The sequence below is a fragment of the Narcine bancroftii genome, chromosome 6, assembly GCF_036971445.1.
Source record: "Narcine bancroftii isolate sNarBan1 chromosome 6, sNarBan1.hap1, whole genome shotgun sequence".
Classification (NCBI taxonomy): domain Eukaryota; kingdom Metazoa; phylum Chordata; class Chondrichthyes; order Torpediniformes; family Narcinidae; genus Narcine; species Narcine bancroftii.
Window position 1 is genome coordinate 213756280 of NC_091474.1, and position 72089 is coordinate 213828368.

Below are 72089 nucleotides of genomic sequence, written 5' to 3' on the forward strand. Positions count from 1 at the left end.
CCCTAGTGCTTAGAGGTGCCCGCTGTAGTCAGTCCAGTTCTCTGCACCACACATACGGGCATGGATCACTACTGCCCAATAGGCAGTGTGGATGATGTTCAAACACCCTTATATCTGGAAAGCCATCGGCTCTGAATATTTTTAAGAAGAACCTGTAGTTTCTGGGAAAGCAGTAAAATTAAGAAGCATCAGGTGGTGGTTGGGCAATAATGGGTAAGTCACCTGATGCATTTCAACAAAGTGACTCCTTAACCATCTCAGAACTAACAAATATGGAGCAAAAACAAGATAGTTTCAATGTTAAAGGACTTCATTAGAAGAGCAGAGGAGATTGGGTTTATTGACAGAGTGGAGACAAGCCTGCAGCTTTAACTATTTGTTGCTTTCTGCCAAAATAGTTGCTGGTAAATGACCTTCCAGTTCTCCCCCTTCTTCAAAACATGGTGTTTTCGTTTAACAACTAAAAGCGTACATGATAAAGATCACAGGAAGGAAATTTAGATGAAAAAACTTAGAGGTTTTGAACATGAAATAAGAATAAAATGTGTTGGGACTGTTCAGCAGGTTAGGTAAAAGGAGTGGAGTGAGAGATATTTAACATTTCAGGTCAATGACCTTTTACCAGAAAGGTAAGGAAGGCTACGTTAGCTGAGGAAGGATGGGAAAAGGCCAATGGAGAATAAGTACTCTCATGTAGCCTATTTCTGTATTGCATTTTTGATATAATTCCTTGCCTTTTAAAAGTATGTATTTGCAGTAATAATATCTAACTGTCCATTGTGGTTTTTATGGCATTTCATTGTCTCCCTTACATTCTTGTCTTTTGATCTCCAAATGACTTTTTATTTGACTAATGCCTTTCTTGTGTCCTTGCCTCGACTTGGCATTGTTGATCCTTTATTACATTTTTATGAATTGTCTTTGCAAGTAACATCAAACCAAAGTCCATTCATCTCATGACTTCAGATTTCTTTGGCTTAGAACAAAGCCAATCGTTCCCAGGTGATGTCAACCTTACCAGACAACTATCATTCACATACAAAAGCCATCTGGTGTCATCCTAGCTGCTTTGTCTCTGGGAATGGATATGTACTATAATAACATGCTCAAGTCTGGGTTATTACTTTCAGCAAATTAGTCTTAACCCTAAATGTGCTGTATCATAAAACTCTTTGCTATTTGACTTGGTAAATTGAATAATAACTCTTATTGTTTTGACATGTAATATTACTTCAATCGATGACATCTGTCAAACCACACCACGCTTACCTCGCTTGCTCTACTTTCCGCACATTCAATGTGATACAAAGTTGCTGATCTTAATTTGAACCATCACATTCTTTCGTCCTTCGAGAGCTTGATTACTATACTAGCTCCTGCTTAAGCCTCATCTGTAACATTCACTTTCCTATTTTCAATGTCTCATCCCTTTCTCTTCTCCATGTCTACAACTCCAAGGTATTTGGGCTCCTGTATCCTCGTCTCCTGACTGCCATCACTGCCAGCTGTGCCAAGTGACTTATTAGGGCTAGGTTCAATGTCATTTAAATAATGGTCATCATCTTGGTGCATTTTAATGCATTAAAACTGCTACATAAATAGAAATCGGAAAATGAATAAAACTGCAGGAATCAAAAAGAAAGACAGGAAATGCAGGAAGATCTCAGCCAGTCAAGCCTTATCAGGAAAAAAGAGAAACCTGTAAATGCTTCAAATCAGAAACCCTTCATCTGGTCTAGGGGGAGCATGGAGGGTTATGACAAAAGAGACTGCAGGTGGTAGAGATATTTAAAATTCTGAGGGGTATAGATGGAATAAATGCAGATAGGCTTTGTCCCCTGAGGGTAGATGAGATACAAACCAGGGGACATGGATTAAACGTGAAAGGGGAAAAGTTTAGGGGGAACATGATGGGGAACTTCCTCACACAGGGAGTGGTGGGAGTGTGGAGCGAGCTGAAATGGTGAATGCGGACTCAATTTTACCATTTAAGAAGAATTTGGATGTGGATGGGAAAGGTATGGAGGGCTATGGATTGGGTGCAGATCAATGGAACTAGGCAGAATAATAGTTTAGCACAGACCAGAAGGGCCAAAGAGCCTTTTTCTGTGCTGAGTGATCTATGGTTGTATGATGGAATCTGTGCAGCTAACATTTTGCTTCCAAATACAGGAAGTTTTACAGGAACTTTTTTTTTGTTGATTGTTAAAATACTCCTATATTTAGATCATAAAATATAAAGAGAAATCCTTCAATGCATGGAACTCTTGCCTCCACCATATTACTTTCCTTATCGTGCTGTACATTCATTAAAGTCACTGGGAATATTTGTTAAAATGACGCCATTGTTTCCCTTCCTTCTCCTTTAGGCATGCACACGACTCAGGCACACAAGCTGCCAAGTGAACTCCAACGAAAGCCAAGGAGAAATAATGTCCCAGCCCCAATGAATTATTTGCTTTGACTTCTGATTCACACCTTCCATTCCTGAAGGATTTTACAGTTGAACCTCTGCATGAACTTTACTAGTGATAAGATATTCTCCATGCAGAGTATTGTAGTCTTATCCAGTTTTCACTTCCAAACTTAGAGTGATCCTTTAATCTTTTGCTCCACCAGGGTCCAATCCTCACATCACTGCGATCTCTATCTAACAACCCGAAGTAACTCCTCCTCCTCCATTCACCTGATCCATCCTCTTCTCTTCTTAAAACTCTTGTTCCTCTACCCCTCTTCCTCTGTCTCTCCAATTGTCCCTGCCTCCCACCCTCTCTCTCTCTCTCTTAGATATCCTTCCAAAATTGAAGCGAGCCACCAGATGAAAAAAAATAATGTCACCACAAACTCCAGGCAGCAGGTTGGGTACTATCAGTTGCCCAATAATTGCAATGACAAAGACTTGAGGGGAACGATAGGCTTTATTGCATAGCTGGCCCAGATCAAAACTAGGAAAGTGCAGGGAAGGGAAAAGTGGCCCGACCTTTATGGCCTGGGTCCCAGGGGAGGAGCCCAGGTAAGAGTGTCATCAGGGGGGTGGGCCAGCCTGAGCCAATTAGCATATACAATCCATACCCTTACACAGCACAAGTGCAACCATAGATCAGATGTATTGGTCCCATTCTTGGGAAGAAATGGTGGTCATGTTTGATGATCAGTCTTCCCAGATGTGTGTGAAAACATTCAATGTTTTATACTCCTCAACGATTCATCACTCTGAAAGTTCAGCAATAAAAGAAACAGAACACTGAAAGAACTTAATGCATAAAGCAGCATTCATGGAGGCAAAAGATATGAACTGATGTTTTGCATTGAGACCCTAAATCAGGACTGAGAGGGAAGAGGAAACTTTTAAAACTTCTGGCTTCTTCCCTTTAAAGAGCCTTAACTGCTAACTAGCAGGATTAAACAGGCAACTTGCAAGCCAATTGTGCACATGAACTAAGTCAAAAGAGTTCATGAGCTCTTGAAGAATGACTGGATGGAAATGAAGGGAAAATGTCAGGGAGAGGGAGGGGATAATGGAATGCAGGAAATCCTGACTCATGGAGTAGGCATTAGGGTATCTGTGGCCTGATGACTTTGATGCACAGAAACTTGAAACTGTGGTCAGAGCTAATGGGAAAGTGATCTTTAATTCATTGGATAGGCTAGGAAATTTATAATATAGAAAAATAATGCTCCAGTAGGGACATTTTTACCAGGAATAATTCAAGAGAGTGAGCACGATTCCTTGCTTTAACGAAAGATAAAAATAAATGTTGTAGGCTTGGCTTTTATGATCTAATTCATTCTATCGCTCAATGTTCATGGGCAACTGAGGCAAATGTTTGCTCAGACATCACTCACTTCTTGGATATATCTCTGAACAGCAGATTCATTGATGTTACTTAAAATTAAAATTATAGTTACTTATGTGTTCTATTGCAGCAATGTTTCTGAGATTTTCTGTTCAATGGTGTCATTAACAGTTCTGGCATTGCTGTGCATGTAAACCATTGGAATTGAAATTAGTGTTTGCCACATGCTGTAACTCTGCTCAGAAATCACATATAAGAGAAACTGGTTATATCAATATAAATTTTACCAAAAGAAAATAACAAAGTCACAGAAAATTGTGGAATAGATGGACAGACTTAAAGGATTCTAAGGCAAATTTGCAGATTCTTCCACATATATATTAACAAATTCCACAACTGCAACATTTTATCCATATGGGCTGAGCATTGATAGAATCCAGTAACAAGTGTTCAGTTCTTTTGTGTGACTCCTGCTGTTAATTCATAGAATGTTTAAATATTTATCTGAGCAACCATTTTCCCACACAATTGAAAGTAATGGAATTCAATGAAAGAGCTGAGGTCCAGCAGAATTAATCACATCCCATATCTTCAAACCCTTCATCTTCCAAGTTCAATAGTGTGAAATAACTGCAAATAATATTGACCTTTTTAGATTGAACCTGTCTTAGTTGCTTGATTTGTAATGACGTGTCCCTCATCTAAAATTATTATATTTGCTCTCAGATGTATTCAGGCATGGATATATTTATTTTTATAATCTGCATAGGGCTCGTCATTTGGTCAGTTTTATTCTCATACCATGATTTATACCCTATAGGAACTGCTAAAATCTTGTCACACAAATAAAGAGGATTCAGACTATTCGATTCACCAAACAACCTTGTGTTATTTATTCTCCATTTTCAATCATATTAAAACTCCCTTTCCTACCATGCCTCAGCGCTGTCGGATTTGCTCCTTCCCCCAGGTGACAGCGACACTGTCCTTGCTCCCATTGTCGGCCTATTAATGCACATTTGGACACTTGAGCATTGCTCCATTGCATCATCAGTGTTTATTGGCCTGTGTAGGCATGCAGCCATGGCAATTCTATACTGCCATATGCTCTCGCTAGATTGATAATGAAAGATCAAAACAGTTTCAATCTTCTCCTTTCTCAATTTTTAATTTAAAAAAAATTCTAGTCCCTTGTGTTCTATCCTTTCTAAATTGCAAATGGTTTAAAACTCTTCTACCTGCACACTAAGTATTGGCCCTCAGTTAACCAGGTGCTATTTACCAGATATTTTGGCATATAAGACAATGTTCAGATAGGACAGGTCCCCATTTTCAGCCTCATTTTCATGGTTTTATCATATATCGGGTGTATAAGATGACCCCCCTTCCCAAAAATCGCATTGACTGAGCTTTTGGGCATGGCTGGAAGGTGGGTGCCATCATGGACCCAGCAAAACGATGCAAGTGTGAAGCCAATTTTAAGTTAAAAGTCATTGAAGTGGCTAAAGAATCTATCAACTGTGCTGCTGCGTGGACTGAGAAGGTGGTGAGAGAGTGGAGAAAGAATGAAGATGCTTTAAGAAAAATTCCAAAGAAACAATGTTCAATGAGAAGAGGACTCCTTTGTTGGACAAGTTGGAAAATCACATTGTTGAATGGGTAAGTGAACAGAGTCAAGATTGCTACATAGTTACAAGAAATAAAATCAGAGCATATGCATTGAATTGGGCAAGGTCAAACCCAGAACACAATAGAGATGTGCAACCATTTCATGAACAGGAAAAATCTGGTATTACGACAAAATACAAAAATTGCTCAGAAACTTCCAAAAGATCTTGATCCTGAAGTTATCAGTTTCAGCAGAAACACCTGTTTCCATTGTCAAATATGAGAAACATGGACGAAATCCCCATGAATTTTGACATGATAGGCAATAAAACAGTGGAATGTAAAGGCATGAAAACTGTGCAAGCCAGAAGTACAGGCCATGAAAGGACCATATTTACTGTGGTGTTATCGTGCATGGCCAATGGTACAAAGTTAAAACCCATGGTAATTTTCAAATGCAAACTTAAATCTAAAATAAAATTCCCAGCAGGTATTTTGTACATTTCCATGGAAAAGGATGAATGGTTAAAAGTGGTGTAAAATTATGGATAGACAATGTATGTAATAAGTAGCCAGGTTGTTTACACAAGGGACGGAGATTGTTGGTCTGGGTTATGTTGCTTTGGGAACACTAAAAACAGATTAGCACTAAATAAAACTGTGAAAGTTGTTATCCCAGGTGGTTGGGATCTATTTTGGTGTTTCGGGCCAACTTATACGCCAGATATAAGTGCGTGGCTTTTTGAGTTGAATTTGAGGTCTAATTTTTGTATCTGGTGTATAAGATGACCCCTGATTTTCAATTGTTTTTTGAGGGTTTCAAGGGTTGTCCTTATATGCTGAAATATACGGTATTTTAATTTGCCACAAAGTTTTGATTTCAAAACATTTTTCTTTTATATCACCTCATGTAATAAAGATACCATCGATGAGGAGCCTAACCAATCCCTGCTTGTCTTTGCACAAGCACGTCAAAATCCCCTTCTAGCTGCTTTCTTCTACAATCCTGCATTCCCTCACACATTACTGTTTCTGATGTCTTTTTTCCTTTTTGACCCCTGCCCCTTGCTTTGAAATTATGATTTCCATGCATTTCACTTTCTCTGGTGGAGGGAATAAATTTGCAGACTATTTTCTATATAGGTACCCAGTTCAGATATCAGAGGTGCAAAGTGACTTGGGAGTTCTTATGCAAGACTCCCTAAAGATTAGCGAGCATGTAGAATCAGTGGTAAGGAAGGCAAATGCAATGCAAATATTAATTTTGAGAGGAATGGATTATAAAGGCAGAGACATAATGTTAAGTCTTTATAAGGGATTGGTTAGATCACACTTGAAGAATTTTGAGCAGTTTTGGGCTTGTAATCTAAGGAAGGATATGTTGGCATTAGCAGGGGTCCAGAGCAGATTCATGAGAAAGATCCCTGAAATTAAAGGGTTATCATTGAGGAGCATTTGATGACTCTGATACTATTTGCTTGAGTTTAGAAGAATGATAGGGGAATTTGGAAACCCATTGAGTACTGAAAGGCCTGAATAAGGTGGATTTGGAGAGGATGACTCCTATGGTGGGAGAGTCCGGTGCCAGAGGTCACAGCTTCATAATATAAAATTTCTCTTTAGAACAGAAATGAGGAGGAATTTATGGAATTCATTGCCAAGGATGGCTGTGGAAGCCAACTCATTGGGTATATTTAAGAAGGAGGGAGATAAGTCTGGATTAGGAAAGGAATCAAAAGATTTAGAGAAAAGACAGGAGAAGAGGGTTGAAAAGGAAGTAAATCAGCCATGATCGAATTGTCTAATATGGTGATAGAACCCTCATTTACTCTATAATAGCCTATCTCCATAAATCTGTTTTATGAGCCTCTCCGATCCTTCCTGCACACTCAATGTTTTTATTACTTCAAAAGACTTTGGATCAAGTCAAACTTCTTTAATTCTGATACTGAATTCTGCTGCTGTTGTGTCTAATTCACAAAGGTCAATATAACAGGAAGAAATGTTGTCTTTGAAATCCAGGCAGTAGATGATGTCATCAGTAGCTAGTGAATCAGGAAAGATCACTTCTTCCGGTTGCTACTTCGAACTTTGCAGTTCTTAAGAGGTGCCAGGGAGCTGCTCTTGTTCCAGCGAATAGCATTTGCTTCCATGTGTAAACACTGTGAAGCTTCTCGGATCGTTACTGATACATCTCCTGGGTAATGGTGAATAATTTGACTCTTCGTGGAGTAGAATAATAGGAAAGGAGATCAAAGCAGTAACTGAGTATTAAAGGAGCACACCAAAATGGAATTTCTTCTTAGACCTGCAAATTCAGCTAAAGTAGGAAGTATTTTATGGATTTTCTTTTGTAAGATGGAGTCTGAAGTCATAAACAACGTTGGCAATAGTGATGCATAATAGTGAGGCAATAACTCAATAGTGATGCATAATAGTGAGGCAATAACTCAATAGTGATGCATAATAATGAGGCAATAACTCAATAGTGATGCATAATAGTGAGGCAATAACTCAATAGTGAGGCAATAACTCAATAGTGATACATAATAGTGAGGCAATAACTCAATAGTGATGCATAATAGTGAGGCAATAACTCAATAGTGATGCATAATAGTGAGGCAATAACTCAATAGTGATGCATAATAGTGAGGCAATAACTCAATAGTGATGCATAATAGTGAGGCAATAACTCAATAGCGATGCATAATAGTGAGGCAATAACTCAATAGTGATGCATAATAGTGAGGCAATAACTCAATAGTGATGCATAATAGTGAGGCAATAACTCAATAGTGAGGCATAATAGTGAGGCAATAACTCAATAGCGATGCATAATAGTGAGGCAATAACTCAATAGTGATGCATAATAGTGAGGCAATAACTCAATAGTGATGCATAATAGTGAGGCAATAACTCAATAGTCTCTTCCTACTATTGTACTTTAGTTCAAATTCCTGTAATTCAATTTTTTCTGCACAATTATAACACTTTTGTAATCCTCTTTTCCTTATGGATTAAAAGTTGATCATGTTGAAAGAATGCAGAGAGGAATTTATGTAATCCACGCCATCAGCTCTGCAAGTCATCCATTGTGATAATTCTGCTCAATTCACTGAGGCAATTTTCAAGTGGAATCTACTTTTAATGCCCAACAGTATCAATTTTCATGTATTTTTTGATTTTTTTTTAAATACAAGTGGGTGGCAGCAATATACAATATGGATATACAATTATTTGGAAAGCCATGGACTGATGAGGGATAGTGAACATGGCTTTTTGTGTGGTAGGTCGTGTTTAACCAATCTTACAAAGTTTTTTGAGGAGGTTACCAGGAGAGTTGATGAAGGAAAGGCTGTGGATGTTGTCTACATGGACTTTGACAAGGTCCCGCATGGGAGGTTAGTAAGGAAGGTTCACATGCTAGGTATTCATGATGAAGTAGTGAACTGGATTTGACAATAGCTGGAGAAGCCAGAGAGTAGTGGTGAATGATTACTTCTAAGATTTGAGGCCTGTGACTAGTGGTGTGCCTCAGGGATCAGTGCTGGGACCAATTATTTGTCATCAGTATCAATAATCTGGATGATAATGTGGTAAATTACATCAACAAGTTTGCAGATAACACTAAGATTGAAGGCATTGTGGACAGCAAACAAGGTTTTCAAAGCTTGCAGAGGGATCTGGACCAGATGAAAAAATAGGCTGAAAAATGACAGATGGAATTTAATGCTGATATGTGTGAGGTGTTGCATTTTGAAAGGAAAAACCAAGACAAGACATACACGGTAAATAGTAGGGCAATGAGGAGGGCAGTAGAACAGAAGGATCTGGGAATACAGATACATAATTCCCTGAAAGTGGCATCACAGGTGGATAGGATTGTAAAGAGAGATTTTGGCATATTGGCTTTATAAATCAAAGCATAGAATACAGGAGTTGGGATGCTATGTTAAAGTTGTACAAGACATTGATGAGGCCAAATTTGGAGTATTATGTGCAGTTTTGGTCAGCTAGCTATAGGAAAGATATCAATAAGATAGAAAGAGTGCAGAGATTTACTAAGATGTTGCCCGGACTTCAGGTACCGAGTTACAGGGAAAGGTTAAACAGGTTAGGTCTTTATTCCCTGGAGTGCAGAAGAATGAGAGGAAATTTGATAGAGGTATTTAAAATTCTGAGGGAGATAGACAGAATAAATTTAGACAGGCATTGTCCACTGAGGGTAGGTGAGATACAAACCAGAGGTCATCGGTTAAGGATGAAAGGAGAAAAGTTTAGGCGAACATGAAGTGGAAATTATTCACAAAGATAGTGGTGGGGGTGTTGAATAAACTTCCAGCTGAGGTGATGAATGTGGGCTCAATTTTAACATTTAAGAGGAATTTGGATAGGTACATGGATGGAAGAGGTATGGAAGGCTATAGTCTGAGTGCAGGTCAGTAGGACTAGGCAAAGATAAATAGTTCGGTACAGATTAGAAGGGCTGCAATGTTCTAGAGTGCATTAACTCAGAATAATTTAAGTTGTTCTCAAATATTGAACTGAAAATTGTATGACTGTACATGGTTTTCAGAAATTGATCGCAAGACGTTTTTCTCTTTATATCTGAATCACCACATGGAAAAATAAAAATAAATCAAATATATTAATAAAATGAGTGTATGAGGAGAATGTTGTAAGTAATCATTACCTCAATCAATATTGGGACTAACATGAAGAACTTGTCAACTTCAAGAAGCTCAACAATATCCAGAATGAAGCAGCCTCCTTGATTGGCATCCCGCCCACCTCCCGAAACAATTATTCCCTCCAATCTTATTCACAAATTTAAGATAAGGTTGGATGTGTGCGTGGAGGAGAGGGGGTTGGAGGGTTATTGGCGGAGAGCAGGAGGTTTGAGCTAGTGGAGTTGTTCTAGTGAACCAGTGCGGACTCGAAAGGTCAACCTGGCCTGTTTCCACTCTGTAAATGGTTATATGGTTAATGTGAGATTGACTTACTGTCTAACTGGGCTCCAACTTTATTTCTCTGTATCTAAGCAGCCCAATTCACTATTTTCAGCAGGTACCTTAATTTCAGAGTTCAGAGTTCAGATTTATTGTCAGAGTACCTACATGACATCATATACAACCCTGAGATTCATTTTCATGTGGGCAAGGAAGAATTATCACTTAATGCTATTGCAAAAAATAAACTGACTCGGACATACCCATGTAAACAAATGAAGAACCATAAACCATGTAAACAAATAAAGAACCATAAACAGATAACAGATGTAAACAAACTGCAATGCAGAGAATGTTTTAAAAATTCAATAACGTGCACAAGTAAGAATCCTTAAAGGAGTCCCTGACTGAAGTTTTCATTGAGGAGTCGAATGATGGAGCAGCACATGGAATTTGCTTCGGTGTAGCTGACTAAAAAATAATCATCAGGGAAATGCTCTCAATAGAGACAATGGAGAAAAGCTCCCAGATGTGTATCCTATCTAACTTTTGCCAACTTGCAAGGAGTATCCAAGCAATAAGTAACAGTCTCACCAAGTCTACATGTGAACCTCATTAGAAGACCCTAATTATTTCACTTTTGAATTTTGTGATTGAACCAACATTTTAAATATTGTCCAGTCCACGAATTAGGAACATCTGAAGATTGGATTGGAATAGATTATACATAGAACATATAAATTGCAGCAAAGCACAGGCCCTTCAGCCCTCAGTTGTGCTGACCAAAACAAGTACAAACCCTTCCTACCTCATAATCCTCCATTTTTCTTTCATCCATGTGCCTATCTAAGAGTTTCTTAAATCCCCTTAATGTTTCAGCCTCCACCACCATCCCTGGCAATGCATTCCAGGCACCCACAACTCTCTGTGACACTTACCCCTGATGTCTCCCCAAACTTTTCCTTCCTTCACTTTGCAGAGATATCCCCTGATGTTTAATATTCCTATCCTGAGAAAAAAGCACTGGCTGTCCAAATCGTCTATGCCTCTCATAATTTTATAGACCTATATTGTCTCCTCTCATCTTTCTATGCTCTAAAGAGCAAAGTTCTAGCTCTTCTAACCTTGCCTCATGTGACTTATTTTCTAATCCATGTAATATCCTGGTAAATCTCCTCTGTACCCTCTCCATAGTTTACACATCCTTCCAGTTGAACTCACTATTAATAAAGCCCAACACCCAATAGGCCTCCTTAACTATCCTATCAACCTACATGGAAACCTTGATATATGTGTGGATTTGGATCCCAAGGTACTTCTGTTCCTCCACATTGTTAAGTATCCGAACATTAACTCTGTACTCAGACTTCTGGCTTGACCTTCCAAAATGCATCACCTCACACTTATGCTGGTTGAACTCCAAATGCCATTTTTTTGCCCAAATCTGCATCCTGTCCATATCCTTTAGTAATCGACAACAATCTTTAGCACTATACACAACTCCTCCAGCCTTCGTATCATCCGCAAACTTACTGACCCATTCTTCTCCTTCTTCATTTAGGTCATTTATAAAAATCATAAAGAGCAGAAGTCCCAGAACAGATCCTTGTGGAACTCCACTAGTCACTGACCTTCAGGCAGAATAAACTTTCCATCCATTATTTCTCTCTGCTTTTTATATGCAAGCCCATTTTTAATCCATACAGCCAAGGTTCCATGGATCCCATGCCTCATTACTTTCTGATTGAATCTCTCATGGGGGATCTTGTCAAATTCCTTAATAAAATCCATGTAGACCACATCTTCCATACAACCTTCAACCATTTATTTTGTTACCTCTTCAAAAAATTAAATTCGGCTTGTGAGGCATGACCTTCCCTTCACAAAGCCATGCTGACTATCCTTGAATAGGCCATACTTCTCAAATTCCTCTTAGATGCTAAATCTCAGGGAGTTATGGTCACTTTCACCAAAATGCTCTCCACCAAGAGGTCCACCACCTGACCAGGTTCATTACTCAGGATTAGATTCAGTATGTCCCCTCCTCTCATCAGCTGGCCCACATACTGAGTCAGGAATCCTTCTTGGCCACACCTGACAAATCCAGCCCCATCTATACCTCCTGCAGTCAGGAAGTGCCAGTCAATATTAGGGAAGTTGAAGTCTCTCATAAAAGCATCCCTGTAATTTTTGTACCATTCCAAAATCTGCCAGCTCTTTTTTCCTTGGTATCTTGAGGGCAATTTGTGGGCCTATAGACTACTCCCAGCACAGTGGACTCAGTGGACACTCTCTCTGCAGTATCCTTTCTTTCTATAGCCATAATGGTAACCCTGACCAATAATGCTACTCCTCTCCCACTTATCTCCCATCCTATTCTTTTTAAAATGGCTACACCTTGATATCTGCATCAGTCAATCCTGCCCTTGCACCAGCCAAGTCTCTGTAATGGCCACAACATCGTAGTTCCTCATACTGATCCATGCTCTGATCTTCTCCTTTATTCCTAATACTCATTGCATTGAAATAAACATATTTAAAACCCTCTACCTAACTGCATTTATGTTCTCTCCCCTGCCTGACCTTCCTCAGAAACACTGCATCATGCTTTTGACCTTCTGTCCTATTCTCTGCACTCTCATTCTCATTCCCATCTCCCTGCAAAACTATTTTAAACTTCCCCCAACAGCTCTAGCAAACCTGCCACCAGGATATTGGTCCCTCTCCAGTTCAGATGCAGTCTGACCTTTTTGTATGGGTCAGACCTTCCCCAGAAGTGATCCAAATGATCCACAGCTCTGAAACCCTGCCCAACTCTTCAGCCACGCATTCATCTGCCACAACTTCCTATTTCTACCCTCAATGGTGCAAGGCACAGAGAGCAATCTCAAGATTACTATTCTTGTGGTCCTGTTTTTCAACTTCTTTCCTAAAACTCTATATTTCCTCCTCAGAACCTCATACCTACTCCTATCTTTGTCATTGGTCCCCATGTGGGCCATGACATCTGGCTGCTCACCCTCCCGCCTGAGAATGCGATGAAATTAGAGAGTCCCTGACCCTGGCACCTTAGAGGCAACATACTATTCAGGAGCCTCGATCTTGTTCACAGAACCTGTCAGTTTGCCCAAGTAACAAATCCCCAGTCACTATAGCTCTCCTCTTCTCCCCCATTCCCTTCTGAGCTGAAGATGTCAGACTCTGAGCCAGAGACATGACCACCACGACTTGTCCCTGGTAGATCGTTTTCCCTCAACAGTATCCAAAACGGTATAATTGTTATCGAGGGAAACAGTCACAGGGAGAATGCACACTTCATTCAGCCAAATCAGGCCACTGCATTTGTGCTAACTGAGCATCACAGTGAAAAGGCTTTGTTATGGTAAGTCATAAATATGTGGTTTCATAAACTCCGTTTTTCACTCCTTCTCTCTTCACATCATGATGTCACAACATTTGGTGACCACTGATGCAACATGGTGATATTTAATAGAACTGCTGAATATGATGTGTAGTTTATTTATAAATTAGTGTGAAAACTAAGAGCTGATTTAAGATTATTGAAGTATCTATGGATTTGTCAATATTTAGTGTGCTAAACTATAACATGATTTACCTGGGTTGGCGATAGATTGAACAGGAGTCTTTGCAGCTGCAGAGGCTGTGGACAAATCTACCTACACTCAGTATATCTAAGGGCACTGGGCAATACTGATAGTGACTCTTTGTCTGCCTTACAGCAGACAATTGTAATATTACAATTATGTGTAATATTACAGTTCTATGCTATTACATGACAATAAATGAATCTTGTATTGACCTTATGTGAAGGACAGATATTTTTCTCTTAATCCCACTTTAGCTGACTCATGTACTACTCCACAGTTTTAAATACAAAAATAATCCATTCCATAGAACCATAGAATATTACAGCACAGAAACAGGCCTCTTTGGCCCTTCTCGTCTGTGCCAAACCATAACTCCATAAAACTATAACTCCCTCCATAACTTTCCCATCCATGTACCTGTTCAAATTCTTCTTAAATATTAAAATGTTAAAATTGATCCCTACATTCACAACTTCAGCTGGCAGCTCGTTCCACACTCCCACCATTCTCTGTGTGAAGAAGATCCCCCTAAACTTTTCTCCTTTCACCCTTAACCCATGTCCTCGGGTTTGAATCTCACCTATCTTCAGTGGAAAAAGCCTGTTTATATTTACTCTGTCTATCCCCTTCACAATTTTAAATGCATCTATTAAATCTCCCCTTATTCTTCTACGCTCCAAGGAATAAAGTTCTAACCTGTTTAACTTTTCCTTGTAACTCAGGCAACATTCTAGTAAATCTTCTCTGCACTCTTTCTATCTTATTGATATCTTTCCTGTGGTTAGGTTACCAAACAACTTCACCATAACATCCCAAATCTGAAACTCAGTACTTTGATTTATAAAGGCCAATATGCCAAAAGCACTTTTTACAATCCTATCCACCTGTGATGCCACTTTCAGGGAATTATGTATTTGTATTCCCAGATCCTTCTGTTCTACTGCTCTCCTCATTGCCCCACCATTTACCATGTATGTCTTGTCTTGGTTTGTCCTTCCAAATTGCAACACCTCACATCTGTCTTCATTGAATTCCATCTGCTGTTTATCAGCCCATTTGTCCAGCAAGCTTTTAAAACCTTCTTCGCTGTTTACAATGCCCCCAATTTAGTGCCATCTGCAAATTTGATGTTCCAATTTACCACATTATCATCCAGATCATTGATATACAGGTATTCCTCAATTTATGATAGGGTTACATTCCGGGAACCCATTGTAAGTTGAAAAAAAAAGTAAGTTGAAAATGCACGGGAAAAGTTTGAAAAAGCAAGGAAACAGCCAAAAAAGCACAGAAACATCATAACTAGGGGAGCACCTGTAGATGACAAACAACAATGATCTCAGCACCGAACCCTCAGGCACACCACTAGTCACAGGCCTCCAGTCTGAGAAGCAATCATCCATCAGATGTATCATTCCAATACCGAAAGTCCAGGGTTTTAGTTTTATTTAGGAAAGCTAGTTCAGTTTGAATGTTTTGCGGACGGGTTATTATTACCTACAGAGTTATAAAATATGAAAAAGCCCTATCTGAGATGACAGTTGTGCTTGGACAATGTTTCATTGCATCGGATATATATTTCAAAATAGAGCTCTCCTAATGTTCTCCTTTGTGGCTCAGTTTTTTAAACTGCATTTGTGATGCATCTTGAAACAGTTGTTAAGACGATTGTTGCATAGTGATTATGTTACCAGATGAATAACCTAAAGACCTGGAGTAATGATCTGGAAAAATTAATTCAAACTCCACCACAGCAGCTAGGCAATTTAAGTTCAATGTATTACATTTGAAATAAAAAAGTTAGTTTCAACAATCTTGACAGGAATGACATTAAAAGCATATTTGGTTCACTGACATCCTTGAGGCCAAGAAATCATTCATCCTTGCCATGTATGTAATGACAGACCCAAGCAATGTGGTTGGTTAACTCTAATTCATTTCTGCAAAGGCTTAAGAATCCTATCAATGCAGAGGGAATTAGAATGAAGCAATCAATGCTGCCTTGCCAGTGCTATGTTGTAGACCGGCAGCAATGGAAATTCACCAAGGCAGTGTTATATTTTGTTTGAAAACACTATATTTATTAATAACTACTAATAATATAACATATTAGTCAAATCAAACCCAACTATGTGCGGATGTGCATGTGTGTGTGTGAAGCTTAGGCACAATTCTGGAAAGTCATTCCAAAATTCAGTTTGAGAAATCCATGGTTGAAACACAGAGTTTTAAACTGATGCACATAAGTAATCTCAAAGGAGTTGGGAGCGACTGAGTGACTGACAAAAACTCACAATCCCACCTCGAGTTTCTTCCAGAGAAATAACCTTTTGTATGAACGGTTGTCACAACTCCCGTTTTCCTTGGTAGGAGAAATGAAACACATGACTTCCACGATGTTTCCAAAACCCAGGCACGGGTCAATCGAAATGACCATTACTTTGGTCACAGTCCGATGCAGCAATTCTCCTGCTTCCAAAACCCAGGTACAGATCAATCAATGGCTTTTCCTTTGGTCATGGTGAGGATTCAATAATTCTCTTGACAGGAAGAATCAGCTGAATTGTCCATTATCACACAGAGTCATTTCTGCTCAGTGTCTGCTCATCATAAAGTGCTGTCCCTTCAGTGTTCCACACACAGGACTAACTCACCACCTGCTAATAAGCACCCAATGTCCTTTCTCCTCTCTAAAGTGGCAAATGTGTTACAGCCTGTACTATCTGATGCCACTCAATCTCTCCAAAGCTGTGAATGGCTGCAGCCCTTATTGAAATGGGAGCTCGTAATGCCAATGATAAACATAGAACATAAAAATGTGTGCTTCAATCGAATATTGTTTCTGAACATTCGAGTGAAACTTTTTTATAGTTTTGAAGGTGTTTTATAAATGCCAATTTTTTGTTGATCATAATTATTAATAATTATGATAATATTACATTCAGCTCTGAAAATAAATATTACAATACATTTTGTACACTAACTATATTGTAATTACAAAATAGCAATGTTTATAATATATACTCTCCTTTGAGTTCAAAGGTCATAACATCTGGATCGTCCCAAAACATGTGCAGAAATTAGGATGAGTAATGTGCTGAATTTGAACTGTATGCTTATCAAAATTATCTCTGCATGCAACCAGTACTAACAATGTTGTAAGTTAATGAGCCTTCAGATATGATGAATCACATGACAGAATCTTGCATGGTTTGCTGGGGATCTTGATAATCCAAAACCCGGATCTCAAATATAAAGAAGGAAAATGACTAAGGCATGAGGCATGAGTTCCCTCAGTAGAAACTGCATTATCAGTAAACAAGCAATGGCTAGCAATTAAAGAATTCAAACAGGGCACAAAAACACATCAGGAAAAGTAGTCTCAGCGTGACTAACAAAAGAAGTTTAGCAAAATGTTGGATATTACAGCAGGAGTAGGCCACTGTTGTTAGCCAAACAACAGGAAATGATGAAACAGAATATAGGAAGGAGATCAAGAATCTGATTATGTCATGCCAGAAAAACAACTTCCCCTCAACTTCCGCGAGACCAAGGAATCTATGAAGGTGGGGCCAAGAGACTAGGCACCTGTATTCATTGATGGGGAAGCAGTGGAGAGGGTTAGTACCTTCAAGTTTCTGGGAATCTTGAAGACCTCTCCTGGATCCAGCACATCAAGGTAACCATGAAGAAGACACACCAACACCTCTACTTTCTAAGAAGTTGGTTTTTTTTTCACACCATAAATCACATTAGCCATGATATACATTATTTCTTTTTCACACATATACAGTGACTTTTTCTCCCCCCCCCCCCTTTCCTCCCAAACCACCCCCCCACCCCCCCCTCTCATCCCTTTTAGGTATACAATCTAGGTTGCATTAAGCCAGTCAGACAATGTTGTCATTCAACAAAATTACACCAGAAATTCTACTGAGTCCATTCTTTTCTTTCCTTCTCCTTCCATCAACTTAGGTAATGTTTGTCCCCGGTAGGTTTTCGCTATTGTATTTAATGTAAGGCTCCTATACTTGTTCGAATATTTCAATATTATTTCTTAACCTATATGTTATTTTTTCTAATGGAATACATTTATTCATTTAAATTTAGTAGTTTCTTCCTTTTAATTTGGTTATGTATTCCATTAATATTTAAAGACATATAGTTCAGCGTAGCCCTTTTATATTTTGTTTATCTTCTCTTTCCGTTTTTCCATCATTACCTTTCCTCCTTTTCCATTTCTGTTTTCTTATTTTCAACTCTTTATAAGACAACATTGCTACAACATCCAACATTTTCCTTATTCTCCTATTTCTATCTTATTTATCCCCAATCTCCCCTTCACCTCCTGAGTTGTCCTTTATCCCTTGTCAGACAACCACATCTCCCCTCTCCATTTGGATTTGCGAATCCACTCGCAAGCGTCAACTGATTTTGCAGTGACCGCTATTTCCCCCCACCCCGCCTCCCCCAGAAAAGATTTCACTTTTCATATGTCACAAAGGTCACTCTTTTAATTCCCTCCTTATTCTCTCTATTCCATTACCTTCCCTTATTAATTCTTGTCTATACTATCTATATTTTCCTCTGAGTACAGATACATTCATGTATGCTCATTGTCTCTATTCACTCTTATACCTCTTTACCCGCATACATATCAATCGTGATCATTTTTACTCTCATTACCCGTCTTCATCCCTCAGTCTATTTTTGTCTTTACCCACATACATATCAATCGTGATCATTTTAACTCTCATTACCCGTCTTCCTCCCTCAGTCTATTTTTGTAATTGTTTACTTTCTAAGAAGTTTGAGGAGATTTGGCACGTCATTGTATACTCCATCAAACTTCCACAGGTATACTGTGGAACATATACTGACTTGTTGCATCATGGCCTAGTTTAGAAACTCAAGTGTCATGGAATGAAAAAAGCTATAGTAAGTGGCAAGCCCAGTCAAGTCCATTATGTGCAGCATCTTCCTGTCCATTGAAGATATTAATTTGAGATGCTGCCTCAAGAAGGCAGTGAACATCAAAGAGAATCTCAATCACCCTGGTCACAATCTCTTCTCACAGTTACTTTCAGGCAGAAGTACAGAATCCTAAGGTTCAGCACCTCTAGGTTTAAGAAGTTTTTTTTTCCCCCCAACAGCTATCAGTCTCTTGAACCTATCTGTACTATCCTAACCATATGTATAAACTCCAGGACCAACACAATAACTGTCTGCTCTTTTAAATATCACTTTTTTTTTCCTGTCTTGGCATATTGTGATAAATTAATTGATATGATTATAGTTGGTGCATTTTCCGTGTTGTATGTGAGACTGCGACAAGTCAGAATTTTGGTTCATATGTATTATATTTGTGGTAATAAACTCTCAGCTCACTTAGCCACCTGAACCTGCATCTCCAGAACATGACTTCTTCACTGCAGCCTCAGCTCCATTTTCTTGGCCACCCCAATAACCTTATATTTCTTTGTTCATCAAAATCCTATCTATTTCTACCTGGAAATTATTCAAAGAACTTGTTTCAACTAGAGCCACCAAGCCATTGAGTTCTGCAGCACTGAAATAGGTCCATCGTTTCAATTTTCCAATGCGGAGCAAGTTATTCGCAATCTTTTGGATGGCATCAGCGGGGGGAAAAAAAGAATGGTCGGCATTACAGGCCAAAACTCTTTATCAAGTCTTGGGACATGCAGAAGAAGATTGTAAAGAGGATGGGATGGGAGGGATTGAGACAGGAGCACAATGTGAGATTTGTGAGCCAGGTAGAGGTGAAAGATGATGGGCAGATGGCTGACAAAGTGAGAGAGAGGCAAGCCAAACCCAGGGGTCAGCTGGAGGAAGATGATTAGAAAGATTAGAAAGACTCTCATTGCTGGGAACTGATAAAATGAGAAGGTGACAATGGTGGTATAAAGAGAGACCAGATGCAACCCAAGGAGTGTGGGGGAGAGTGGAGAAATCCAGTGGGGAGATGGGGAGGAGGGGGACAGAACAAAAGTGGAGGGGAAATGAGAATAGGAGGGGAGCTGTGTGAGAATGGGTGGGAAAGGGGATATAAAAAGGGAAGAGGAGAATGAGTACTCCAATTTTGGTGTCATCTTCAAACACTCATCATTGTAACTTTCTTTATTTGGCTTGGCTTCGCGGACGAAGATTTATGGATGGGTAATGTCCACGTCATCTGCAGGCTCGTTTGTGGCTGACAAGTCCGATGCGGGACAGGCAGACACGGTTGCAGCGGTTGCAAGGGAAAATTGGTTGGTTGGGGTTGGGTGTTGGGTTTTTCCTCCTTTGCCTTTTGTTAGTGAGGTGGGCTCTGCAGTCTTCTTCAAAGGAGGTTGCTGCCCGCCGAACTGTAAGGCGCCAAGATGCACGGTGTGAGGCGATATCAGCCCACTGGCGGTGGTCAATGTGGCAGGCACCAAGAGATTTCTTTAAGCAGTCCTTCTACCTCTTCTTTGGTGCACCTCTGTCACAGTGGCCAGTGGAGAGCTCGCCATATAACTCGATCTTGGGAAGGCGATGGTCCTCCATTCTGGAGACGTGACCTACCCAGCGTAGTTGGATCTTCAGCAGCATAGATTTGATGCTGTCGGCCTCTGCCATCTTGAGTACTTCAACGTTAGGGATGAAGTCGCTCCAATGAATGTTGAGGATGGAGCGGAGACAACGCTGGTTGAAGAGTTCTAGGAACCTTAGGTGATGCCGGAAGAGGACCCATGATTCGGAGCCGAACAGGAGTGTGGTATGACAACGGCTCTGCATACGCTAATCTTTGTGAGGTTTTTCAGTTGGTTGTTTTTCCAGACTCTTTTGTGTAGTCTTCCAAAGACACTATTTGCCTTTGCGAGTCTGTTGTCTATCTCATTGTCGATCCTTGCATCCGATGAAATGGTGCAGCCAAGATAGGTAAACTCGTTGACCGTTTTGAGTTTTGTGTGCCCGATGGAGATGTGGGGGGGCTGGTAGTCATGGTGGGGAGCTGGCTGATGGAGGACCTCAGTTTTCTTCAGGCTGACTTCCAGGCCAAACATTTTGGCAGTTTCCGCAAAACAGGACGTCAAGCGCTGAAGAGCTGGCTCTGAATGGGCAACTAAAGCGGCATCGTCTGCAAAGAGTAGTTCACGGACAAGTTGCTCTTGTGTCTTGGTGTGAGCTTGCAGGCGCCTCAGATTGAAGAGACTGCCATCCGTGCGGTACCGGATGTAAACAGCATCTTCATTTTTGAGGTCTTTCATGGCTTGTTTCAGCATCATGCTGAAGAAGATTGAAAAGAGGGTTGGTGCGAGAACGCAGCCTTGCTTCACGCCATTGTTAATGGAGAAGGGTTCAGAGAGCTCATTGCTGTATCTGACCTGACCTTGTGGGTTTTCGTGCAGTTGGATAACCATGTTGAGGAACTTTGGGGGGGCATCCGAGGCGCTCTAGTATTTGCCAAAGCCCTTTCCTGCTCACGGTGTCGAAGGCTTTGGTGAGGTCAACAAAGGTGATGTAGAGTCCTTTGTTTTGTTTTCTGCACTTTTCTTGGAGCTGTCTGAGGTCAAAGACCATGTCAGTGGTTCCTCTGTTTGTGCGAAAGCCGCACTGTGATTCTGGGAGAATATTCTCGGCGACACTAGGTATTATTCTATTTAGGAGAATCCTAGCGAAGATTTTGCCTGCAATGGAGAGCAGCGTGATTCCCCTGTAGTTTGAGCAGTCTGATTTCTCGCCTTTGATTTTGTACAGGGTGATGATGATGGCATCACGAAGGTCCTGAGGCAGTTTTCCTTGGTCCCAGCAGAGCTTGAAAAACTCATGCAGTTTGACATGCAGAGTTTTGCCGCCAGCCTTCCAGATCTCTGGGGGTGATTCCATCCATACCTGCTGCTTTGCCACTTTTCAGTTGTTCAATTGCCTTATATGTCTCTTCCCGGGTGAGGACCTCATCCAGCTCTAGCCTTAGGGGCTGTTGAGGGAGCTGGAGCAGGGCGGATTCTTGGACTGAGCGGTTGGCACTGAAAAGAGATTGGAAGTGTTCTGACCATCGGTGAGGATGGAGATCTTGTCGCTGAGGAGGACTTTGCCATCTGAGCTGCGCAGCGGGCTTTGGACCTAGGGTGAGGGGCCGTACACAGCCTTTAGAGCCTCGTAAACAACCCTGAAGTCGCCAATGTCCGCGCTGAGCTGGGTTCGTTTGGCGAGGCTAGTCCACCACTCATTTTGGATCTCCCGAAGTTTGCGCTGAAGATGGCTGCATGCGTGATGGAAGGCTTGTTTCTTCTCTTGTCAGGACAGCTTTGCAAGGTGAGCCTGGTGGGCAGCTCGCTTCTTTGCCAGCAGCTCCTGGATTTCCTGGTTGTTTTCGTTGAACCAGTCCTTGTTTTTCCTGGAGGAGAAGCCCAGTACCTCTTCAGTGGATTGCAGTATGGTAGTCTTCAGCTGATCCCAGAGGGTTTCAGGGGACGAGTCCGTGAGGCGGATTGCATCCTCGAGCTTTGCTTTGAGGTTTGCCTGGAAGTTTCCTCTCACTTCGTCTGACTGCAGGTTTCCAACATTGAACCTCTTTCTGGGAGCTTTATTGTTCCTGGACTTTGGCTTGAAGTGAAGTTTGAGCTTGCAGCGAACCAGCCAGTGGTCAGTGTGGCATTCCGTGCTGGGCATGACCCTGGTGTGGAGCACATCTCGTTTGTCTTTTTCTCGCACCAGGACATAGTCCAGGAGGTGCCAGTGTTTGGATCGGGGATGCATCCAGGTGGTCTTCAGGCTGTCCCTCTGCTGAAAAAGGGTGTTTGTAATGACAAGCCGCTGTTCTGCGCAGAGCTCCAACAGGAGGCGCCCGTTGTCGTTGCACTTACCGACACCATGTTTGCCCAGGTTTGCTGGCCAGGTTTCTGAGTCTTTGCCGACGCGAGCGTTCAAGTTGCCAAGGATGACAACCTTGTCGGCTGTAGGGGTGCGTTGAATGAGGTTATGCAGATCAGTGTAGAACTTGTCCTTTTCTGCTGGTTCCGCCTGGAGGGTTGGAGAATAGACACTGATGAGGGTGATACGACGCTTGTCTTGAAGGGGAGGTCGCATGGACATGATCCGGTCCGAGTGGCCTATAGGGAGGTTTTCGAGTTTGGAGGCAATGGAGTTCTTGACGATGAAGCCTACACCAGACAGGCGTCGTTCATCCATAGGCTTGCCAGTAGAGTGTGTAGCCTGAGCCGCATTCTTGGAGGCTGCCTACATCTGCAAGGCGGACTTCACTGAGAGCGGCTATGTCGATGTCGAGTCTGAGGAGTTCATGTGCGATGAGGGCAGACCGACATTCAGGTCGGTGGCTGACATCCTTGTCTAGCATGGTTCTGATGTTCCAGCATGCTAACTTGAGTTTGTGAGCATCTTTTGAGGGGGAGGACGTGGAGGGGGAGGACGTGGACATGTCCTCGGACCTGCGCAAAGGAGCATTTCAGTGGAGTGCAGTGTGCGCAGTACTGGCCCCACCCTTTACACCCATGGTTCGTGTGCCAGGGCCAAGCAAGCTGGGACGTGGCAGCGAGGTCCTTGGCTCATAGTTTTTATATCGGAGTGGCCTTCTCCTATGCAGGTTTCTTACCCGGGCTGGACGGGCCTGCCTCCCCTCCTAGGTTGGACCATAATGCCCGGACCGGGGCCTCCGCCTCCTTCTTTCTGCCCGGACCGGGGCCTCCGCCTGCTTCGCTCTGCCGAGGCCGGGGCCACCGTCTCCCCTTCGCTTCTGCCCGGACCGGGGCCTCCGCCTGCCTCACTCGACCGAGGCCGGGGCCACTGCCTCTCCCTCGCTTCTGCCCGGATCGGCGGAGGCGGTGGTCATTGTAACTACATTGTAATCAAAGTCACTAATAGAAATGACAAACCACTTGGGACGCATCATCAGTCATTTTTGTACACTTTCACTCGTGGGTCTAATATCACCAATCATCAAGCCAATTCTGAATCCAAGTCCAGCTCATCCTGGATCCCATGCAGTCTGATCTTCTGGACCAGCCTACTAACTACTCTAACCACCCGACTCAAAGAGAAAAATTGCTGCCACATCTCTGCCTTATTTTACTGACCCCTTATTTTTAAACAGAAAGATTGAAAGTCATTCAAACCCAGGGCTTGATTAACTGCATCCCAAGCTTTTGAATTAGATAATGTTGGAGATCTACTTGTGTTCATCTTCCACATCTCCATAGATTCTCAAGTAGCTCCCACTGTTTGGAATGTGGCAAATGTAATATGACTATTTAAATAAAGAGGCAGAGATTAAGCAAGGGATTTCAATTATTTTTACATCAATAATTGGAGAATTTCTAGAATCTATTACTGGGGAAGTGATAACTGGACATTTACGATTAGGCAGAGTCAAGGTGAGTTTTGAAAGGAAAATCACATTTGACATTCAAATAGTATTTTTGACACTGAAGCTGACAGAAGAGTTGAGGGAGGGTTTGTGGAAGTGGTGGCCTTCAATAAATTGCCACAAAAGAGGCTATTAAACAAAACTAAAGCATGTGGTGATAAGATTGTAGCATGGACTACTCATGATTTATTAGTCATCATTATGAATAAGCAGGTCATATTCAGGTTGAAAGACTAACTGTGGAGTGTAGTGATATAGATACCCTGTAATATATGCATTGTATAGGTTGGCCCGCCCCTGATACTGTAACTCCCCAACCCCTCCACTCAGGATTTTTAATAAAGCCGGTACCGCTCAATCCCCTCCCTCAGTACTGCCTTGGAATCAGGCCAACAGCATCTAAAATATGCCTGTAGGTTTATAGTATGATAGCCTGTTCATCTTGACTTCTGGTCTGTCGGGTCTAATTGATAGTGCTACATGCCCCAACTTTGCATAATCTGCATCAATGATTTGCATGAGGGGATTTAACCATTAAACATCTAACATCAGGATGGAGGCCGGTGACAAGCGGTGTACCTCAGGGTTTGCTATTGGGACCGTTGCTATTAATGATCTGGAGGATGGGGTGGTAAATTGGATTAGTAAATATGCAGATGATACTAAAATAGGGGGAATTGTGGATGATGAAGAGGGTTTTCAAAGATTGCAGAGGGATTTAAACTGCTTTGAGGAGTGGGCAGAAAGATGGCAGATGGAGTTTAATGCTGATAAGTGTGAGGTGCTTCATTTCGGAAAGAATAATCAAAGCAAGACATACGTGGTAAATGGGAGGGCATTGAAGAATGCAGTGGAGCAGAAAAATCTAAGAATAACGGTGCATTGTTCCCTGAAGGTAGGAGCGCATGTGGATAGGGTGATGAAGAAGGCCTTTAGTATGCTTGCCTATATAAATCAGTGCATAGAATATAGGAGTTGGAAAGTAATGATGAAACTGTACAAGGCATTGGTGAGGCCAAATTTAAAGTGCTGTGTGCAGTTCTGGTCACCGATTTATAGGACGGATATTAACAAGATAGAGAGAGTGAAGAGAAGATTTACAAAAATGTTGCCTGGGTTTCAGCATCTGGAATACAAGGAGAGATTGAGCAAATTAAGTCTTTATTCCTTGGAATGTAGAAGGCTGAGAGGGGATTTGATCGAGGTGTTTAAGATAATGAGAGGGATAGATAGAGTTGATGTGGAAAGGCTTTTCCTATTGAGAGTAGGAGAGATGGATACAAGAGGTCATGGGTTGAGAGTTGATGGGCAACGGTTTAGGAGTAACATGAGGGGGAACTTCTTTACTCAGAGAGTGGTTACTGTGTGGAATGGGCTTCCGGGAGAGGTGGTGGAGGCAGGGTCAATTTTGTCATTTCAGAAAGAGTTGGATAAGTATATGGATGGGAGGGGGATGGAGGGATATGGGCAGAGTGCTGGTCAGTGGGATTAGAGGAGGGTATGGATCAATGCGGACTAGAAGGGCCAAATTGGCCTGTTTCCATGCTGTAATTGTTATATGGCTATATGGTTATATTTCTGATGGTTGTTGCCAGTATAATTTTAAAGGGGATGTCATTTGCCTCAAAGGGGATATAGAAAGGCTAAGCAAATGAATTAATACCAGGAAGATGGAATTTAATGTAGAAAATAGAAAGATCATCTAATTTGATAGAAAAAAAGAAAAGCATTTGTTTTTTAAATGGTGGGGGACTGAAAAAGAAATGGAGACAAGGGTCACTTTGTAATTAAATCAGCGCCATAAGCAATTTTGAGGAAAAAAATATGTTGGGCTTTTCTGCAAAAGCAATTGAGTGGATGAGCAAACACAACCTTGAGAAATGTCGACCACACTGAGAATATCATGAACAAGTCTTCTCTCACTACTTAAGAAACCTACATACCTGACTATAGAACATTGTGTACATGTGCGTTGATTGCCATTTCTGTTGCCCAATGGCATCTGTAGCAGCTAAACAATACGCTACTGACCACTTTAATTTACATGATGGAGATTTGTCAGATCTCAACATAAGTTAAAGTGCTCAGCCTCTTTTCCTTAAGTGTTGCATCCTTTGGAATTAAGTACTATTGAATTGGCTATTCTTTTTCATCTTACTATCCTCTTTCTATGAAGTTTCTTTAAGTTCCACTGGTGATTATTATGGAGCATTCATTATGATAAAGAGTGACTGATTCACTTCTATTGTCTACATGCTTTCTGCTACAATCTAAACCATTGGTTTAAACTAAACAATATCCTTCTGTGTCTGAGACAGCGTCACTCGTGTGAGCACTGAGCTGGGATTGAATATCCTTTATTGATAGTTCTCGTGCATGACTACAACAGTGGATATCAGCTTGGTTAATTATCTATGCTATCGTTATGGCTGAGTGGACCAGTAAGCCTCAAGGCAAATCATTAACTGGGAGGTTATCCTTCAGAAAAGACTACAGAGATAATGGGCTTTGTGTTCATTTCCCCAGTGATGTGTGCAAAACACAGCTAACTTCAGCCTTGTGGGAACTGCTTGATTCAACCTGCCTGCCCACCAATGCCTGCAGAGGTTAGATCAGCTCTGGACGACATCCTGGTAGGAACGAGCAATGTGGGACATGTGTTGCCAGTATGGGAGGAAGCAAGCAAGGACTCTGAAATGCCGGAGTGTTTTATCTCATTCCCTCAGGATCTAGTAAAGAGTTTCTCTCACACAAAGCGAGTAGGGAATTACCTGGTGGGTAAGATGATCAGCAAAGGTTCCTTTGCCAAGGTGATGGAAGGGCTGCACATTCCAACAGGGGAAAAGGTAAAGACAGATACATGACCTGTGCTTGTTCCTGATTATCAGATGGCAAATGAAAAGTATACTAAAGAACTGTTGGAATTCCAATTTTGTGTTGAAAAATGTTCAAAAGGATAAGATTAATTGAGACATTTTGAATAGAAAATAGAATGAAAACTGAGTGTCCATTTTACAATAACAAAATTAATGAAGTTTAGGAATATGTATTTTTACAACAGACCTGAATCCAAGTTCTCGAATCTTCTTGAATTGACCAACTTTGAATATTTCTCATTACTAAATTTTCTGCATTCACATTTTCTTGAGTTCTTTCCACTTGTTATATTCCATTTCTAGTACACTGTCATGTTGTTGCAGAATCAGCTATAATGAGATCATTAGGAAGGAAATAGAACTGTCATCCCATTGAATTCAAGCCAACCATCAACGATGCATTTATGCTAATCCTTTATTTATCCTCGTTTTATTTTCCCCATGTTCTCCTCAACTTTCCCCAAATTCTGTCACTCACCAACACACTAGGGGTAATTTACAGTGGCAAATCAACTTTCAACCCGCATGTCTTTCGGGCAGGGCTGAAAACTAGACTACCTGGAGAGAACAGATAGGGTCACAGGAAGCATGTGCAAAGTCCACACCAACAGCACCTGAGGTTAGGATTGAACTAAGGTGCTCGGTGCTGTGAGACAGCAGCTTCACCAGCTTCATCACTTTGCCACCTCGAGAGTCTAAGATTTGGGAAAAATCTTTTTACTTGGTAGACAGGTTAGGAAAATACCTGCGGGCAATGAATGAAAGAATTTAGAATTATTTTCTACAATTGTCAGTTGATGCTTAATGATTTTTTTGATTGAAAATAACGAAAAGATAATTTCTCCCTCTACTAAAATATGCATCTTGACCTATTTATGGGATTGAATTGTGATTTGACAGCTGTCTGTCAAGATTTTCCTTTTCTTTTTAAATTTTAAAAATTGAGTTTAATATATCAATCCCATATGCAAAGTCATCTAATAATAACAAACAACAGGCCATATTATATACATATCACATATTAATGTAAATCAATTGTTTATTAGACTTGTTTCTTTTAAGACATTAAATATGGTATTTAACAGTTTATCCATTTCTCATAATATATCCTAGTATTATTCTGGATTGAAAATAGATAAGACCATATTAAAACATCCCTTTATATAAACAAAGGAATAAATTTTATCTTAATTAATGATATGATCTATGACAAACCATATTTAATCTAATGTTTAACTAATTAATCTTAAAAAGATAAAAAAATAAAAAAGGAAAGTAAACAAAAGTCCTCTGACTAATCTAACCCCTCCCTCTAAATAAGGGTAACTTGTAAAATTGTAAAGATATGGATTGAATAGTGACCTTCAGACACCAGACAGAGAGTCTCTGGAGCATCCAGATATCTTAAACCTTCCAATTATGATAGTAATCTATGAATGGGGCCCAAATCTTGTCAAATTGAAACTTTATATCTATTTCATGATTTTCCCAGCTTAGTCAATGGTAATGTTATAGAATCATTCTTTCTGCCTAATGATGAAGCAAATGCAAGCTCTTCTTATTTGAATGCACACATTTTCTCTTGGAATCCAGATCATTAAAAGATCCAACGTTTCGGAGGCATTGTTTAGACAGGTCAGATACCAAGCTACAGGTCCAAGGGTGTTGGCTCAAAATGTTGATGATACTTTTCCTCCAACTCTTGACCCACTAACAGATTGTTTAGCTTCAGATTCCAGTATCTGCAGTCTCCTGTGTAGTTTCAGACTGCTAACGTTTTGGATAAGGGCATAGCTTGCCGTTTACTACAGCTGTACAGTAATCTTGCCTTTAATAGATCATTTAGATTGGTGAGACACTGCTCTGATGGCGTGGCATTCTTGCTGGAGTATGACTGCAGATTGCCTGTGATGGTGATTCTGAGAAGGTCAGGTCTGCTTCATTCTGCACTGGTCTATGACCTGCACAAAAAACATTTAGAGAGAGGCATTACATTTGTAGAATATTTTCTCCATGTTTTATGAATCTAAAATATATATTTCAATTATAAAACTTACAAATATATAATATAGTACATTGCCACTCATGGGACATGTCTTCCATGTATAAGTTTAATATCAACCACCATAAATTCAACATGTACTTTGCATATACTTCACAAGCAATCTGTCCAAGAAAGATTTATCTTTGTTGGTTCTTCACTTTGAATGTCAATAGCGCCTTAAAATATGGCATTTCCCCACAGATTAATAATTGTGGCTAAGCCAGTTTTAGAGTGGCATCTGGCAGATTGGTATTCCTTGTAATGTGATGGCCTGCAATTTATAGTCATTGACAATACCTTGTACCTTGGTAAGTTTCAAAAGAACCAAAATAAGCTTTTCACCAGGTTGAATGCCTTCCAGCAGCAGTTGTTGGACTCGATGTTTGTCTATGGAAACAGCCCACAGAGTTCTCCATGATGTAATTGTATAGGATGAGCCTCATCAAAAACCCAGCAAATGCACAATCTACAAGGGCAAATGTGACTCTTTCAATCCCTCACCAGCCTTATGGGCAAACTTATGGATTCCTGACAGGAAGGGGCATTCTTACACCCAACTAACCAAGATCTGAGAGCTTGATTGAAAATTCTGATGATGTAACATTCTGCAAGATGACCTTGATAAGATCCATATTGTCTGTGCCCACTAGGTCTAAACGACATTCTATGCATCCAATGTCTGAATGACTTGGGCTCAAGAATGTTCTTCTGCACGTCTATTTCTATAACACACAGGTGGCATGACAGATTCAACTGTAGGTACTCTTGAAAACTTGCATATGCCTGTAAAGGATGTTAATCACAATAGAATTTCTAGTCTAATGATTTAAAAGTTCACCAATTAGCATTTATTGATTTGATTCCTAGGTAGCCATCAAAGTCATTGAGAAGAAGAAAGCAAAGCAGGACACTTACATACAGAAGAACATGAAAAGAGAACCTCGCATTCATCAAATGATCAAACACCCCAACATTGTGCAGCTCTTTGAAACACTGGAGACAGAAAACTCTTACTACATGGCAATGGAGCTGTGCCAGGGAGGTGATCTGATGGACAGAATCTACCAGAAGAAAAAGCTTGAAGAAAAAGAAGTGCGAAAATTCACCAGGCAGATCCTGTCGGCAGTGGAACACCTCCATCGCCATGCCGTGGTGCACAGGTAAGGTCGATGACATTTCCTTCAGCTTCCCAAAGTCAATCAATGTCCTTCAAGTCCTTATCTGTGGTCATTGTTAACTGATTGGAACATTTATCACTTCAATTATAGGCTATAAAGAGATTTCAATGTTGCTGAATCATGGATCATGGAGTAAAAGACCATGGAATTCATTGTGGAACCTCAAAAAGCTGTGTTTAGAATATTGAGCAAAGTAGGAAGGATGTGTTTGTGCTAGAGAGGACACAGAGAAGATTCACCAAGATGTTACCTTGGAAGGAAAATGCCAGTTATGAGGAGAGACTGAACAGACTGAGTTTGCCTATTTGGAGTAAAGGATGCTGGGGGAGGGGAGGGGGAAACACCCTGTTGTCGGGGCAGAGGGTGGATAATGTGAAGTATTTTTCCATAGCAGAAACATCTAAAAATAAAGGACAAGGCGAGGAGTAAAAGGGCAAGATTTTTTTTTAATTCAAAGAGTGATTGCAATCTGGAAGGTGATTGAGGCTGGTATGCGTACAGTGTTAAAGAGGTATCTGAATGATGTTAGGTCTGCTTTGTTCATGAATGAGTGAGTCAGACACCAGACTGAGTCGAAATCAAGGTTCTTTATTACCGGATTGTAACACTTACAACTAACAGTGTTAGTTGGAGAAGGCGCATTCTGCCGTTATCAGCAAGTGGTGTTTTTTTATACCTCAGGATACGTACTTAGTAAATTATCATACCATGACATTGTCCAATGAACAAACTGTTGCTACCCTTCTCTGCTAGTCTGCTGCACATCATTCTTTTTAGTGCAAAGCTTATCTTGAGTGTACAAGGTCACATCTGCATTCTGTTACTCCTTAGTACTGGGTGACTCCTTCTCCGGTCCCATCTCATGATGTTTTTACCTTACAATGAGCACTTGGATCATCAAGTTGTGGAATGCTTTGGATCAAGTGATGGAAAATGTATTTGCTACAGATGGAAGCTTGATGATCAGCATGGACATTATGGTCTAAAGCATTGTGTCATAGCATCTGATTCTACGACACAATGCTACTAGAAAATAAGCTTTGCGCAAACAATTCAAATAACCAGCAAATCATTCACAGCAAATTCTGAGGACAACTTTGTAATAACAGATCAAGAAAATAATTCTTACTAAATACACTTTCAAGCTTTGAATGTTTTCTGCATAATAATGAAAGTATTTACTCGAGGCACGATTCTGACTTTTTCCTTTTTTATATAAGATGTGGAGATCACGACCCAGGGCAGAATGCAATACTCATCCCTAGCTGCCCTTGAGAAGATGATGTGAGCTCGCTATTTTCTTGAATTGCTATTGACATAGTATCAGGGTGCAGTAATGTCGGGACTTGCAGGGGTTTGACTCAGTGACAATGAAGGGACAATAAAGGAGAGTAAGCAATGAACTGCTGAAGGAACACAGCAGGCCCCATAGCATCCATGGGTAGAAATTGTCAGTAAACATTTTAGGTTGGGATTCTTCATGTAACTTGAATGATGTAATTGTAAGTGATATTATGGATCTGTGAGTTGCTATCAAGAAAACTACCATCTGTGGAGTGTTAAAACTGACTTTATATGATTTCTCAAATGTCATATATTAGACAGCAGTAAATTAAAAGTGCATGGCATTAAAGGAATGAATGAAATGGGTATTGTTATGGGCCCAGAGGATCCTAAAACCCAGCAGCAATACAAATTCAGCAAGACAAATAATTATTTAAACAAAAGTCATTTTTAATTTTCTTTAAACATAAAAACAGGATCAAACTTTAACTTATTACTATTAACTTAACCTAACTTCTAATTCTAAGTCCACATGTATGTAATGTGTTTGTAAGTTCAGAGAAGTTATTTGATTCACAGTCCAATCTCACTTCTCACTCCTCTTAAGTTCACCGATATCAGGCAATTCTTATACTGTGCACAGAACTTAACATTTATGAATTTTCACCAAGCTCTGGTCCTTAAAGGTAATTGGTTACCATTTAGGAAGGTTCTTGTTCATTTCAGAGAAATATTTGTTGCTCATTGGACATACACAAACTGATTCCCTCCGATCAGCCATTTCAGTGTCTTGCCAAAGAAACTTGCCCCATCAGGGTTTTCCATCCTCTTCGTCTGCAGGTCACCACAGAGTTCCTTTCATTTCCCTTATTTCAGGTGAAACATTCTAGCCAGCCATTTCCTCTTGTACAGACCACAAGGGTTTTCAACAGGCTGAACTCAGAACTCACAACCTGTCTTCAAAATGGGGTTTCAACAAACTACCAGCTTGCCATGACTACAGAAACCAGTCTCTCTCTCTCTCTCTCTCTCTCTCTCTCTCTCTCTCAGAGAAAGCCTGATTGGTCTCCTCTCTCTCTCTCTGCTGGCAAAACCACATGACAGATTGCAGCACCTGACCCAAACTTCTGAGTCTGTTCATCTGTTGCTTTCAAAATAATAATCCATTACTCCACAGCATGTCCAATTAACAACTTCTTGTGAAGTCTCTATAGACATTCTTCAAAGTTTTTACAAAGGCATTGGACCCAGACTGCTTGGCTTGAGCAAAGCTCTGGCATTTTAAATGAGATCTGTTTTGTGAAGGGCTTGTGTTTGTTTGTGACCTACACTACCCCCACAATCTATCTCCTTCAAAAACATATCTATATACAATATAAAATATAATACATCACAGTATTTAATTTGCCAAGAGATGGGAAGCAAAGAGCAGTAAGGCTGGTGGAAAGGGATTAGATTCCCTTGTTTTGAATATGTGACCTAGACTCTGATATTGGTTATTGGGTGTTGTCACACATCATAGCAATGTAATAAATAGCAGATTTCTGGAGAAGAGAGAATGGTGAAATGGGCATACACAATTTGTGAGATAATGATGCAAAGGGGCAGAATAATCCATATGAAAAGATTCTGAGGGACATACAAGAGCAGGAGGTGCATTTTCACAAACCCCTGCCAGTATAAAATATGTAATAAAGATTGAAGAAAGCATACAATTTACTTGCCTTTCTAAAGAATACTATTAAGTTCTGAAAGAAGTCCCTGTTATATGTTAACCCTTTGCACGTTCATAACTGCCAATAAACTACATATAATCCCTTAATTTATCAGGCCAACTGCATGTGGAGATAACAGAAACTATTATTTTGTGTTCAAAAAACAAATGTATATTGGCCTCTTTACCATTTCCTGGCCTGGGTAACATCCTAGCAGACTTGATTTTAGACTTTCTGAAACCAGATAACATATTTTAGCAGCCCATGGCCTGCTCCATGGCCAACATAGGAAACAGCCGTCAGACACGGCGATCAAGCAATCAGCATGCGGAAAGAGTCACTTACTTCCAATGGCTGCAGGAATAGCAGTTGAATCAACCAATCATCACAAGCAGATCGTAGAGGGTCCAATCTGGCCCCATGTATCTGGGACAGCCAGCCCCACTCAAGCCATGCCCTAGTGGTGATATGGTGGACTGCCTATAAAAGGCAGAGCTGTAGCCCAATAAAGTCAGTGTCGATTATACTCTTTTCGTGTGAGATCCTTGATCTGTAACCACATTATATCTCAAGCTACAACCACAGCGTCCCCACTACAGAAACCATTTTTAAAGTAACTGCCTGCATATGAGGTGATTTGAATGGATAGCATGCCAAATAAAGCTTTTCACTTGTATTCCAGAACACATGACAATAACTCAATCAACATTTTAAAAAAAAAATGTCAATTCCTGAACTACTTTCATAAAATGTGCTTGAAGTGAGAGTCACAGCACAACATCCAAACTGCTTGACTCAAATAAGAGAACTTCTCAGACACAACATCACGGTCAATGCTAGAAATCAAGACAAATGAAAGGTATTTAAGTTCACCCTTCAGAAATAGTGTTAGTTTCATGAAACATGTAGCATAGAATAAAGATCCTTTGGCCCACTATGTCCATGCCAATCATCTACTAATACTATTTTCCATCACTTGGCTCATAATATTCAATGCCTTGGTGATTCAAATACTCATTCAGGTATTTCTTAAATGTTTCATTGGCCTCACAGACAAATGTATTTTATTCTCTAGCTGAAAAGGTTTTTCCTCAGAACTCCTCTTAACCTCTGAGCCATTCGCTAACTCTATGCCCTCTAGAATTAGATACATTCTAACCTATTTGTATTCTTTGTGTAATCTTGGGGGTGGGGAGCTGAAAGAACTCACAAACTGGGATCTCAGCAACACATATCTCTTTCTTCTAAGGTGTTCTCCAGTTTGGTTTGGAAAGTCTTTCTTGTCCATTCTTCTAGTGCAACGTGTAGTCAATAATGTGGCATAATGCTGAATAAGGTTGCAGCCTTCGACACACAGACATTCTTTAGCAGTCATTAAGAAATACGTCGCAATTTACTTTGTCTGGGCCTTGGCTTCAATGGCTAGCAAATGAGGCCAACCTCAATCTTACTTGACTTGGATACTATCTGAACCTGGCTCCCTCAAAACAAGGAAAAGTTATATTGATATTTATATTTGCACCAGCATAAGAACATAAGTAGCAGAATTAGACCATTCAGCCCATCGAGTCTGATCTTTCATTCAAATTATGACTGATGTCGTTTTCCTCTTCATTCTCCTGCCTTTGACACCCACATTTATCAAGATCCCATTAACATCCGCTTTAAATATACCCAATGATTTGGCCTCCACAACCATACTTGGTCATGAATTTCACAGATTCACCATCCTCTGGCTGAAGACATTTCTCTTCATCTTTGTTCTAAGAATAGCTTTCTGAAGACTAGCTTTCCTATAGCATTAGTTTATACATTTCAGAGATATCCTAATGGTGACTAAGTCATCTGGCAGAAAAATACAGACAGGTGACACCCAGAGCCTGGTAAGGCCCAGTATGCCATTGGTGCCAAGGTTGTAGATGCACTGAGCTGCATCAGTTTACATAAGTGAGTCAAAAGAATCAAGAAAAAGATCAACTGCTCAATTAGAAACAGTTGAAAATTAAAATGCTCATTGCTATGAATGATTGTATTTAAATATATCATGTTTTCTTTTTTTTTTCCTCAAGAGATTTGAAAGTAGAAAACTTTCTCCTTGATGAAAATAACAACATCAAAATTGTTGGTAAGTGTGGCACAATATGAAATATCAGAACTAAAGTATGAAGGTAATAAATTAACTTACAATGAATTGGTTGTAGCTGCCATCTAAATAGCAACTAAAGGAATTCATTTCAAATCATTCCCACTTTGAGGGAATCATGTGGTGTCAACTCACATTTTGGGAGAGATGGTTAGAGCTTTTGAAATTGCGTTGGAAGACAATGTAAAAATATTGTAAAAATTTTTTCAAAAATATACAGCAATGAGAGAGATACTAAACTTGGAGTTTCTAGAAAAGGAGTACAGATGAAGCACACTTTTTACTGCAATTAAATTATTGGAGGCCATGACTGGGAATTTCTCTGGAGGTCAATGTAGTTTTTAAATTAAAAAAAGAGAGAAAATACTTCAGTTGGTTCATCCTTTTAAATCTTACTGAAAGGTGTTCAGGTGCATATCCTACAATTTCCAACATAGCTTCTATAAATGGAAAAAGATCACAGCAAGAAAAAACAAATACAGTATTCAAGAGAAAGTGGGGGTGGGGAAGGTGAGGGGAGGGAGGAACTGGAAAACATTAGTAAATTTTTGAAAAAGACCATCTTTTGAGTTCTCTGTTTTTTATTTGGCATTCATATCCTGTTGTATATTCTCTTTGATGTAGATTTTGGATTAAGTAACACTTTGAAGAATAACAGCCAGGAATTTTTGAATACACAGTGTGGGAGTCCAGCCTATGCTGCGCCAGAGCTCCTGGCCCATAAGAAATATGGTCCCAAGGTGGATGTCTGGTCAATGTAGGTACTGGGTTTGCATGAGAAATAAATTTGTCTCTTGGAATAGGATATCAACATATACTACTGTTTCTAATTCATGCTATCTCACTGCCAAGAATAACATGTCTTCCCTGTTAAATGTCAGCTGCTCTGCTGTGTATTTCCAGAAAGTGCTATGTTTTTTTTTCTTGAACTTGTAACATAAATTTGTCTTTCATGTCTTGCACTGAAGGCATTATGTAGTGGTGTATGGTGTTCAACTTTGTTGAAGTTTACTCTATTTGTGCATTTGCTCTGCTGAGATATCTGAATGACTCTCAGCTATTGATGGTGGTGATACTCATTGAAGGGCATGACGTTGAATGTCAAGAGATTCAGAAGGTCATTGCTTGGTGCATACAATCATGGTCAGATTTCCCCCTTTCTAAGTTTGTCCTTGCAAGCACAAAACTAACACATTGGATTTATTGTTTAGCTTGGTGCATGTTAAGATTGTCAACAAAAAAAAATCACAAATGGTTGATCCTTCAGGGCACCACTTCAGGAATGAAACAGAGATGTGGAGGAATTACCTTAGCCAGAGAATGGAACTTCCTACCGGGGGTGGCTGTGGAGGCCAAGTCATTGGGTGTTTTTAAGGCAGACGTGATAGTTATCTGAATAGTCAGGGTATCAGTGGTTATGGAGAAAAGGCAGAGGGGTGGGGATAAGTGGGAATGGGAAAATGGATACTGCAAAAAACTCCAAAATTATCATTAATAACTGGAAATACACAGCAGATCAGACAGGCAACTGAGTGCTTCCAGCACCTTCTGTTTTTATTTAGCTTTTCAATATTCATTTAATTTTTGCCAGCCTTATTTCAGAACTCTTTCTCTAGCTATGCTCCTATTTATTAATGTCAGTGTTTTACAGAAATCATAAAGTGTGGAACAGACCCATATATATCCTGGTCTTATACTCTTTGACCTATCTAGCCTTTCCCCCACCTTCTTTGCAAATTCAGCCAGTTTATTTGTTTCTCTTTCTCCGTTCTGGTGGAGGTTCTTCAACCTGAATAATTAATTCTGCTTCTCTTTCCACAGATACTGCCTGAACTGCTGAGTATTTTCTGTTTTTTTTTTAAATCCTGGAAAGGGTTTGCTGATACTTTGGATTTTGTAGCACTGGCTGGTACTATGCATTAGATCTTTATCAACTCTCTCTGAAATGTATAATTCCATAAGGGTAAGCAAAATTTAAAAAAAAAATTGTGTCATCTTCAGATTCCAAGAAACAATGAGATCAAAAGCATATTTTGGACCAAGTTCCAACCAAAGCACTCAAAAATCCTAAGCCTATAATTGTCCTAAAAACTCATGTTTTTAAGGCCAAAAATTAGTGGCCTTAATTATTTCACACAAATTATCGAGTTCATATTGCTTTTATTGAATTTCTTGTTGTAACTAAGAACTTTGAATCATGCCATGGAGATTTATAGGATGTTAAGAGATGACATTCTCAATGCTGCTAAGTAATCTGAGATTTTGAGAATAATTAGTTGTAACTGTTTTATCCCTGACAAAGTAAGTGAAATGACTTGTACTGGAGAAACAGTTTCTCCAGAATTTTTGTATATTACACTACAATCACAGCATTTGTGACTTCCCTTTTCACCTGAAATGCCTTGCAACTTTTATTTATAAAGCATGATGATTTGTTCTTTTATCGCAACCCAGGCTGTCACACTAGAAATATACTTCCTGTTCAGTGAAACCTTTTTGTGCTGAATAGTTTCTTCCCTTGTTAAAGCTGATTAGATGCAGACTGTGAGCAAATATTTTCCGGCAGATTTCCTCTTGTAATATAATATGAGTCTAACTGCTGAAGTTCACCAATCCATTTTTACTGTCGCATGCTATAAAGGGAAGTTATCTTGTTGCATGCCATGCTTACAACAAATAGAGCTTGTTGGGTTAGATGGACCACCCTTCTATAAACAATGGACAGAAATCCTACGAGATAATTCAGTCTTTACACTAATGATGTAACACTTCTGAACCCCAGTAACATATATTCTAAGATTTCAAGTAGTGTTTACACATCATTTTGGACACGTCATTGGGTGCTTCCAAATTTTTTTTCATAACTTCCTGACAAAAGTACATCAGAAGTTAGCCTATGATCTAATACAAAGGAAATCAAGCACAACATGGTTTGCTATCAGTCTCTTGAACCAACACATCCTACCTTCAACAGAACACTGATTTATCTACTTCTGCATTATTGGCTCAAAATATTTTTTCCACTTCCAGTTAACTGTGATTTTGTTTCCCTTTACCTTTTATTTTATTATCTCTTCTTTCTATTCTTAAGTGTTGTGTGTTTTATGTACCTGTGAAGCTGCAGCAAGTAAAACTTTCATTGTACCTATGTATATAACAAACTTCATCAATGAAGTGGTTGGCACGGTTGGTGTAGCGGTTAGCGCAACGCCTTTACAGCGCCAGTGATCAGACGGGGGTTCGAATCCCACCCTGACTGTAAGGAGTTTGTATGTTCTTCCTGTATCTGCGTGGGTTTTCTTCGGGGGCTCCGGTTTCCTCCCACTGTTCGAAACATACTGGGGGTGTAGTTTAATTGGGAGTAAATTGGGTGGCATGGACCCGTGGGCTGAAATGGCCTGTTGCAGTGCTGTATGTCTAAATTATTAAAAAAAAAATCCAAATTAATTAATAAATTAATTAGTTTTCAGACTGTAAATGAGTAAAGGTAAAATCATAGGCAATTGTAAGATTTTACAGCAGAATTCTGGAAAAATGAAATTTTACCATAATTTCTGCAGCTCTTCCATCAGAGTTGTAAAGGAAAAGGATGCTCTGCATAGGAATTCATTCCTAATGGGTTGGAAATTTTGCCCTTATTGTCACGTTTCAGAACACAATGTTCTAAAGGATTACGCAAGAAGAGCTTCACCTTGAAATGTTTGACACTTTACAATTACTCTTGCCTATACTGGGGTGTAAATGCTGGATGCTTTGCATGTTTTTTTGGGCTGGAGGCTTGTGATCAGTGCTTGGATCACCACTGTTTGTGATAATATAGATGACTTGGAATAAAAAGTAGGTGGGTGGGTCAGCAAGTGTGTAGATGATACATACTGTAGATTAGTGGAGCTGTAGACAGTATAGAGCACACATGTCAAACTCAGGCCCGCGGGCCAAATTTGGCCCATGATATAATTATATTTGGCCCACAAGATCATATCAAATATGTATTAGAGCTGGCCCGCTGGCCACCGTGCCAGTAAAGCGCATGCACAGCTAATACTACAAATCCCAGAATGCTTTGCAAATGCGTTGGCGCCGGCCCGTCAGCCCGCTAATCGCCCCCACCTCCTCTCTTTACTTTCATTAGCATCTGCGACCTGTCGCCGAACTCACGTGTAATAAACCCCTTACGAAAAATGGCCAAATGAAAGACAGAAAACAGGACCTTTCTAGACAGGTGGGAGGCGAACTCTGACCCCAGAGTTTGATGAACTTGCATCTAAGAAGAGATGCCAAGTATCTGGTTTAGACCCAGGTGCATCAGAGTAAATCACAGTGGAGCAAGCTAACCTTGGATTAATATTTTCTTTGGTTAACTTTGGACTGTTCATAGTTGAAAGATTGGATTTTCATTGAAGCAAGTTGTTATTTTTTTGACTTGTTGGCTTGTGAAAAAAAAAACATTTAAAAGGAGCTTAAAGGCTATAGAGAAATATTATTTATTGAATATTTTATTTCTCATTTGTTAATGCTTCTTCTGGAAAGAGTTTAACCAAAACTATTATTAAACATTTATTTTAATAAGAAAAAGTTTAACATTACATATGTTGAAAGAAGAGAAAGCATGCAGATGTTGTTGAAAATTTTCAATAAATATTTAGTTTGGCCCACGACTTAGTCCAAGTTTTTAATTTTGGCCCTCTGTAAATTTGAGTTTGACACCCACCCCTGGTATAGAGGATGTCAAAGAATACAAAAGAATATTTGTAGTTACTTACAAATATGGGCAGGTAAGTGGCATATGGAGTTAATCCAGACAACTGTGAGGTGTTGCACTTTAGGAGGTCAAATATAAGAGGAATGAATACAGTTAATGCAGGGCTCTTAAAAGCATTGATATGTAGAGGGATCTGGAGGACAAATCCCATAGCTCATTGGAAGTGGTCATGCAAGTGATAAAATGGCAACAAATGCAAATGGTTTGCTGGCTTTCATTGGAAAAGGGATTGAGCACAAAAGTAATGAAGTCATGTTGCAGCTATATAAAACTTTGGTTAGGTTGCACTTGCAATATTATGTACAATATTGCGAGTGAACTTGGTTACCCCAATAACGTGGAAGCTATGGTAAGGCTATAGAAGAGGTATGGATGCTGGGGTAAGTTTGTACTGTTTTATCTGGAGTGTAGGTGGCTGCATTATAAAATTATGAGAGGCATCGATAGGGGAGATAGTTAGAATCCCTTCCCCAGTGTAAAACATCTTATACCAGAGGGCATGCTTTTAAAGTGGGGGGAGGGGGAAGTTTAAGAGAAATCTACAGGGCAAATATAAATATTTTACAGAGATTGGTAGGTACCTGCCACAGGCTGCCAGGAATAGTTGTGGAAGCAGATAAGCAGCAGCTTTTAGAGAGAAACATGAGTTTTAGTTCGATTTGATTTATATTCGGCACTAACATGCCAGCTGAAGGCAGACACGCCTATCCATTTTTTGATTTATACCTTTCTGTTTTGTTCTGAAATTTTCCACTTCAAGTAAAGGGATTGTATCAATTATTAAATACTTCATATTTTGCAAAACTATTGCCAAAAAGTTTTCTGTTTTTGTTTCATATTTCTGATTGATGAAGTTTATGGGATTCTTTCAGATCTCAAGGAGTTCCACCTGTTGCCATGATTCACTGATCCATCCTCAGGCACTTTAGATCAAATTTCTTTGCTGATACTTTGTTGTCTATTCTTTATGTTGTATATCAGAGCTGAATGTAGGATTGCTGAATGTCAATAATACTCACAATTCCCATGGTCTTGCGTTCACAGAGGTGTCAGTATGTTTGCAATGCTCACTGGCACATTACCATTCACCGTAGAGCCATTTAACATCAAACTGCTGCATCAGAAGATGGTAAACGGAGACATGAGTTCCATCCCATCAGAAGTTTCCTCAGGTACTGGATATGTTAAGTACCCAGCAGAAATTATGATACCTGGTGTCCGGATATAATAAAATGTGGATTTAGGGTTTCCATTGTGAGTGTGAGTTCAATTTTTGTATTTTTTAAAATGGCGTTTCGTTCCTGTATTCTCCTGCTGTTTACAGTTCTAAAGTTTAGAGATACAGCACAATAATGGACCCTCCAGCTCATGAGCCTGCACTGCCCAAATACACCCATGTGACCAACAAACCCCTTATGTTCTTGGATCATGGGATGAAACCAGAGCACCTGGAAGAAACCCACACAGTCACAGGGGAAGTTACAAGGTCCTTACAGTCAGCACAAGATTGGAAACCAATCATGGGCACTGACCACTGTGCTAACTGTGCTGCCCATACATCATCTTTGACAGGTTATTCTATCAACGAAACATGCATGGAGCCCTGCACATTCTGACTGCTCAGATAATCCTAATTCATGAAGACCTCTTAGCCTCCATCCTAAATAAAGAGAACAAAACATATGCTAATTATTGCATAAAGCATCCAGAATGTTTTCCTGCACCTTGAAGAAGAACTCAGGCCTGAAACGTTGGTTATATATCTTTCCCTCCTATGGAAATAAAACAGTAAAACAGCTCCCTCCCTCCCCACCATTTTGTTCAGGCACCTGCCCACATTATTTCATACCTTAATGAAGGGTTCAAGCCCGAAACGTTGGTTCTTTATCTTTTGCTATATAAAGTATACTGTTTGACCTGCTGAGTTTCTCCAGCATCGTGTTTTGACTTCAACCACAGTGTTTGCAGACTTTCATGATTTATTTCTTTCCGACCTATAGAAGCTGCGTGACCTGCTAAGTTCCTCCAGCAATTTTTTCTTTTTATTATGCTTTTTTTGTGGGGAATAATGTGCCACTAAATTCAATCTGGATTACGTGCTCAATTCTGTAATGAATTCTTCCAAGACAAAAAAAAAACAGAATAGAACTTCACAGAGAGACATCTAAATACTATTTTACACTTACTGTTTGTAAGCATTTCTATAATGGAGCATTTCACACATGATTAGCTCTGAATATTTTTAATTGCACATTAAAGTAAAGCAGTGCAAGGTACAGGGCAACATAAAAGATTTCTTCAAACTAAAGGTAGGCCCTTTCAAACTGCCGGGTAAAATGGGGTTAACTGGGCAATTTGCCCAGTTAGCACCCCAGTTATGTGACATTTATAAAGGATCTGACCCAGCCAACCCCGTTGGAATCCAACTGGATCCCTGACCTACCTCAGAGTTAGTCAGGGAATCCAGTTAAACTTACCTAGGTCACGTCCATAGGCGATTTGAAAATGAAAATGGCCGACCCACTTATTCTGGTGACATCAGCCCTTGCGTGCGTGCATCTGAACATCCGGTGGCACTTCCAGTGACGTGTCATTGAGGGGGCGGCATCCCCCTTAAATCACCAGGTTGGTGATTTAATGGGTAGATCCCACTGCAATTTAAAAGGTGCTTCCAGCACCTTTGCCCCAGTAATCACACCTGGGTCCCAGGAGGGTTACCCAGATGGTTCTGTTTAAAAGAGGCTGCTGTAAGCAGAATTAGTTTAAAATTCAAAACAAATTAGCTCAGTATCTTTCTTAAGACCGGGTACTAGTCAACTGTGTTACCTTTAGGTCAAGTGTAATGTACTTTTAATGTATCTGATTCTTTATATTCTTAATTGTCGACTTTATAATATGCTAGAAGTGTCTCCTTCTGTGGTCATTGAAATATAACATACATCTTTAATTTTGTCTCGTCTTGTTTACCTATCAAAGTCAACTCAATATGCAGTGTAAACTACTTTTATTGACAAGTTTAGTTTATTTCTATTTACATAAAATACACAAAATTAGCTTTCCTATATTTGCCCTGTAAAGGCACTCAAAGAGGTGGCACCAGTCCTTCTCCTGCAAACAAGACAACAAAGAAAAGCAAAAGAGAGTTTGTGGATCCCACCTCCTCATCCAATGCCGTGCAGCTGCCTCCTGCACCCCTGTGACCTCCATAGCCGGATGGTCACTGGTCCATTCCAGTGGTGGACCCATGCTCACCATTGTCACCTTCATGAATCCCAGCCCCATGACCCACAGGTGGCCACAGGCTAGTGTGAGTCCTCCAGCCACTGAGCTTCATGCTGGTCTGCTGCTGTGGTTTCCTACTCTAAAGGGACCTCCTGCAGGCTTTTCCTAGTCGGCGGGAGGGTATTCTGCTCTGGTCTGCTGCTCCCCCAAGGCCTAAAACCCTTGTGGACTGGGCTGTTGAGCATCAGCATCGCCATCTTGACCACAAACCACCATGACATTTAAAAGAAGCTGCTGCCCCATTTAAACCTGAACAGGACTACTGGGGAGGATGGCTGGTCAGTAGAACACCTCAGAAGAAAACTGATTAACATGTCTCTGCACTCCCATTCCTTCTGGGCCTATGGTAATGGCAGTTCTGTTATCACAGTAGCTGCAGTAGCACTGCCATCTCAAGCCACAATCTCCATTCTTTATACTAATTGCAGGGCTATGTGTAAATCTCACATCTTTATTTGTTCCATCATGCACCCTCTCAGTTGAGTTACCCAGTTTGTTTCTTCATGGTTGAGCAGATTCAATGGGCCATTCAGCCTACTTCTGCTTCTAGATCCTGTCATCTTGTGATAATGCATATCCTTGCGTTATCACAGTTGGGAGGGACCCTGCATTCAATATTTGGCACAGGTATAATGAAATTTCCATGTTTGATCATCCAGTGCTTCTCTCACCATATTTAAAGATCTCTTTCTGTCCCTCTTTAAGGAGAAAGAGGTAAAGAAGCTTCACTGAGATATGGACAAGGTGAGCCAGTGGGGTAAAAAAAAATGCAAAAATGTGAAATCATCCACTTTGGTGCAGCCAACAGAAAGGCAGAGTTTTTGGGAGACCATTGATGTGTTTGTATACAAGCCACTGAAGGCCAGGATGTAGGTATAGAAAGAGATTAGCAAGTCAAATGATATGTTGGGCCTTATCATGAAATGAGAGACACAGGAGATTGCAGATGCTGCGATCTGAAATATAAAAACAATCTGCTGGAGGGATTTAGTGGGGTGGGCAGCATCATTGGGGGAAAAAGGAATTGTCAATGTTTCAGGTCAAAACCCTTCATCTACTTCAGTGCCTTGATAAAGAGCTTGAAACATTATCAATTGCCTTTCCCCTCAATGGTGCTGCCTGACCTACTGAATTCCTCTAACAGATTGGCTTTTGTTCATCGTGTAAAAAATTAGATTACTGAAATGAGGAAGCTTTTTTAAAAGCTTCTCACCTTGGCGAGAATGCAGAGTGGAGGTTGTGTACACTGTTGGTCCCCTCTTGAAGAACAGGTATACTTATTATAGAGCAACTGGGTGAAGATTCACTACTCTCGCTCCAAAAATGGCTAGTTGGCCATATGAGAAGAGGACATTGGAATTCTACTTTCTAGAGTTTTGAAGAGGAGATTTATCAAGAGAAACAAAATTCTTGACAAGCAGGATACAGGAGGATTCTTGCCCTGATTTATGAGTCTAGGACCAGGAGCCATGGTTTGAAAATTAAGGGCCAGGATGTTCATTACTGAGTTCACTATAAGTGTGGTGAAATTTTGGAATTCTCAATCCTGATGGAGCTGGAGGCCCAGATGAAATGTTAATTCAAGACAAGAGGATAATAGAATTCTGAGCATCAAGAGAATCAAGGGATATGGGGACAGAGCTGGAAAATAGCACGTGAGTGCTCTTGCTTAAATTTCTTTAAGGACTTATCTTGTAAAACAATGGCAAGCAAAGTATGCATTAATAAAATAAGTTGAACATGTCAATCCTGTGCCCTACCCCAGAAGAAGATGTGGTTTGATGTGGTACAATTCTTAATATAGTACACAGCCAATACTATAAATGCCATTTGATACTCAGATAGAAAGACTTTCAATCAGGCTGGAATTGGGACATAAGTGCAGTCATATCTGACCATATATTGGTCGAGCTGATTGTAACAGTCCATTAGCTGAAATCTGGCTAAACCCTCACACTTTACCATACACTTGCTCTCTGCTTATATGACTTGATCATTTGATGACTTGCTGATAACGTTGTTCCCCCCCCCCCACCCCATCCCACTCAGGAGCTGTTTACTTCATGCGCTATTTGCTCGAGCCTGATCCAACCAAACGTCCCTCTGTGAGAGAAGCAATGGAAGATAAATGGTTAAATGAAGGGTGCTGTCAAAGACCACTGCATTCAATTTTTTACAAGAACAGGTACTTTACCAGAAGTGAACTGTGGGCTCTTTTCAGTCTGTCAGATGAAACACAATTCCACCTCTGATCAGTAGCACCAAATAACCAATAGACTGGCAATCCTTGTTTACTGTGGAGTCAAGTGGGTTGACTTTCAGATGCAATTTGAGATGCATCATATGTTTAGCATTTTCAATTGGGATGAATTTCTAGACAACATGAAAAAATGTTTCAGAATATGTTAAAAATAAATTTGTTTGGGCTCTAATTCTTGAAGTGGATCTGATCTCAACAGATATTGGAAGTATATTGAACAGTGATGCACCATCAATGACTCCAAAAGACTGATGTTGAGCAAACTGATAGGTCTTTATTTGCTATAGAACAAAGGGACATCAATGCTGCTCGACTGTCCTGCACTGGGGAGGGGGCAGTGGAACAGCCATCTTTATTCAGGAGCCTGTGGGAGGGGCCACAGGTACAGATGGTCAATGGTTGTGCCCAAACAGATAAATAAAATGTTATGAGCCCAGAGGACCCCAAAATGCAGAAGCAATAGATATTCACCATGATAAATGGTGACTTAAACAAATGTTGCTTTTAATTATCTTTAAACATGAAAATAGAATTAAACTTTAACATCTCTATTGACTTACTTAACCAAACTTAACCCCCTTCTAATTCTAAGCACGTGTGTATGTAATGTGTGTGTAAGTTCAGAAAGGTTCTTTGGTTCATAGTCCAATCTCACTTCTCATTCCTCCAAGTTCACTGGTTACAGGAAATTCTTATATTTCTAAAGTTCACCAGGCTTTGGTGCTTGAAAGATAAATGGTTACCGCTCAGGAAGGTTCTTGTCAGTTTTCAGAGAGAGATTTGTTGTTCCTTTTTAATCAGCCACTTCAGTGTCTTGCGGACAAAACTTGCCCCTTCAGGGATCTCCAGATGATAACCTCTTTCTTACAGGTCATCACAGAGTTTCTTTCTGTTTCGCTTATTCCAAGTAAAACATTAAACAGCCAGCCCTCTCCTCTTGCATGAACCACAAAGGCTTTGACCAGGCTGTCTTACAACTGGGCTTTCCAAAAGCTTTCCAGCTTGCTCTGTTCCAAGTAAAACATTAAACAGCCAGCCCTCTCCTCTTGCATGAACCACAAAGGCTTTGACCAGGCTGTCTTACAACTGGGCTTTCCAAAAGCTTTCCAGCTTGCTCTGTTCCAAGTAAAACATTAAACAGCCAGCCCTCTCCTCTTGCATGAACCACAAAGGCTTTGACCAGGCTGTCTTACAACTGGGCTTTCCAAAAGCTTTCCAGCTTGCTCTGTTCCAGTCCCAGCTATTTCTGCTGGCTGTAACACTGTACAAGTGATCTTTGTGTGTGTCTCTCTCTCCCTTTCTCTCTCTCTCTGACTCTCTGAGAGAAAGCCAGTTTGAGTCTCTCAGTTTGCAAAATCACTTGGCCCTCTCATAACAGCAAATTCTCTTCCAGACAGCAGTGGCTCCGGCATGCTCTTTCATCTGATGCCTCCATTAGTGAAGTATCTTGAGCACTCTTCAAAAGCTCTTGCAAAAGCTCATGGAGCTGATACATCTACCATGGGGCAGAGCTCCAGTATTTTAAAGTGTTTGTATGTGACCTATTCTAACAAACCTTTCCCAATTTATATCCCAGAAACATATCTATGTACTCTGTCAAAATATACCTTCACTGGTTTACCACAAATAGTGTTCAAGAAGTTTATATCCAATAATCAGGCTCTTGATCCTCCCTATACCACTCTAAACCTAACCATAAACTGGCCCAGGCCCACCACAAGGTCTGTCACTTCTTGCACTAATTGCAACTGTAAATATTAATTTCTCTAAGTTTTGATATTATAAAAAATTTAATTTAGATATTCAGCACAGTAACACCAACCCATGCCGCCAATAATACCCAATTGACCTTCAACCCCCAAAACATTTTGAATGGCATGAAGAAACTAGAGCACCAGAATGAAGCCCACACAGACACAGGGAGAATGAACAAACTCCTTATAGACAGTGTGGGATTTGATCCCCAATCCTGGCCACTGGCACCATAGCAGCATTGTGCTAACCGCTACGCTAAGCATGCCATTACCTCTTTTATCTTTTTTCCCTTTGAGATCAGATAAATTTTAACCGTTGTAGATAGTTTAACTTAAGTACGTGTATGGCTGCAGCAAGTAAGAACTCCAGTGCATCTATACAGGATGATACGTTCACAAAGATCACCACGAACATTGAATGAGGTCAAGAGTCAACCACAATCTCATTGAATAGCTGAGGAGGTTCACAGTTTATGCTCTTATTCAGCTGAAGATTTTATTTTGCTCTGTGCCAACTTGTGACAGGAAAAGAGAATTAAATTATTGCTCTATCAGGAAAAGTTTAGTACTGTAAAATATTTGTGTTGGATTTTCATGAAATAATAATTTTAAGTTTTCAGACACTTGGGTTAATCAAGTGATCTGATTCATTCTGTCCTCAACAATTGGACAGGAGGAGGGCAAAAGGAGGCACTCGTGTTCAAAGACTCATTCAATCATGAGCTGATCCCACTCAGTCCCACTGCCTGGCCATCCCCCCCCCCCCATAACTGTTGATGCCCTGGGATAATCAAGAATCTATCAATTCCTACTTAAATACACCCAAAGACTTGGTCTCCAATATTGCCAGTGGCAACAAATTCCAGATTCACCCCCCTCTTTCCTAGACTCACCCACAATGAGAAACAACCTTTCTGGATCATAGCCCTCCATTCTCTGTCACACCTTTCAACATTTGAAATGTTTCAATGAGATCACTCCTCATTGTCCTAAATTCCAATGAATACAGGCCAAGAGCCATCAAACGCTCCTTCACAGTGTGTGTGTGTGTGTGTGTGTGTGTGTGTGTGTGTGTGTGTGTGTGTGTGTGTGTGTGTGTGTGTGCGCATGTGTGTGTTGAAATAGGTCCAGAGGACCCCAAAACCTAGCAGCAATACAAATTCACCAAGACAAATGGTTACTTAAACATGTTATTTTTAATTTTCTTTTAACATAAAAACAGATTCTAGCCTTTAACTTATTACTATTAACTTAACCTAACTTAACCCCCTTCTAATTCTAAGCACATATGTATGTAATGTGTATATAAATTCAGAAAGGTTTTTTGATTCACAGTCCATTCTCACTTCTCACTCCTCTAAGTTCACCAGTATCAGGCAATTCTTATACTGTGCACAGAATTTAACATTTATGAAACTTCACCAGGCTTTGGTGCTTGAAAGGTAAATGGTAACCAATAAGGAAGGTTCTTGTTGGTTTTCACAGTGAGATTTGTTGCTCATTGGACACAAACTTCAGTGTCTTGCCAAAGAAACTTGCCCCATCAGGGTTTTACAGATGATAACTTCTTTCTTTCAGGGCACCACAGAGTTCCTTTTCTGGTTCCCTTATCTCAGGCGAAACACCACATAGCCAGCCATCTCCTCTTGTATAGACCACAAGGGCTTTGAACAGGCTGAACTAAGAACTCACAAACCATCTTCAAAATGGGGTTTCAAAACCAGTTTCCAAAATCCACTGCAGAAAACTATCAGTCTCTCCCTCTCTCTCTCTCTCTCTCTCTCTCTCTCTCTCTCTCTCTCTCTCTCTGTCACACTCAGAGAAAGGCCTGTTTGCCTCTCTCTGTTTGCAAAACCACATGATCTTCCTAAAACAGCAAACTGCCTTCAGACAGATTGCAGCTCTGTATCCATTCTTATGAGTCCATTCAACTGTTGCTTTCCATAACAATAATCCATTACTCCACAGCTTGTCCAATTAACTCCTACATGTGAGGTCCTTCAGCAAAGCAGTTTCCATTGTCTTTACAAAGGCACTGGGAGCTCTTGCATTTTAAATGAGATCTGTTTGAGGTGTTTGTTTTTGTTTGAGACCTACACTAAAAAACCCCAGAATTTATCTCCTTTAAAACATATCTATATACAATATAAAATATAACATTAAAAATATAATAAGCTTAAAATATAAGAATGCATTAAAATACATTAAAACCCATTGTATTTCCTGAGAAAAGCAGATGCCAGTATTTCTTGGTGTGTAGTTAAACTAATATCCAGTTCGGTATCACAGGTGAATATGCACAAGAACATGAAAATGGGAACAGTTGTAGGTCATTCAGTCCTTCTTGCCTGATCTGCTAATCACTGTTCACAACTGATAGAACTGGACATAGAACACTACGGCAGTCTGTATTGAACTATTATTCTGCCTAGTCTTGATGACTTGTACCTGGACCATAGCCCTCCATACCTCCCCCATCCATTTACCTATCTTTTAACTGAACTCTTATTTTCTTGCCTAATCCCATATCCTTTAACATTAAGTGAATGGTTGTGAACATATTCAGTAACTGAGCTTCCATAACCTTTATGGTTGAGAATTCAAAGGTCCATCATGCTCAGAGTGAAGAAAATTCTTCACATTTCTGTTCTGAATTATCTTTGCCTTGTTTTGAGATTTTTATCCCTGATTCTAGATATCCCATCACCCTTGCATCTACCTTCGAAATTCAACAAGAATTATGTACATTTCAATGAGATCACCTCACATTCTACCAAACTCAAGAGTGCATTGGTCCAATCTGCTTATTCCCTCTACACATAAAAACTTGCCATCATGGAATCAATCAGATGAACCATTGCAGCACTTCCTTCATTCTACTAGGTAAGGGAACTAGATCTGTACATTAATTTCCAGATGCAGGATCACCAAGGGTCTATATAATTGCAGCAAGACCTCTCTACTCTTCTGCTCAAATTGTTTTGTAGTAAAGCCCAATATACTTCTTTGCACTTCTGACTACCTGCTGAATGTACATGTTCACTTTCTTTGATTCATTTACAAGCACACTCAGGTCGTCAGAGCACAAACATTTCAATTTCAAAATACACTCCACCTTTCTTATTTACTACTGATGTAGATGTGTTTGCGCTTTTCCCCATATATTCTGCTAAACCCATGTCCATTTATTTAACCTGCAGTCTTTCTGCCTTCTCCAGCTACCGATCCTAAATGTCACCTCACTTTGATTCGGAGGTTGATCTATGAAAGATCTGTGAAAGATCCATTGCAACCATTTCAAAGGGCCTCAATTTCCTGAGCAATATTTATCTCTCAACCAACATCAGCAGTGGGTTTATCGGGTTATTATCACATTGCTCTGTTTGTGGGAGCTTGCTCTGTAGGCGTTGGCTGTAATGTCCCCCTTTTTTACAATAGTGATTATATTTCACAGACGTTTATCAAGGACTTGGGAATTTCCTGAAAGCTTTATGAAAACCATCATATGTCCAAGTCTTTGTTCCGTTGTATGTTATTTTGCCCTCTGAACTTGTATTATCCCAGCAGAACGTGTTATATGTATCCAATTTCTATGTTTCATTTTTTCCAAGGAATTCTGTTGTTAATGATATTTCCTCATTGTAAATACAGCTGTTTAATGATAGGCAAATAGATCACACTTTTAATGAATTTAAGGAAATAGTTTCAACATTTAATTTTCTTTGGTCTGCAGCTGAACAATCATGTATTTGGTTTCCTGTTTCTTATAATGCTGCCTTTCATACTCAGGAATTCCATTTAATGATATTGTGAGAATAACATGAATAATACTTTTTTATTTTGTAGACTTCATTCTGATGAACTGAACTCAGTAGTTTTGAACTTTATGACTGAGAAGAAAGGCTTTGGACTTACGGAGATTGTTAACACATTGATCAATAACAGGCCATCCCCCAGCATGGCAACTTATTACTTGTTATTACAGAAATTGGCACGATACCAAAAAGAAATAAAAAACAAGAAGGTACATAATATTAGTTCTTCGATATTTATGGTTCTTTCTAAAATTTTGACCTGCTCTGTATTATTGATTTTTTTTCTAAATCTGTTTATAATTTATTAACCATATTGTTTTATTTTTTACTTTATCATGCAGAAAATTGAATCAAGTGAGTGGAATTTATCATCTGAAGATTTGCAGATTGATCAAATAGAAAACAACCCTCCTAAACAAAGATCATGCCGACAGGTAGAACATTATTAGCTAACTTCAAAATTTACAAGGATTTTATGTGCAGGTTTAGCCTGTGCTAGTGCCCTATTTCTACAAACTAATTTTAATTCCTGTGCTGGTTTAGGACAGCTAGGTGGTGGTATGAGGTAGTGTATATAGTTATAGTTGACTACTGTATATATGGAGCTGGCCCACCCACTCATGACTCATACCCTATGACTCATCCCCCGTGGTCCTGAGCCATAAAGGTTGAGCCACCTCTCCCTTCCTGCCATTCCTATACCTGGATCTGGTACAGCAAGGTTCTTCTGTACATTAAAGCCTATAGTTCCCTCAGCTTAGTCTTTGTGGTAACTAGTAGCGCACAACAGGTAGTTCTTCAACCACTGTTCCAGAAATGACTCCTGTGGTATACAGACTCAAGGACTTTTAAATCTCTTCATCTGACTAGGATGCATATGGAAATGCAGGCAAGAAGAGAGGTGGATAGTTCCTTGGAATAATTCCTTCAGGAGAGCAAAGCATGGAGAAAAGAAGATTACTATTTGGAGAAACCTCCTTTGCCACCAATTCTTCACTGCAGTTTCCTGTCCATGAATACAAAGCCAAAAATGACTTAATTTGATTCTGACTTGCCTCTGTAAAATGTATGTGGCTTCCTTTAGAAGTATGTCCTTGCTTCATGTAAAATGGAACAGAGAAAAATCAAGAATATTTGTGTCCCATAGCACTTCAACAATTTTAATTCCCACCTTGTTTGTGGTTTTGGGTGTCAGAATTAAAGTCGCATTCATACAATAGATATACAAATTTGTTCAAGAGTCACTGATTGGAACTGTTAACTAAGTTCCTCTCTCTACAGATGCTACCAGACCTGGTGAATATTTCCAACATTTTCAGTTTTTATTTCAAATTTCCAACTTTTACATTTTTTTGCCATTAAGGTCTCTGGATCTTACTTTCTCTGGACATTTAATACAGTACAGAACTTTCAGTTCCAAAAGCCAACACTTCTTTACTGATCTCATTCCAAAAGTAGATTTTTGAATTGTAGAGTTTGTAGTGTGTATATACACTCTCAGAGAAGTAAGGTGATAATAAAGGAATTCAACTGAGTTTGGACCATTTAGAATTGGAACTTGAGACAAAAATCATTAATTGTTGCTTATAACATTGTAATCAATTGACATAATTTCACTTTTGAACTGTGTTTCCCAGGTAGACATGAATAAGACATTAGTAAATATCTAAAGGTTAGGGTTTCAGTATTATAATGAACTGACCAAGCCCATGAATTTGGATGCACACTTAATGCTCTGCTTCTTTCATCTCCTTCAGGTACAATAATTATCTACCAAAAAATTCAAAACTGTCTATCAAAATAGGTAGGTTCAGAACAAATAAATCCCAGGGAAAGATGAGATTTATCCCTGAGTGTCCAGAGATGCCATAAAGGAGATTGATGAAACATTGGTAATAGATATGGAGGCGATAGCTACCAATTAGCAGTGATCGATGAGGGCAAAATGCAATCTGACCGACCTGACTGATTTCTTTGGGGTAACATCTAGCAGTGTGGACTGTAGGAACCTTTATAATTTGGTTTGCCTCAGTATCAAAGGGCTTTTGATGAATTTCCACAGTAGATGTAATCATATCACACAAAAACAGACCCTTTGACTCACCAATTAATCCCACTTTATTCTCCACACATTCTCATCGACCATTTTCTACCATTCACCTACACAATGGGGGCAATTTACAGCTGACAAACAATTTATCAATCTTTGGGATGTGAGAGGAGACCGGAGCCTGTGGTGGAAAACCATGTGGTAACAAAGAGAACAGCACCCGATAACAGCATCGAACTTGCATCTCTGCAGTTGTGCGGCAGCAGCATTAATCGTTGTGCCATCCTAAATATTTCTCAAAGCTGTCGAGATCCATAAAGGAATTACAATGGGGCCAAGGCGTTACAAAAGAGAACATTTGTTGCAGGAGGTATGGCAGAGAAGGTTAAAATACTGAGTGGGGGACCTCAAAGCTCAGAATTGGGACAATACAAAAATGTAAGGGATGTAATATATGGCTGAAATGTAAGGGGGCATTAGTTGGAGTAATTGGATCACCCATATTACCAGTCTTAGTTAGTTCTTCACTGCCAATTACCCTCATGCTTACAGCGGGGACCAGCAGAACTATTAAGGACTAAAGGCACTTATTAAGCCATAGGAAAATCCTGTGTTAAGTGTTGGATCATTACTGGAGACTATCATAGGTCAGAAGTGGGATTGCTTATTAATATAAGAACATAAGAAATAAGAGTAGGAGCAGGCCATCAGGCCCACTGAGCCTGCTCTGCCATTCAATGAGATCGCGATTGATCTGATGACAGGCTTATCTCCACCTATCATCAGATTAGCCATGATCAGCCAGCGAAGTTACTCAATTAATACAAAAGGGCAGTTCAAGAAAGTGACTCACCACCATATTCCCAAGGATGCCAGCGATGTAGTGACATTGAAGATCATTATGAAACTGGTGGAACTAAGGCTGGTTTCAAATATTTAATTATTTCATTGTTATTTCCAGTAGAACCAATAAATTATACCCTGCCAAAAAAATTTATTTTGTTATTCACAGAGAGAAAATGAAAGAGCAAAGCAAAGAAATGAGGTGGAGGGAAGGATTTCAAATGTAATCCTACCATCAGAATCCCAGGAAACCAGAAAATCGGCTGAAAAGTCATATCAAGAGGATCAGAGAAACTCAGAGACAAGCAAAATACAATGGATGCACAGTCCCACAATAAAAGAGGTTATTAAAGAAGAGGAGATTGCAATTTCTTTAGAAAAGCATGACAACTGTTTCCCAGAAGGTAACTCAAGAATTTTATATAAATAAAAATTGTGTTTCTTATCAAAAGAGATGCAAGTTTTAATCATATTTGAGTTGATGCTATTCTAAATAACCAAAGCTCGTACAGTTAATAATTGCAGACAGATAGATTGCAGCGAAATATTCCACTCTGGTAAGAATAAGAGAAAAGGATCATTGATAAAGAAGCATTTGGTGAAACGTTTAACTAGATATTCATTTCTAAGGGTAAATTTTCATACCTGATATTATATATGAGGGTATTCCTTATTGAAAAACTCATTGGAGCAAAAATTGAAAATATTTTAATTAGGGAATTTCACTGGATTTTAAAAAAAAATAGATAATCTAATTGAAATGTGTTAATTTTGGGCATAAACCTTCAGTTTATGAATTATCTTGGAGCACACTCAAAATTGGTAATACAATTACATTTTTCAAGTTACGGAATTGAATTGGAATTTATTTATTGTCACATATACTGTGAGTATCTTGAAAAGCTTTGCATTGTGTTCTAGTCAAACACTGTGGATGGGATGAAGGCTTTGATCACAAAACTCAGGAAACTCAAAAAACTATTTTTTATTCTGGAATGGATCCCTGGATGTACAAACATCCAAAATATTGATGGAATAAATCTATCCTTAACTGAGTGTCAAGTAAGAGGATGGCCTCTTGATCCTTCCCTTGATCTCAGCCTGGGATAATTAACAAAAACATTAATCTTTTGCTTTGTCCTGAGTAATTTACAGTAGTGTCAAACCAGAATCTTTTATGTCATGTGGCTGGTTAAAATGTCCTTAAATTGTTGCTACATTGTTTATGAAGAATCTTTGAATGAATTTCAAAAGAAAAGATTGCCACATTAGTTTCCAAAATGGTGAAAATTATCATTGCCAACAATAGTGTCTATTTGATTATTGATTCTAAGTCACATGCAAACAAGTTTTTTTAAAGAGTGGCTCTTGTTCATGGATAGGCTGCTATTCATTGGCCCAATTAAAAGTGACACTTAATCCTTTACATGCTCTATATCATTCCAAACAAAAATCTTATCTCGTTTGAGTAATAACTAAAGACCTTTCAATATCTAGTCCAGAATAGATAAAAATAAGTTAATTCCTTTTGATGAGGTGCCAAAAATAATGTGGCCTAGTTGAAAAATCAGTACTGAAGAAAGAAAACATACAAATGAAGGGTATCAGATGTTTGGAACTCTCTTCACCAAAGAGTAACCAATACAATGATTTGTCTTTTCCAGAGGAGTTAAATGCAATGGGAAAACAGCTATTATGAATCAAGTCACAGATGAGTCCTTATTTTATTGAATGATTCAATCGGATTCTCCAACTAATGCTTGCAAACTCACCTCAATTCCTATTTACGGTATTCCCATCAACTACTATCTTGAATAATCTGGTTTCCGACCAGATGTGAAAAATTCTGATGAACTTGACTTGATTAAAAAATTTTAAATTTTAGACATACAGAATGACAGCAGTGCTTCCAATCCATGAGCCCATGTCCCCTTAATTATCCTACAACTCCTGTGCATTTTTGTAGGGTGGGAGGAAACTGGAACACACAGAGGAAACCCACATCGACGTGGAGAGAATGTATAAACTTGCCAGATTTGAACTCGGGTCGCTTGCGCTGTGATAGTGTTGCGCTAATAGCTACGGTAACTGTGCCTACAAGTTGGGATAAGTCTAAATCATATGGTATATGCATTAAATGTAAAATAAATTGGATTGAAATTCTATAGAAAGCAGCTGAAAGAAGTACAAGTATATTAAAATAAGGACCAAAATGATGTTTTCTACAAAGGAATTTAATTAAAAAAAAAACTCTTTAATCAAATTATAGAAGTTCCAAAATCATCAACTATTTTTCACAATATGCAGTTCAGTTTATAAAGTCTAATGACAAACTAATTAATACAGTGACAGTGTTGGTAGTGTTTCTACCTCACAGCTCTAGCAGCCAGGGTTCAATTCCAACTTTCTGTGTGGAATTTGTATTCTTCTTGTAACTGCATGTATTTTCTCTGCATGACCCAGCTTCTTCCCACATGCCAAAGACCTCTAGATTGATAGATGAACTGACCACTGTAAATTGCACTTAGTGGTAAAAAGTGGGGACAATAAAATCATATTAGCATAGGATTAGTACAGTGGTTTCCAAACTGACCCCTAAACTCGCATTCCACCTTAAGTATTCCCTAGGCTGTAGGTGATCTGTGATTACTAAGGGATTGCTTAAGGTGATATATGAGTGGAAAGAAAAAGATTTGAAAACCATTGTTTTAATCGTGCCTAATTGACTCATGCGTGGTTTTGTAACTCCAAAGAAAATGGGGCGATGACAACTTTTCTCAAGCAAATTATTTCCATGACATTTGGGTATAGAGCAGTGGTTCTCAACCTTCCCTCCCACTCACATATCACCTTACTAATCACAGTACACTTATGGCATAGGGATTGCTTAAAGTGGAATGCGAGTTTAGGGGGACAGTTGGAAAACCACTGGATTACTGTAAATGGGTCAGAATGGGATGACAAACCTGCTTCTGTGCTGTAAGACTCTATGACTGTAATTTTGAATTATAAGCATCTGGATAAAATAACAATTGAATACCTACTAATTATAGTTTTATATTGAAGAATAAATCAAGATAGACTTTTTTTCAATTATCTAGTGTTCACGACTTTCAATAGAAAGTCAACAACATAACATATTAAACTCGTTTCTCCAAGATGCTGCTGACCTGTTTTCATTTCAGATACCTAGCATCAGCATTTTAACATTCTGATGACTTATTTTGTAATTGAAAAATGATACCATTATCCTGCATGAGATTATCAACCAGCTACAGCCTGAAAGAATGATCATCTATTTCTGACCTATTCCCACAAGCCATTTTGTCTTTATTTCTATATTTGAACATGAGAATTTGTATGACAAACTAAATGTGTTTATTCAGCTGATAATTAAGCTATCTAAATTGATTTAGTTAATGACTCTCTGAAGTACAAAAACTATGTTGTGTTTTATTTGCAGTTTCTAAATTTGCAAGCAGGGAAATTGTGCACTTGGGACTTCCTTCATCAAGACATGTATCTGACCAAGATGGTTCAGATTATCAAGATAAATCAGAGGCGACCCAATGGACTCTTGCTGCTAAAAGACATGAAAATAAGGAACAAATACGGGCGACTCATTTGCAAACAACAGATCAACAGGAGATTGAAGGGATTTGCCAATCACCAACAGGCAGTGCTGATAAATTTACGCACAGAATTTTGCTCGAGGCTAAAGGACATTTTAAAAATCCAGCAGCCATTCATGAAACCAAGTTTAAAGATCTTCTTCAAACTATGGAAGACCAATCACCAATAGCACTTGGGAGGAATCAGAAGAAAGATGTGCACAATGTTGTGCGAATTAAAGCACCCCAGTATTCCCAATTGCCAAAACTCAAGCATGGTATTTTCAAGGATGATTTCAGTAAAAAACTCAGCTGGGTCCAAACACCTTGCCACAGAACAAGTAGGTTATCAGCTTTTTTGGTTAATGGTACCAGGCAGCCACTATTCCCACCTTCTTGCCAGCAGACTTTGATATTTAAGAGCTTGCATCAGTCAAAGGAAAAAACAAAAACTTCTCTCACCAGCAACATACTCAGAAGGAATTACATTCAGTTTAAGGCAACTCAGAAACCTATAGATTTAAATCTACCAGTTTTGCTACCAGCTTTTACATCAAAGTCAGACAAAAAGAGTGAAATTCTAAGGAATGACTTTGTGTAAGTAAAGTAATATAAGAATATTATTATGTAGGGAAGATTTTTATTGTTGACTATTTGTAAAATAATCATAAATGTATTTTTTTCCCGTTAGTTTTCAATTATATTGTAACAATCAGATGCGTCAAATTTTCTCCACTTTGTTGGGGAAGATCCACAAAAGGGAGGTGAACAGAGCATTTATCATCATATACACTTGCTGGTATCACAGAAAATTAGTTGAAAGAAGAGTGGAACTGGTAACTGAACATTTCCGAGTTTAGAGTTTTCAGATGTAACGGTGAGGTCGCAAATGATAAAAGGAGTCCATTACTGCAGTAAGGACGGAGCATATTCCAGTCAGCATGAGATGGAGGCACAGACATGTAGAGAAATAATAGAGGGATGTGAAAGTAAAAGGATTATGATAGCAGAGGTTTTCAACTTCCTCAAGATTAACTGAGATTACTGTAGTGTGAAAGCTGTAGAGGGAATTGGATTTTTAAAGTGCGACTTGGAGAACTGCTTCAGCCAATACATAGATAGTCTTACTAGAGAGGAGACAGTTTCTCAGGGAAGTTGGTCAGACAAGAGGGAAGAGCATTTTGGAAACTGACAAAACCTCTGTTACTTATGGAATAAGGACAAGGAAGGCCCATAAATTAAGATCCTGGATTAAAGAAAGGTTGATTTCATTATTATAGTACCTGATAAAAGTAGGCTGAAAGCAGCTATCTGCAGGTGGGTCTACAATGTACCCATTAAATTCCTAAATTGGGAAAGCACTATTTCCTAAATTGTGATCAAAATGTTCAGTAGAATCAGGGGCCTTGAGTTACCTCACTTACTGAAACATCTTCTTCTTTCCTTTGGCCTGGCTTCGTGGACGAAGATTTATGGAGGGGTAATGTCCACGTCAGCTGCAGGCTCGTTTGTGGCTGACAAGTCCGATGCGGGACAGGCAGACACGGTGGCAGCGGTTGCAAGGGAAAATTGGTTGGTTGGGGTTGGGTGTTGGGTTTTTCCTCCTTTGTCTTTTGTCAGTGAGGTGGGCTCTGCGGTCTTCTTCAAAGGAGGTTGCTGCCCGCCGAACTGTGAGGCGCCAAGATGCACAGTTTGAGGCGATATCAGCCCACTAGCAGTGGTCAAAGTGGCAGGCACCAAGAGCTTTCTTTAGGCAGTCCTTGTACCTCTTCTTTGGTGCACCTCTGTCTCGGTGGCCAGTGGAGAGCTCGCCATATAACATGATCTTGGGAAGGCGATGGTCCTCCATTCTGGAGACGTGACCTACCCAGCGCAGTTTGATCTTCAGCAGCATGGATTCGATGCTGTCGGCCTCTGCCATCTCGAGTACTTTGATGTTGGAGATGAAGTCGCTCCAATGAATGTTGAGGATGGAGCGGAGACAACGCTGGTGGAAGCGTTCTAGGAACCGTAGGTGATGCCACGGCATAAGAAATAACAAAGTAAACTATCCAGCTCTTTGTGCTTGTTCTTCCCTACTATTGATCAATTTTACCTGATCTTGTACCTCAGTGCCATTTTCCATCATCATATCCATTGATGTATAAATTTCTGAATACGACTGAGCTTGCACAGCCATCTACGCTTGAGAATTCCAAAGGCTCATCACCCCTTTAATTCAGATGTTTGTAATTTCAATTTTTGATCTCTTGCAGTGTTAATCTCAGGTTAAAATAAAATTAGAAAGTATACTTTATACTCCTAAAGTTGAAATATATATGCATTGATCATACCTTCACTGTTTAACTTTAGAGATTTTATAATAAATGTAGAAAAATGTCATGTTTTACACACCCTATTTAAATTGTATTTCTCATCCCGGTAATGCATCTTTGAAAGTTTTTAAAAAAATAAAGCTTAAGGAAGTTGATTGGATCATTGTAACCTAGAAACTGGTCATGTTTGTATATATTTTCCATCCATAACTCATAACTAAATCGTATTTTATGAATGCTTTGCAATGTCTTCAGCCCTTTCCCTGTTGTTGATCCAACCAATGGGAAAATGCATGGGCATGACTTATTGAAATTCATCCAATTATATGTTTTGTACATTATACAGTATGACAACTTCATTTTAATTAGTCAGTATCAGAAATTGTATCTGATACTGATACTGAAGTTCACAGCATACAACCTTTGTAAATAGCTTATAATGAAATGAAGAGTAGACCATGCTGGAAGTTGTGAAGTATGAAGGAATTAAACTGACCCATGGGTTTTACATGTGCAATCCTACTAACTATTCTAAAAAAAAATCAGTGTCTACAAATACTAAGCCTTCTGTGAATTACGCACTGCAGCTCACAGACTCCTCTGTCTGTGGATCTGATGGTAACTGCTGATCACTAGTTTTAATACAGTTTGCTCTCTCCTATACCCTAATACCTTCTCCTTCAATCCCACTCCACTGATTACCTGAGTTTCCCATGGAGAGATTTCTTTACAAGTGCCAATTTATTTCCCATGGACTAGCAAATTAACGACAATATAGTTGCTTGTCTCAGAAGTGGCTGCTTTAATGAAAGATATGGATTAGAGTTTTTAATTGATATTAATGGAAAACAAACCACCCTAACAATTCTGTCAATGGCCTCGTACACTGCCAAACTAAGACCACCTGTAAGTTGGAGGAGAAACACCTAATATTCCGTCTGGGCACTCTTTAACAGTATAGCATTAACTTCTCTGGTTTCTGCTAGACCACTCCCATTCTCCCTTTCCTCCCTATCCTCCAGCTCTCCACCCTCTTCTCTCTCCATTCACAGAGCTATCCCCCTTCCACTATTTTCTCTTGTGCCCTCCCTCCTTTATCCACCTCTTGCCTATTGGCCTATGCACCTCCTCCTGCCCCTCTATCCCTCACCATTTTATTCAAGGCCTCCCAATATTTTGCTCATACCTTGATCAAGGGCTCAACTCTCAAAATTTTACTTAGGTATCTTTATTTTGCTATTTCACCTGCTGAGTTTCTCCAGCATTGCATTTTTATTTATAACAATATTTTGAACTAAGTTTGTCCCAAGTTTGTGAATTTTTGTGATTTTGAATTCGGCATTACACAACAACACACATTCTTGTCTAAAATAACACCTATTTCTAGGTATATTTTCCTTCTTTTGTGTCATAATTAACACACTTTCTATCAACGTGAACAACAAAATCAGAGGCCAGGAAATTCCTCAGCAATGGTTGTCTGGTATTTTGCTCGTCAACAAAACTCAGCTTGTGAAAGTCACAAGAAGAGTAAGAATTTGAATTGTAAGTTCACCATTGTCTCGTGTGGTGTTCCCCCCCCCCCCCCCCCACTGTAACATTGTACTGAATAGATCATTGTTAGTATCAGTACAACATTTATACTGAGGTGTATACAGATGCAATCTTTGCAGCTTGAACATAAAGGAGCTCATGACGAAACAACCAATGGGTCTGTCCTTGTGCAAAGGAACCACAGGGATTGTCCAGGGCTGAAACAGGATACTCGTTGATGTGGTTTGCAAGTGAAGTTTCTGTAAGGATGTGTATGCCTGCTCTGAGCGGCTGCAGGTGTATCACGGTGGGCTGAAGAATAGGATTTAACGAATTGAATATGGAATTTAGGTAACTTCCCTCATGCAGTGTCTAGCATCAACCCGTGAGAGGTTGCCAAGAGATCAGTAACTAAAGCCTCAAATGAGCCTGAGGCTGAGGAAATGAGAATTACTGTGATCTCGAGCTCCATGGCTGAAGTAGTCCAAGTGCACACGTGAAGTTGTATTAGCGGTTGTTATAAGCCACAGAATGCCAGAGAAACTGGGTTAGTATATGCTGATTCCTCTGTTAGCAAGTAAATGTTAGTTTTCCAACCAGTGAAGTTTAAAATCATGCTGAAAGTTTACATGCTGGAACAAAATTCCCACGATCAAAGAACAGGCAAATTTCTTGACAGTTGCAAAGATACCTCAGAAATGTGTATAAAAAAGATCTACATATTTGATAACTTCACTGATTAACTTGACCAGCATTAACATTAGAGACAGAACCCCGAATCAAAGAAATGTACAACAAGGTGTCGGCACAAATGGAAATCGAGCTGCCAAGGCTAATCCCACTTCAAGAGCACATTCAAGTATTTTTTTAAGAGTGATTAAATTTTCTTCCATTAGTTCAAGGCAATGAATTCCAGACCCCAACCTTATTACTTATTTCCCTTCTAATGCTTTTATCAATTAATCTTAAAATGATCCTTCCTGGTCATCTAGACCCCTCATGACTTTGTTCACTTCCATTGTCCATTCGTAGTCTGCTATGTTTCAAAGAAAACAAGCAAATCTCTCCCCAGAAATAATATTTTCCAGCTTTGGAAATTTTTCCACATTGTCTCTTATGAAATAATAGCTTTCTTGTAATGTGGTGATCAGAAATATACAATTGTGGGATAAAAAGGAATGTACATAGTTTCATCATGATCCCTTGATCTTACCTTCTATACCTCAGCTAAAAATAAAAGTAGTCTATGTGCCTTTATAACCAACTCATTTAAGGATCTATGAACATGCATGCCAAAGTCTCCTCTTCTCCTGCAAGTATCCTTTCATATATAATGTGTTCCCTTGCTTTGCTGCATCTTCTCAGTAATATTTTCTCACACTTCAATGGATTGGATTTTATTCACCACTTTTCTGTAAGAAAGACGAGAGAATTTTTATTTTCCTGCTTCACTCTCAATGGCATGACCAATGTTGACCAATGTTGTATCACCTAAAAGCTTCTTTGTAATAACTCATCAAATATTATACTAGTTATCTATAAAACAGACAACTGACCCATGTGGAACACCTCTAGAGGCTTCCACCTCGACAAATGCTTGTCAACCAGAAGCATGTGCTTCCTGCAATTGAACAAATTTTGGATCCAATTTGTAACTCTAACTTGGATCATATGCACACATCATGATTCTTTGACACATGGAACTTAGTCAAAAGAATTGCAAGTGAATAATACTCCTCCAATTATTTACTACCCTCCAACCAATGACTCCATAAAATATTAAATCATCGATGGCCATAACCTTCTCTTTAAAAAAATTGTCCTGCCTTTCTAATGTTTATACCAGCAATTCACAATCTTCTTTTGCGTTATGGTCACTTTGTCTGTGAAGCAGTCAAGTTTTGGTTTCTTCTGTACTTCCCCCCCCCCGCCCCCCCATGACTACATTTTTAAAAATCATTTAAAAGATTTGATACGCAATGTGAAAAGAAAAGAAGACATTTACTTCAATGTGCCATGGACCCTGAGGCGGGTTGGGGGGAGGGGTGGGGGCATCCCTCACCCCACCACTACCAAAGTTAAACCAGCTGGTCTGTTATTATTCAATTTAGACATTTGGTCCTCATTTTCAAAACATCTAAGGGTTGTCTTTAGTATGCATATACAGTAAAACCCCTGGTATATGGCACCGACAGGGATTAGTAGATGGCAGATAAGCGAGTTCTCTGGTTGCTTGAGACTGCATTGTGTGAATGGAGAAATAACGGCGTACTTCTGTACTTTTACCCTATTTTTTTTCTACAATTTTTTTTTGCCAGTTGCTTGAAATTGTCGGTTGCTTGAATTCCAGATAACAGGGACTTTACTGCATCTCTTCTTCTCTTTATAAATTATGTTACCAATCCTCCAGTCCCAAGATTCTACTTCTGCGGTCAGAGGCCATGCAATTTTTTTACTTCTCTCTTTTAAAAGGCTGATTTTCACCTGGCCCTTGTAATTTATCCAATTAAAAGTTTCTAAATCAGTTAATACTTTCTCTTTTACAATCTTTATAGAGTCCAATATTTTACACTCATTCATCCTAACTACAACATTATAATTGCCCCCTTTTTAGTGAAGGCAGATGCAAATTATTCATGAAGAATCTTAGCCACATAGGAGTGGCACGGTTGGTGTAGCAGTTAACGCTACGCTTTTAAAGCATCAGCGATTGGGACTTGAGATCGAATCCTGTGCTGTCTCTAAGAAGTTTGTATGCTTAATTTAAAAAAAAATTAAATTAGGCCTGCAGTATGGTAACAGACCATTTTTTCCCATGAGCCCATGCTGCCCAATTTACACCAATTAACCCAAAACACCGTATGTTTCAAACAGTGGGAGGAAACCGGAGTCCCATTCAGTCACAGGGAGAATGTACAAACTCTTTGCAGACAGCCCAGGGCCTCCAGTTTCCTCCCACCATTCAAATCATACTGGGTGTAGCTTAATTAAGTTTAAATTGGGCCCGTTACTGTGCTGTATGTCTAAATTTAAATCCACCCCACATAGGGGAACTTCCTTGTCCCTAAAATTCTCTCATTTGCCTCTTTCTTGGTTATCTTTTTGATTTTTTATGTGCTCCAAACATTTCAAGATTGCAGTGAAACATGAAAGTCTGCAGATGCAGTGATTGAAGTAAAAACATAACGCTTGAGAAACTTAAAAGGTCAAACAACTCTCAATCTCAATGTTATCTTTGCTTTTCCTTGCAGAATTGTTTTCATTCTTCTCTTTGCTTTCTTTATTTCCCATCTACTTTCATTCCTTTCTATATTCTTCCAGGCTCAATCTCTTGATGTCTCAAGGATGTTTTGTTCTTGCTTTAGTCTATTCTGTATGTAATTTGTTCTCCAGGTGACTCTAGACTCGGAGGTCCCATGGCTTTAAAAATGATTTTTAAGTGGCTGTTTCATTACTGTTTGATAATTTCTCAAATTAGTTACATTGGACTTAATACAATTTAGGACATTTATCATGTTCTATAACTATCCTTGAATCTAACTGAACGGTGATTGTTCCACAAATGTATTCTCCCAATTAAATCCTGATTATCTGTACAGTTTCATTACTTGCATCCAAGTCCAAAACTGACCTTATCCTTCCCTCTCACCCCTCTTGTACCGCACATCCATCCCTTATTTATTAGGCTTCCTACAAACCAGTTAAAAAAGTTTCTTATGGATCTACTTTGTGCCTTCTTAATCCTTACACCTGACCTTCATGAACTCATGAATAATTTTAAACGTGCCACTTGGATTTTTCTGAGAGCAATTATTTTTGACACCAAAAATTCAAATTCTGGTTGTGGCCCGAATAGAAAAATCACAAATCTTACAAAGCTAGAAGATATTTACCTCAGCACGCATACACAATGATTTTACACTGTTATTAGTGAACACACACACAGAATGCACACTGTTTGCAGCACATACTAGATCCACAGAAATGTGCTCCAAACCAGTGTACGCACACTAGAACGCTTTCAAAATGCATTGAAACTTGACATTGCCCTCAGTGAACACACAAGGCAACTACACACACTTGTAATGCAAATTGTCATCAGGAAATATTGTAGGTCTGCACCTTTCCGTTAGGACACACACACACACACACACACACACACACACACACACACACACACACACACACACTCACACACACACACACACACACACACACACACACACACACACACACACACACACACACACACACCTGGGCATGCACACACAGGGTCTGAATCCTCAGCACATGCATTGGATTCTCATGTTTTCTTGAATTTAAAAAAAATCACTTGACTTGGAATGCACCACGACCATCGGCAAAATCTGGAAATTTCAGTCTCAGCTATTGAGCAATAGGGGAAAATTCTTCATTGAGGTCAAATTAGCCAAATTAAATAGGGAACAATATGTCACACAACAATCAGTGACCTTATGCAAGTATTTTTTTTCAATTAAATTGAATTCCACATCAAAAAATACAGAGTACCCTAAGATACATATTAAAAGTAAAAGAAATATATTACACTTAGATCATACCATTGCATTCTCAATCAAACAATTTATATTATAGTAATATTTTATTATAAAAAGAAAATCTAAGACCGCTATCAGAGTAATGAATTACCAGCACGCATCTTGGCTGCCTCCATGATGACCTCTGCCATCCCAGAGTTACGAGACTGTTCCACTTCATTAAAGCTGAGAACCTCCCATACTCCATCGAAGATGTCAGGTCTCTGATCAGACACTGTCAGGTCTGTATGGAATGTAAACTGCAGTTCTTCTCGCCTGACAAGTTACACCTCACCAAAGCCATGCACCCCTTTGAACGACTCAATATTGATTTCAAGGGGCCCCTGCCCTCATCCAACAGGAATGTTTATTTCCTTAATGCCATCGACAAGTACTCCAGATTCCCTCTGCATTAATACCAAATCAAAGATTTAAAAAGTAATTCATAAAATGTCTCCACGGTGTTTTAAAATTTAAATTCAAATCAAAAATTGAGCATCTAATTTTCTCTAAATTTAAACATGACATGATGTCAAGTAGCTATTGAGTATTAGTAGGCAGAGCAATGTCCTTCCATCTGAGCAACACTGCCCACCTAGACATGAGACATGCAAGTCAGATGCCATTAAAGTTATGCCACTCTCTCCAACAGTCCCAAACAAAGCAGTTAAAGGATTAGTCTTAAAATTAACTTACAGAAAAAGTTTGAAATACTTACTGTATAAAGTGCGTGTATAATGTGAAAAATTTTGTCCCAAAATTCAAACTCAAAGTAGGGAGTCGCATTATACACGTATATTTACGGCAGCGCGAATTGGGCAGGCGAAGGGGAAGAGAGACATCAGCACGAATTGAGCAAGCGATGGAGGGGGCGAGAGATGGCAGCGTGAATCGGGTGGGCAAGGGGAGGGGGTCGTATTATACATGGGGGTAAAAATTTTCTCCCTTTTTCCACTACCAAAGTTAAACCAGTTATACTCGATATGCATATTTACGGTAATTCCAGTATTTCCCAAGACTGTGGCATGTTATGCAAATCTTTGTTCCAAGATAACAGTAAACTATTTCAATCCTATGCTCACTTCACTTACCACATGCTTTATCAACACTTCATCAAAAAAAGTCTTGCAACTAATCATCACTGAGAAGAAATGGCATGACATAATGATGTAGAGGACTCACTCAAGAACAGCAATTCATATATAATTGACCTTGATATATTAAGGGACATTTATTCAAAGCAAGTGTTCTTTATTGACTAAGGAATCTAGCCCTGACTGAAAGCAGCTAAGGGTTCAAAGGGATGTAGTTCAGGCAGATACATCCTAAAATTGTATTTGTGTGTGCATGTCTTCTCTTTGGCTTGGCTTCGCGGACGAAGATTTATGGAGGGGGTAAAAGTCCACGTCAGCTGCAGGCTCGTTTGTGGCTGACAAGTCCAATGCGGGACAGGCAGACACGGTTGCAGCGGCTGCAGGGGAAAATTGGTTGGTTGGGGTTGGGTGTTGGGTTTTTCCTCCTTTGCCTTTTGTCAGTGAGGTGGGCTCTGAGGTCTTCTTCAAAGGAGGTTGCTGCCCGCCAAACTGTGAGGCACCAAGATGCACAGTTTGAGGCGATATCAGCCCACTGGCGGTGGTCAATGTGGCAGGCACCAAGAGATTTCTTTAGGCAGTCCTTGTACCTTTTCTTTGGTGCACCTCTGTAACGGTGGCCAGTGGAGAGATCGCCATATAACACGATCTTGGGAAGGCGATGGTCCTCCATTCTGGAGACGTGACCCATCCAGCGCAGCTGGATCTTCAGCAGTGTAGACTCGATGCTGTCGACCTCTGCCATCTCGAGTACTTCGACGTTAGGGATGAAAGCGCTCCAATGGATGTTGAGGATGGAGCGGAGATAACGCTGGTGGAAACGTTCTAGGAACCTTAGGTGATGCCGGTAGAGGACCCATGATTCGGAGCCGAACAGGAGTGTGGGTATGACAACGGCTCTGTATACGCTTATCTTTGTGAGGTTTTTCAGTTGGTTGTTTTTCCAGACTCTTTTGTGTAGTCTTCCAAAGGCGCTATTTGCCTTGGCGAGTCTGTTGTCTATCTCATTGTCGATCCTTGCATCTGATGAAATGGTGCAGCCGAGATAGGTAAACTGGTTGACCGTTTTGAGTTTTGTGTGCCCGATGGAGATGTGGGGGGGCTGGTAGTCATGGTGGGGAGCTGGCTGATGGAGGACCTCAGTTTTCTTCAGGCTGACTTACAGGCCAAACATTTTGGCAGTTTCCGCAAAGCAGGACGTCAAGCGCTGAAGAGCTGGCTCTGAATGGGCAACTAAAGCGGCATCGTCTGCAAAGAGTAGTTCACGGACAAGTTTCTCTTGTGTCTTGGTGTGAGCTTGCAGGCGCCTCAGATTGAAGAGACTGCCATCCGTGCGGTACCGGATGTAAACAGCGTCTTCATTGTTGGGGTCTTTCATGGCTTGGTTCAGCATCATGCTGAAGAAGATTGAAAAGAGGGTTGGTGCGAGAACACAGCCTTGCTTCACGCCATTGTTAATGGAGAAGGGTTCAGAGAGCTCATTGCTGTATCTGACCCGACCTTGTTGGTTTTCGTGCAGTTGGATAATCATGTTGAGGAACTTTGGGGGACATCCGATGCGCTCTAGTATTTGCCAAAGCCCTTTCCTGCTCACGGTGTCGAAGGCTTTGGTGAGGTCAACAAAGGTGATGTAGAGTCCTTTGTTTTGTTCTCTGCACTTTTCTTGGAGCTGTCTGAGGGCAAAGACCATGTCAGTGCTTACAATAAAGTACAAAAGAGCTGAAATTATTCTTCTGATTTGCTAGTTTCCAGTCACATTATTCAGTGACTCAGGGTCAAAATCTCTTCCTGTTCTACATGTACCCAGTGAAACAGAATAGTTCAGAGATTCTCTATAACGCAAATGCATGTTTTGTACTAAACAGAATATCAAGCATTGGGAAGCAGATCAAGGAACAAGTAGATCCTACTTGGCAAAGGGTGATAATAGGTTTTCACCTGAATTTCTATCAACAGTTCTGCACGAAGTATCAATTGCTGGCTTATGCATTTGCGGGAGATTAAATCATGCCACTGAAAAGGCAAAAAAGGGAATGGTTTGAAAATTGTATCATTGAGTGCACACAAACTAAGGAATCGTGCCCCACATGCAGAACTAAGTCACCCAGAGGCTCGTGTCTGCTCCAGCATTAATAACATCATGGCCATTGGGATTATAACCTCAATTTCACATAATGATAATGAGTTGGTCATATACATTATGCAATGAACATATGTATCATAATTCTTAGTTGCTGTGGCCAAACAGATAATTGTGTAAAAAAACGAGAATAGTAAAATTAATTGAATTTTAAAAAGACAATAAATCTATAAATTAGATAGGTAGTAAATATTTACTGTGCAAAAAATAGTGACTTGCAATCTGTTGGAGCAGACCATGATTAATGAATAAACGCAGGTTCAACAGTCTGAAATAAACTGTTCTTGAACTTAGAAGTGCTGGTTTTCAGGCTTCTATACCTTCTGGCTGAAGGGCAGAGTGACGGGAATCCTTTATGATATTGGCTGCCTTCTTGAAGCAATACAGTGGAAGGGAGGTCAGAGGTTGTGATGAACTTGGCTATGTTTGCTACCTTTTGCATGCCTTGGCACTTGAATTACAAAACCAGCTGTGATGCAACCAGCAAGTATGCTTTCCACAATGTAGAAGTTCGATAGAGTATCTGATGATATGCTAAATCTCCTCAGACTCTTTAGAAAGAAGAGGCAATGCCTTGATATGTTGGCTCCAGGAAGGTCTTCTGAAATATGGATTCCCAGGAACTTGAAGGTTCAGATCTTCTCCCTCTCTCTGTACCATCAATGAAGACTGGTGCATGGTTCTTTGGCCTCTCCTTCCTTAAATCCATAATAAGCTCTATCCTGTAATATGACTCATTATTTCCAGTTATTTGGCCAAAAATAGTAGCGACGTCAACAAATTTGTAGATTGCATTGGAGATGTACTTGACTGTGCAGTCATAACTGTACAGAGAACAGAGTAGGAGACTAAGCAAGTAGTCTTGCGGTGCTCCTGTGTTTATAATCAGTATGGCGGAGGTGATGTTGTCTAACTACTCTAATTGGGGTGTGCTAATGAGGAAAGCAAGGATCCAGTTGCAGAAGGGCAGGCAGAGTTTCAGTTCCTTCAGCTTTGCAATAAGCTTTGCAGGTATGATTATACTGATGTAATCATGAAAAATAGCCATATTTAAATGTTTCTATGGGTGATTTAATGCTTCACCTATTTCTATTAATTTTTTATCAGGTATATGTCTACTTCTGCCCTAAAAATATTCAATGGCTCTCTTTCCACCGCTTTTTGAAGGAGAGTTCCAAAGAAGCATAAACCCTCTGAGAGTAAAAAAAAATCTCTCAAATGGCTGACCCCTAATGCCGGATTCACCTACAAGAAGTTACATCCTCCTTTAATCCACCCTGCCAAAATTTCACAGGATCTTATTTGTTCAAATTTTACCTCTCACTCTTCCAATGGCTACAAGCCTAGTCGGCCCAACCATTCCTCAAAATAACCTTCAGGACTTTGTGTACTAAACTTTCTCTGAAATGCATATAATTCATTAACATCCTTCCTTAAATAAGAACAGTTCCCTGCACAAAAAAAAATGAACAACGTTCTATTGGTTCTCTTAATTGTGCTAGTAATTTGTTATAACTCTATTGGCCCCCCATTACAAGTGCACTCAGCAACCAGCTATCTCAGGGATTGCAAGATTGGTGCAGCAATGAGGGAACCTGGTGAGAACTCGTGCTATCTGTGAATATTCCTGCAGCAATACTTCCATCACTTGCTTAACTTCTTGAAGCACAAAATGCTTCCTATCTCCCAAAATGATCTTTTCCTTTTCATGCTGAATATTGTCAACGCATACTCATAATTTTGGGAGCAAACACCTCACGGTTCATCATGGAGAGACTTCCATCTTAGCCAGCATAATGAATGAAGGCATTGATGCAGAGATGGCAAGGGTTGGTACCTGCTCATCCTAAGAAATCTCCCTCATCACCTCCTGTTTTTGTGGTTGAAACTAACGTCTCACACTCTGTTTGTTTTCCTGCATAGTTCTCCTCAGGCCAAAGCTTTTCAATAGTTAAAAAAAAAACCCAGCAATGGTTGATTTCCATTGAATGTATTAACATGGCAGAAATTCAGGACTGGAGAGAGCTGAACAGTCAAACAAACAAGGAGAGAGGCTACCATCACATCTAAAAGGTACTATCTTCTAAAGCCCAATAATGTCCTAGCATAGCAGAGATCATGGAGACAAAAGCATACTTCATGGAAGGAAAATTTCTCATACTAAACCCTTACTTGGAAGTTCTAATCCAGGCACATTGCACATTGGGTGTACTATAGTGGAGTTAAACATGAATGCCTGGAAACATTGTGATTGAATTAAAATGCAAAAGTGGTTGAATAACTCAAAAGGTCTCACAACATGCATTAGGAGGCAAAGGTATAAGATGTAAAGATACTTCTTTACTTCCTATGGACACTGCAAGACCTGGTGAGTTCTTCTTGCATTTTTGTGTTTTTACTAGGCCATATTACCTATCTCGGCTGCACCATTTCATCAGATGCAAGGATCGACAACGAGATAGACAACAGACTCGCCAAGGCAAATAGCGCCTTTGGAAGACTACACAAA

The 72089-nt window shown here is 39.7% G+C and overlaps 1 protein-coding gene across 1 annotated transcript; it reads left to right on the plus strand.

The window, feature by feature from the left end:
- The first annotated feature begins 26922 nt into the window (after nucleotides 1–26922).
- Nucleotides 26923–58546, plus strand: LOC138735520 (hormonally up-regulated neu tumor-associated kinase homolog A). The gene is made up of 10 exons (XM_069883564.1): nucleotides 26923–27174; nucleotides 30116–30408; nucleotides 35495–35550; nucleotides 36193–36325; nucleotides 41375–41502; nucleotides 45662–45797; nucleotides 51473–51650; nucleotides 51783–51875; nucleotides 54504–54738; nucleotides 57798–58546. Exons 1-10 carry the CDS (start codon nucleotides 26923–26925, stop codon nucleotides 58544–58546), a joined length of 2253 nt encoding a protein of 750 aa, XP_069739665.1.
- The last annotated feature ends 13543 nt before the right edge of the window (nucleotides 58547–72089 follow it).

What these genes read in the sequence shown, in the direction of transcription:
- LOC138735520 (XM_069883564.1), top strand. Translation starts at nt 26,923, where the DNA reads ATGCCTGCAGAGGTTAGATCAGCTCTGGACGACATCCTGGTAGGAACG. An exon ending in AAGGTGGATGTCTGGTCAAT is followed by an intron (nt 36,326 to 41,374) that starts GTAGGTACTGGG and finishes TTGCGTTCACAG; the next exon opens with AGGTGTCAGTATGTTTGCAA. An exon ending in AACAAAGATCATGCCGACAG is followed by an intron (nt 51,876 to 54,503) that starts GTAGAACATTAT and finishes TGTTATTCACAG; the next exon opens with AGAGAAAATGAAAGAGCAAA.